The 72,089-nt window shown below is 38.8% G+C and overlaps 1 non-coding gene across 1 annotated transcript; it reads left to right on the top strand.

Moving 5' to 3' along the window:
* The first annotated feature begins 57,084 nt into the window (after window positions 1-57,084).
* On the top strand, window positions 57,085-57,191 carry LOC141624595 (small nucleolar RNA R71). The gene has a single exon (XR_012534400.1). It is a non-coding gene; the product is annotated as a small nucleolar RNA R71 (small nucleolar RNA).
* Window positions 57,192-72,089: the final 14,898 nt, after the last annotated feature.

The following is a 72,089-nucleotide window of genomic DNA, read 5'->3' as shown; positions in this document are numbered from 1 at the left end:
ACAGTTCCCCTACATCCTAGCACAAGCTATTTAGCTACTCATACTGAAAATAAAGGCAACAATAAAATTGGCTAAATAAACTACAGAATTCATGATTAATACGGAGAAATAAACAATTAACATAAGATGGTAATTCGGCTTGGGGAAACTGATCTAGCAATTCTATAACTATGAATGAAAGCGAAATAACTGAATAAAACAGGAGAGTACCGTGTGAATTGCGAAGGAAAAGAACAAAGCCGAATGTGAAAGTGAATTGTATTCAATACCAAAATAATCCTCGAACCCTAATTAATGATAAACTAAAACTGATGAAAACGGAATTAAAAACTGAATGCCTAAAGTTTTTAGTCAGGTTACGTTATATAGCAAACTCACGTAACTTTATTCCTAAACCTAATATAGCTTTGGGCTTTGGATTTCTCGTTCTATATGTTTAATCTGCGTATCAGCTCGTAACTTGGTCGATCGACCACTGTGACCGGTCGATCGACTGAGTGGCTCTGAACAGTGTCTTCTGTAACTCGTGCTCTGGTCGATCGACCAAGGGCAGAGGTCGATCGACTGAGGTAGCTGATAGTTGACTTCAATCTTCTCGTGGATTTGTCTTTCGGGCCTTGAAATGCGCACCAAGCTCGTTCCTTGAGTAAATACTTCACGTCAAATGCAATGCAGGATACTCGGGGACGGATTTAGCTCAATGTCTACTCATTTCCGCATAAATCTGCAATAATGTATAAAAATACAAAAGTAGACGAAATGGGGCAAATAGTAGCCTTAAACTACATAAATGAGCTCTGAAATGCGTGTAAAATAGGGTGTAAAACATCATATTTAGGGCACACATCACTTTCTTACCTTAAAAGAACGAGGAAGGGACGAGGAAGCTAATGGTACAAAAATAATGGAGTTTGGTTGAGAAATGGAGGAGGGATCTTGGTTTGAAGGGTCGATTAAAATGGTTGTACGGTGCTCTGTGTTTTTGGTGTTGTAGTTGCTGTGTTTGAAAAAGAAGAAGAAGAAAGAGGAGGGAGTAAGAATGAGGGAGGTGGGGACGGTAGTAGCCACGCAATTAGTAATATATAGTAATAATATATTAATAATAATAATAATAATAATAATAATAATAATAATAATAATAATAATAATAATAATAATAATAATATATAATGATATATTTACATAAAGTATAAAATTAGAGTATAGGTAGGTGAATGTGTTGTTGGTTTTTGGTTGGTCCGGATTAAAGTAGGTACAAAATGAGATGTGACGGTCTATAGCTAGACGGAAATTAAGACGGAAATTATTATTATTACGGTCAGTATTATTGCTGTCCGGCTAAAAATATGTATACATATATTCTTATATAAATTATGCCTCAAGAATATAATTTAATAATACGTATTTTTATAAAAATGAGCTTTTATATAATACGTTTATAAAAATCGTGTTTGACATAAAATTAATTAAATTGAATAATTCAAAAATATAAAATAAAGCAGACAAACGGTTTAATAAATTTTAAATGTCAAAATGGGAAATTCACGGGTGTTACATAGATGTTCATGTTAAACTCAGAATAAATAACATTGTTAATTGTTTAGGTCTTATGACAACCAACTCTCGGCCTTATTGTCAACCCTTGGTCGGGTCCTAGAGAACTCTCGTTATGACTAGGTTGTCCTACTAACACATGCTTAGTCCAATTCGATTCCGTGCCTCTCGACTTATAGAATGAATTAGCAAACTTAATCTATAATTATGGCCACTAAACAAACATTATTCAAAACGATGCAAACATGTGATAGAAACAATTAAACAATATTACATCATCCTAATTTAACATTTACAAATATTAATCATGCATGGCTTCCCTATTCCTTAGACAAATGAAACTACTCACTCATGATGGAGATAAAACTAATATTGTATGAAATAATAAACATGATAATAAGAATATAACTAAATGAAATATTATAAATTATGAATAAACTAAATATTGATAACATATGAAATAAGTGAAATTGCTAAGATGAGTAATGTTGTGGACATGGGCCATGGGGGCGCTTGGGACAAGCGTTTGCATTTGTGGAGTCGCCACCAATTTTTATGGGAAATTGGAACCGTTCGAATACTTCGTGTCATGTCAAGACACAAAGTAGTGACATGAACACTAAGAACTCGTCACCCTTAGCATTCTATGTCTATAATGACTCTCGTGGATGCCAATGAACACGGATGTTCATAGAGATCTGGAGTAAGGGGTGAGGGTACGTATTAGGAAGTCCTTTTACTGAACACCTAATCCCGCCCGCCTCGATAGCGGCCTCTACTAATGATTAGGAAAATTATTCATATTTGATATGTCATCGATTATATGCATGCAATGCAACACCCAACGTTTTAGTCCTAGCATGTGAGATTAAACTATGTCGATTAACACGTAATTTAGCAAACAATTGGGTCGAAGTGGATGTTAGATTGATTACATGTGAAAGATCAAGTAAATAAATCATACAAGACAAATATGAAATAAAGAAATAAATTACAAATGATATTTGAATTTGCGTCATAAACATGCCCAAAAGAGTTTTAGAAATAAAAGAAAAGAATAAATGAAATAAGGAATATTAGAAAAATTGGAAAAAATAAGGAAATTGGAAAATAAGGAAAATTTGAAAATAAGGAAATTTGGAAAATAAGGAAATTTGGAAAATAGAAAATAGAAAATAGAATAAATTAGGAAAATAGAATAAATTAGGAAAATAAAAAATAAAGAAATAAAATAGAGAATATGGAAAATATGAATTATATGGAAAATATGTCGAATTATGGTGATAATAAGAATAATAGTTAATTAAAATCCTAATTAGAAACCCTACGTCAAAACGAGAAGAGTTCAGAGGCAGAAGCCAACTTAGAACAGGAGAAGAGGCGCAGCACTTCTGCGTCAGTTCTCCAGTTGGATTCTGACTGTGAAAGTCAGACTCGCGGTTTGTTAATGTTCGTTGGTAAATTTAAGGCCGGTTATTGACATTAGAACTCGAGTCGAAGAGGCGCAGCTGCTGCTGCGTTTCTTCTCGACGTCAGATCTCCGCTATTTTGTAAATATGGTTTTAAAGATGGTTTTTAAAGACGGTTTTGAGCGTGCTTATGACATAAACTCGTACATTAATTACAAAATAAAAAATACAATAAATAAAATTGTGATTTTACACCCTCAGAATTACATGTTAGCGTCGCGAGATTTAACTAAAATCGGTTTTTTAATGGTAACTCGACTCGATCTATGCAAATATGAAAGTGCCCTTGAAAAAGGAATTAAAAAGATTGAATTATTGATTAATTTTGATGTAGTGGTCAAATTGGCCGGTCATGCAAACGTGACTGGTACTCAGAATGATCTAAGCTTACCTGGTCGATTGATCAAGTACGTAGGCGCCGAAAGCTTAGAGCAAGGTCTTAGAATGCAAAAGGGTGAAGAGAAGGGCAGACACTCGCATGAAAAATATGTGAGGCAAAGGCGTCTATTTATACTAAACACACGGAGGAATTATGGTAAGGGTAGAATTTGGAAAGGAATAGGAAAGAAAGATCCGGAAATAACCGACTTAGTTGAAACACGGAAACTTGGAGGAAAAGAAAGCCTGGAGAAAAGGCACAACAGGTGCTGCGATCCTTCAAAGAGGCACAACATTTGCTGCGTCATTTTTCGGGTAGTTTCCTTCTGCACGTAGAAAACGCGTTTGACAACCTGTCGTATTTTAGGCATAACCGTTTCTACAAGACTTTGATTAAGGTGATTTTGGTAGCGTTGGAAAGCTAAAAGAAAGATCTAGAACTTTTTGTGAAATAGGCCTGACCCAAAAAAGTCATTATTACCTCGTAAAATGGGCCTAAATGTCAGGTTGTCATTTTAGTTAGATGAAATGCATATTTTGTAATGTAAACTTAAAGTTCAGCCCAAAGAAGTGATATGAGACTCAAAATGAGATATACTCGTAACATTTTATGACATCCTAACCTTAGGTAGACAAGCACATTGCTTTTTGACTTGGGATTTGACGGTTTTAGAAAATGAAGACGGTTTTTGACCCGGACTTCAAATGAACTCTAATTACTGCCAAAACGACCGTAATGACACCTCTAGATGACAACCAAGAGGTAGACACAAGTGTATGAGTTACCTTTTATTAACCGATTTAGGAAACGTCATAAAATCGCGACATATGCTAAACATGCGGCCCAATCATCACTGGGTGTTTGGCGGGAGGTGCAGAAACGAGGTATCTACAGAGCCCCCACTTTGACTGAGGCTTGGACAAGGCGAAAGTCGAAGTATAGCCCTCAGGTCAATCGAAGATTACAACCTGAAGACTATAGCGACGCGAGGCGGCTCAAGAGGTCTGAGCCAAGGACCTATCGTCGGGAACATTTTAGAGTCGGTCGACTATCGGGGAAGGTCATTTAAAGTCCATTAGACTACGTAAGGAGGCTCGCCAGCCATAAGAAGAAACCATACCTGAGACTTCTTTCTCGAGATAGATAATATTGAGAACAGCAGGACGTCGGTAGAAACTGTTGGGGGAATTTGCTTGCGTCGGCTTCCAAGCGAACTCTCGTCGGGGAATATATTGATGATCCTGTCTGGGTTGAATCATTTCTGGGAATCTGCTTGTGTCTGCTTCCAAACAAACTCTCGTCGGGGAATATGCTGATGATTCTGTCTGGATTGAATCATTTCTTGGGAATCTGCTTGTGTCGGTTTCCAAACAAACTCCGTCTCTCGAGAAGTGCAATCGGCTGTCATGAACTCTCGGTGGCTAAAAAGTATAGATAAAGACGCGTCAAACACCGCCGGAAATCCGCTCGTTGCTGCAAGCGAAGTCCTGATAAAAGATAAAATACTGCGATGGTTCGCAGTCTGCTTGGAGATAAAATACCGCGACGGTTCGCAGCCTGCTTGAGAAGGATGTACAGGAGATAAAATACTGCGACGACTTCACAGTCTGCTTTGGAGAAACACGGGAGTTAAAGTACTGCAACGACTTCACAGTCTGCTTTGAAAATTGAGCTGGAAGGTAGCTGGGGAATATCTTAACTGTCGCTGGGGAGAACGAAGACTTGAGCGAAGCCCCAGTTGGAGCGAGCACTGCTTCTGATACTTACCTGCATGGTTAGTGGCCACACAAGAACGCAATCTAATAGAAAAAATAACACGTAACACATACGCATGTAAGGAATTAACACATGGACCTCAAATGAGGAAGCACATAGGTTTTGCAAAATTTGTTTCTTTGTAAAAGTTATTTAAAACTTGATCAAAGAAACTTGTCGTTTGTAATGCGTTATGCATATTCAATGGGCTTTAGACGCATGATTGACACGGACGCAGACTTACTAGGACGCGACACGAGGGTGACTCTGACGGACTTTGCCTAAGTATGCGCAACCCCTAGCCAAGTATGGGTGACAACGCGTATCAGTTCCAAAGGTAGAAGAATTGCAAGAATGATGACAGCATATAAAGGCAAGGCATGAGCCATGGATCGGCTGTCTACTTAGATACCTTTTGACACCGTTTGCTATAAAAGAGACCTCTCTTGAGGCACGATAACTTGGAGAATCGATCTAAGACCTTGTCATTGTCCGGACCGAGTACTAGTTTGACTCTAATGAGAGAGGAGAATAAAAGAAGGGTGGCATCTCGGAAAAGAAGCCCCCAGGATGAGAAGATGACTCTGGAACTTGGTAAAAAGGAGACTGGGCGACAAAAAGGAGCCCCCAGTAAAGAGGTATAAATGGAAATTGTGGTTGGAAGGTTGAAATTGAGGTTGAAAGTTGATGGTTGGGATGGTAATTGAGGTTGAAAGTTAAAAGTTGGGACGGTTGTGTCCATGAGGACTACCTACGTATTCACGTGGAGTGAAATCAAACCAGATCGTAGTTCAGGTTTGGTTAATTTTGTTTGGTGCTGTGGTTGTATCCTTCTTGTGTAAGAAAGGACTGCCTACGTATCCACCTGAAGAGGCGAAATCAAACCATACTCATAGTTCAGGTGTGTGCCTAAGCTTATGTTGTCAGGACCTTAAAGTGCATGGGTCACGAGGGTAATTTCCTTTGGTGACTCGAAGAACTGATTTGAGATAACTCCCTCTGATCATCGACCAAAGAGGTATAATCAAGTTTGTAAAAATTTCCTTGTCGTGCGAGCGCACTCGAAAGTGGACCATAAGGATGGATATGGGTATGTCCCGTCCTAGGTAGCAAAGTATCCGAAGACTCCGTGTCTGGGTCAAGGTGAAACTGGATTGGATATTTGGAATGTGGAGTGATAAGGTTATTTTCAGTCGTTTGCCTTAATCAAAATGAATCCTAGCTTAGTACTAACAAAATAGCTAGCGGTAAGTCAGGGTCAAATGCACAGGGAGGCGGTGATTATCTAGTTTGTTTATATTTAAATCCGTCTTAAAGGTAACAAGATATGGGGTTTTGATTGGTTTGATTTCTAACAACTTATTGCAAATTAAATTAAGATGGATAACAATAATATTAAAGAGTCTAGGGATTCGGGTTCACTAGGTAGTCATCAAAGGGTAGGATTTAATTCATTGATTGAGCAATTTATTTTGTTGAAAGTCATATGATCGGTCGATTCTAATATGTCTTTTTAGATCTAACTTAACATGCAATCGCTATCATTAAGTCGGTCTAATTCAATTATCGTGGCCTGTACTAGTCTTAACTCTGTCGGTGATAATCCTAGTTTATGCGATACTAATTAATCAGTTCTGATTAGTAATTAACTAATTAGAGGTAAAACAATAATTGAACAACAATAGAAAGCAATTTAACAATCAATTCATAATATTCCCTTTTCTAACAACCTAGATCCCCTTTCACCCTAGATGATAAGTTTAGCTAGTCATACTAATTATAATAGAAACAATAACAATAATAGAAGGCATAATTAAGAGCATGAAAGATGAGCAAGCAATTGAAATTATAATTATTGAAAGATTAGAACAATACCGTAAAATAGCAATGTTTGGATCCGGAAGGAAGAACAATAAATATAAACTAAACTAAGTATTTTAGAGAGTTTTTAGAGTAGCTATACTAAACCTACGGAAAATAAAGCATAATTAACCTAGGATACGAGTTTAGGTATTTATAATAAAACATAACCGACTTAAGGAAAATTGCGGGAATTATAGAAAATAATGGTTCCTCAATCGAGCCTAGGGCTACTCGATCGAGTCACCACTTCCTCGATCGAGCCTAGTCATACTCGATCGAGGCACCAAAGTTCAGGAACCCCAATTCTCGACATTGCTAATTTTAATTGATTATGGAGGTTCCTCGATCGAGCCTCACTGTACTCGATCGAGGAACCAAGTTCCTACTTCGCGCACTGAACTTCAAACGACCGCCATTTCTTCGTTACTTGTCAGAAACAAGTGATTTTCATGGCGTTGGAAAGCTAAGAAGATAAGCTTTCACCTCAAGTTAGAATCACTTGAAAATCAGTTGTAGAACTCGAGAAATGGCTCTTCAAATTAGGCACTAGTAATAAGAAGCTCTTTTCTCCGTGTTTTCTTCTTAACTTCTCTTCCTTTATTCTTATGGATTCTCGTGCCATGCTTAGTGTATTCCTTCATGCCTAATCCGCGATGCCTATTTCATTCCTTTGCTCCTCAAATGTATCATTCCTGCATTAAACATCAAAAAGCAGAAGTATCGACATTCTAACATAAAAGGCATGTAAATGACATAATTTAGCACGAAATCGTATCAAAAGTAATTAAGGGGAGACATAAATAAGTATATAATTATGACTCATCATGGAGCTCAGAAATAAGAGGCTTTGATGAGCATCTCTCTAGAGCTTGATTTTGTGGAGTTATGGCTTGATGAGGTTATGGCTTGTAATATGGCTTGGAAATGGAGTCTCTGGCTTGATGTAGCCTGAGCATATAAAGGTAGGTTAAAATGACGTGGGTTCAAGTTTCCATGTCTTGGCCCTAGAGGAATGGGTATACTTGACGAGCTTGAGAGGATTCTTAAAATTCCTAACTATCTCCTTGTAACGGTCTCAAGAAGGACTTAGGGTGTGTAATGTGTGAAAGGCTAAGCGAGGGCTAGGCGAGGGTGCTAGCTGACCATCTTCATCGATGTCTTGATTTTATATAGATTTCAGCATTATTCTATTCAGCATTTGATTTCATACTCGTTCTAGATTCAGATTCGGATTTTTGGTTTGGAATATATCTCGGCTTTTGCTCAGATCCTTGATTCAGGTTTTTGAAGATAATTTTGACTTCGGATATTGACATTGACTTGCTTGATTGAGCCTTTGTCTTCGACTCTTTTGTCTTGGATATTGATCTTGGTCATTTCTCTTGATTGAGCCTTTTTCTTTGATCATGGCTCGTATTGTCTTGGGTATGCTTGTTACCATGGATTTGGGTTAGACTAGTACCTTTGGTGCGAAACAGGTTGGTCTTTTTTGTAAATAGGTTGTTTATTATGGGGAATGGGCTTGCCTTCCGTCATGGATTGTTAACAAGGGAGATGGTTCAGATTCGTCCTAGAATCTCTTGAGATATGCTCGTCCTAAACTAAGGTTATAACAAGGTTTCTATTGCCAGACATGGAATAGGGAAGGAAAATGGACACGGAATTTCAGGTCCTCTACCACTTGGAATGGAACATCATTTAAGTGTGCTCACATCGACTGACATGCGTTGTTGTCGTTCATCTTAGAATATCTCAAATCAATTCTTGTTGTCACAGGAAAGAAGAATATAAGTGGATTTGAAAAAAGTGTACTTTTATTGAAATGAGTAATTAATGTATTTAACATAGACTCGAGAAGACATGTGACTCGTGGAACAGCCCCAGGTTGTCACTAGAAATGGAAATGGACACGAAGAAAGACACTATGACAAATATGGGATAGAAAGCCTAAGACTCGGACTCGGACTCGGACTCGGACTTTGATGCGATCTTAGATCCAGACTCGTAATCATCATTGTTATCTTCGGGGAATCCTCTTTCAGCATCTGGTAGCTTGAACACTTGATCTTAATCGTTGAACGATTTGAGCACCCTGTCCTCGTTGTTTGGGGTACTGGAAGGGTAAAGGCCCAAGAGACCTTCCTGTCTTTGAAGAGTAGAACACCCACGAGGGTTATTTTTCTCTCTTAAAAGGACTAAGGGTCGATAATGATATCTCGCCGCGATTGAGCATATAGTGGATGGTATATTTGAGTTTGGAACATAATTTAGTGTCGTGTCCATTACCCCTATTGAATAAGCAATATTGAGAACCGTCCCAGAAGCGACCTCTCCTCTCGTACTTAGGGTCTGGGGTTAGACCGATCGGTTGGACTAGTCCTTTAGCAAAGAGTCTTTCAAAGGCGATCGTATAAGGCATGCCTAAATTAGAGAATGACCTTGGAGGCTGAGTTCCTCTTTCTGGTGAAGGTTCTATAAACTTCACGTCGGTAATGCGGATTGTTTGATTGTTGGGTATTTGAGAGTCTGTTTTCCTTCTTTTCACCAAATGATTGGTGGATCGTTCATCTTTTTTATTATCCGCGATGCTGAGCTCCCTATAAGGTCGCTTAGTTCCTGTACCCGAACAAGTTAGGAGCGAGACAGAAATCCTACCATCCTCAACCTCATCTTGTATGATATGCTTGAGTTTATAGCAATCTTCGGTATCATGCCCCTTTCCTCTATGGTATTGACAATATGAATTGTCGTCCCAAAACTTAGACTTCTTTTCCGGATCTGGGGTAGGTCCTATTGGTTGAAGAAAACCTAGAGAGGATAATTGTTCAAGGCTAGGGCATAAGGTATGCCTAGGCTCGTGAATGACCTGGGAGAGTTGTTAGATTTCTTTGACGAAGGCTCCATGAGGTTGCGTTTATTGATTTTGATACCTGGATGAGAAGAACTAGGAATAGATTGCTTGCTTTTTTTGCTTTAGGACTGTCAGGTTGATGATTTGTCTGGACACTTTTCATCTTGAGAGGTTGGGCATCAAGCTTCTTACCCATTTAAGCAAACTGATTCTCCATGTTGGAAAGTCGAGAGTTTAGATTATCAATGACTCCCTCTATTTTGGAAAATTTATTATTGAAGGCAATGGAAAGCACGAGTATTCCACTTTGGATATTGCCGTCTTCGAGGACATTGATCTTTTTGTCGTTACAAGGATCGATGAGATGAGAACAGTCTAGGGATGATTCTTCATCATGTTTAATGATACTAGACCCAAGAGGGTTGATTTTCTCGAAATGCTCGACAGAAAGTGGCACTAGAAGCTTGCCCTCTTTGATCATATCTTGGATGCATGGTGTGTTTCAAGAGAAAACACTCTTCAATATCATGGCCTCTACCTTGGTGATATACGTAGTATTTGTTGCCCTTCCAGAGGTTCACCTGCTTCTCTAAAGGCGGATCCGGAGTCGGACCTATTGGATGTAGCTTACCTTGGGCAGAGAGTCTCTTCAAAGCATCGGCATAAGATATGCCTAGATCAGAAAGCACCCTTTGATGCCTCTCAGGTTTCCTTTCGGTTGTTTGCGGCTTTCTAGGATGACAGTTATTGCAAGAGGTAGGCTTTGGACGACCTAGGCTAGAGGTTTCTTTAGGTGGCATGTTCTTTTCCACCATCCCATTTTCAAGGGTGAGGACGCGAATGCTCAAATTTGTCACTGTAGCTTGAACTCGCAGGACCATGACATAAATGTCTTGGAGAGACATGGTGACTGTGGCTTGAACTGCTTCGTGACTTTTCTGACTGACGGAACTTGTTGGATTCCTGATTTGACATAAATGACGCGCAGTACAACTCGATTCGACACGGGATCACGCATATTAAGGCAACAAACAAAGGAAGGGACAAGATGACAAATCTAGACTTGACTTGTAAATTCGTGAAATGTCGCGAGCGACTTCTCGTGTTTGAATTCACGGTGCTTGACTTTAATTTTAGACTCGAGTATTAACTTTGACGGAGTGACCCTTATATGATTGACCTTATTGACGGGATTGATGACACATGTTGATTCTAGACTCGAGGTTTGCTTATAGGTGTCAAGAAGATGGCTGCAGTTTAGACTCAAATGTGAGGCCCATTGAGACTCGTGCATTGAGCCTCGGAACGTGTGACTCGAGGTTTCAAAAATATTTAGATCCTAACTGAAATGGGGTAGGGGGTCCAAAAATAATGGCGTGACGCCTTAGGACTTGACTTGAATTTGAAAAGACCCAAAATGTAAAGGAAGACGGTTTTATGACTTGACAGAGTTACGACTAGGACATAGCCGGTTTTAACTCTGACTCTAACTTAGCCCGATTGAATTTACATATTTACATTTACATGGTTTGAAAATATTTTGAAAAAACGGTTTTTTTTTGTTTTTTTTTGTTTTTTGTTTTGAGAATTTACGAAGGATTTCATTTATGGGAAATTTAAAATTGGATGGAATTTTGAAAATTGAATTTTACAGAAAGTGGAAAGGTAATGGATTTTATTTTACAAAATATCGTCATGGTTTTGTTTACAAATGGGGATCACGTATATGATACAAAAATATATATGGGCATTATAACGGTATGCTGAGTGCATTTAAAGGGTTTTGGCTTAAAAAGGTGGGTTGCCATACCAAGCAATCAAACCCTGGTCTGTGGAGAGGCCCATGCCAAACAAGAGTAAGGTCGGTTCCTAGTCCATTTCCTCGAGTAGTGAAAGCCCTTGATACAAATATGAGTATGTACCACGGTATGGTTGACGTCAATCGCTATCTATCCTTAGGCCCAGATAAGAATTTGGACCGTCCAGACGGGACGATTGGTCGAATGGGTTGGGTTGGGCCTAGGAAGGCCGAATAAAACGACCTAAGAAGTTCGAGTAATGAAAACCGACAACTGTCTCGTATAAACTATTCCCTAACCTTGTTCAAGTTTCACCCTTGGCAACACGTAAGTGTGTTTTCCTCAGCAGAGTCGCCAAGCCGTGGACATGAGCCACGGGGGCGCTTGGGACAAGCGTTTGCATTTGTGGAGTCGCCACCAATTTTTATGGGAAATTGGAACCGTTCGAATACTTTGTGTCATGTAAAGACACAAAGTAGTGACATGAACACTAAGAACTCGTTACCCTTAGTATTCTATGTCTAGAATGACTCTTGTGGATGCCAATGAACACGGATGTTCACAGAGATCTGGAGTAAGGGGTGAGGGTACGTGTTAGGAAGTCCTTTTACTGAACAGCTAATCCCGCCCGCCTCGATAGCGGCCTCTACTAATGATTAGGGAAATTATTCATATTTAATATGTCGTCGATTATATGCATGCAATGCAACACCCAACGTTTTAGTCCTAGCATGTGAGATTAGACTATGTCGGTTAACACGTAATTTAGCAAATAATTGGGTCGAAGTTGATGTTAGATTGATTACATGTGAAAGATCAAGTAAATAAATTATAAAAGACAAATATGAAATAAAGAAATAAATTACAAATGATATTTGAATTTGCGTCATAAACATGCCCAAAAGAGTTTTAGAAATAAAAGAAAAGTATAAATGAAATAAGGAAAATTAGAAAAATTGGAAAAAAATAAGGAAATTGGAAAATAAGGAAATTTGGAAAATAAGGAAATTTGAAAAATAAGGAAAATAAGGAAATTTGGAAAATAGGAAATAAAATTAATTAGGAAAATAAAAAATAGAGAAATAAAATAGAGAATATGGAAAATATGAATTATATGGAAAATATGTCGAATTATGGTGATAATAAGAATAATAGTTAATTAAAATCCTAATTAGAAACCCTACGTCAAAACGAGAAGAGTTCAGAGGCAGAAGCCAACTTAGAACAGGCGCAGCATCTGCTGCGTCTTCTGGAAGAGGCGCAGCACTTCTGCGTCTGTTCTCCAGTTGGATTATGACTGTGAAAGTCAGACTCGCGGTTTGTTAATGTTCGTTGGTAAATTTCAGGCCGGTTATTGATATTAGAACTCGAGTTGAAGTGATTAACAAATTACATATATACTAATATTGTTATAAAACGAATTAAAAGCGAGAATACATCTGTTTAATATGGTTAGTATTGATACGATGTCGGGAATGGGTTTATATACAAACTCGAAGTTTAATGGTGGAAACAAAAGATTATGAATTGGTGAAGAAAACAGATTTAAAACATGTATCAAAGACGAATTTAAGAGACTTGATATGAACGAGTCGAGCCTCATAAATCCGGGTTTGAATAAGATGACGAAAACCCGCAAATATTGATTATAAGGGATTTAAGTCGAATTAACCGTTATAATTTGAAAAGAATTTATTAAGATGTGATTACATATAAGAAAAGAAACAAAAAGAAACAAGAAAAACTGAAAAGCGCAGAAAATCGAGGAAGAAGAAGAGCAGGAGCAGCGGCAGCCTCAGGAAGAGGCGTAGCATGTACTGCGACTCTTCGAAGAGGCGCAGCTGCTGCTGCATTTCTTCTCGACTTCAAATCTCCGCTGTTTTGTAAATATGGTTTCAAAGATGGTTTTTAAAGACGGTTTTGAGCGTGCTTATGACATATACTCGTACATTAATTATAAAATAAAAAGTACAATAAATAAAATTGGGATTTTACACCCTCAGACTTACATGTTAGCGTCGCGAGATTTAACTAAAATCGGCTTTTTAATGGTAACTCGACTCGATCTATGCAAATGTGAAAGTGCCCTTGAAAAAGGAATTAAAAAGATTGAATTATTGATTAATTATGGTGTAGTGGTCAAATTTGTCGGTCATGCAAACGTGACTGGTACTCAGAATGATCTGAGCTTACGTGGTCGATTGATCAAGCACGTATGCGTCGAAAACTTAGAGCAAAGTCTTAGAATGCAAAGGGAGAAGAGAAGGGCGGACACTCGCGTGAAAAATATGTGAGGCAAATGCCTCTATTTATACTAAACACACGGAGGAATTATGGTAAGGGTAGAATTTGGAAAGGAATAGGAAAGAAAGATCCTGAAAAAACCGACTTAGTTGAAACACGGAAACTTGGACGAAAAGAAAGCCTGGAGAACAGGCCCAGCAGGTGCTGCGATCCTTCAAAGAGGCGCAGCATTTGCTGCGTCATTTCTCGGGTAGTTTCCTTCTGCGCGTAGAAAACGCGTTTGATAGCCTGTCATATTTTAGGCATAACTTTCTCTACAGGACTCAGGTTAAGGTGATTTTGGTGGCGTTGGAAAGCTAAAAGAAGATCTAGAACTTTCTGTGAAATAGGCCCGACCCAAAAAAGTCGTTATCACCTCGTAAAACGGGCCTAAAGGTCGGGTTGTCATTTTAGCTAGATGAAATGCATATTTTGTAATGTAAACTGTAAGTTCAGCCCAAAGAAGTGATATGAGACTCAAAATGAGATATACTCATAACATTTTATGACATCCTAACCTTAGGTAGACAAGCACATTGCTTTTTGACTCGGGATTTGACGGTTTTTGAAAATGAAGACGGTTTTTGACCCGGACTTCAAATGAACTCTAATTACTGCCAAAACGACCGTAATGACACCTCTAGATGACAACCAAGAGGTAGACACAAGTGTATAAGTTACCTTTTATTAACCGATTTACGAAACGTCATAAAATCGCGACATATGCTAAACATGCGGGCCAATCATCACTGGGTGTTTGGCGGGAGGTACAGAAACGAGGTATCTACAAATATAAATAGAAATACTAATGATAAACTAGTGATAATAACAACTTGATAATAATATGGAATAACAACTAATATGAAATGCTAATAACTAAAATTTAAATTATAAAACAATGATAATGAAAAATGCAAAGACTAAATAAACTAAAACCGAAATTACCGAAATAAAGAACTTGGAACTTGAGCAATGAGAACACAATATGAAACCCAAATAAACGTGAAAGGAAAGATTGTATTACTTAGAACCAAATGCTTAACTTGAATTGTTTAACAAATGAAATGCTTGACAAAATATAATCTAATGAAAACTAGAGAGAATTTGTGCTTAAGGCTATATGAAAGGTGTAAGAGAGTGTAGAAAGATGTAAAAAGATATCCTACAATGACGGATTAAGGCCTATATTTATAGTAAAATAAGGGCATAACGTAAAATCCATAGAGCATGCTAGCCCCGATCGAGGCCTGGCCAACCCGATCGGGGTCGTGGATATCCGACCATTTTCTCTTTAATTCCTCATTAATCCACCAAAGTATCCTATGCTCCGTCATTAAGCCTCTTTAATTACCCGAGTTAGAGCATCATTTGGCATCCTAAGCTTCCCAATTGGCTTGGTCTTTGGACTTCCTTTTGGGCTTGACTTTCATTTCTTTATTTTGTATCAACCCATGCTCACATTTCTTCATGCTCGGGATTCCTTTACTCGGTTTTCTCCAAAATACCCTTCCTTTTGCATGTCTTGTTTGGTTTAGCGTCGTGACCTTTTTAGTGCTTGCACATATGACGGGAAAAAGTTATGAAAGCTTCATTTCCTACAAAATATAATAAAAACAAGCAAAGACACTAGAACATGGAATTAACTCACAAATACACTAATAAAATTGTGATATTCAATCAAAACCGAGCTAAAATAAGGGGTAAAATCCTACATAAAATGGACACATCAAACTCCCTCAAGCTAAACTCTTGCTTGTCCCCAAGCAAGAAACCATATCCGATCATTTGCAATATCCTAAAACAATCTAAAGCATAATGATTCAAAACCCGAAACAACATGGGCATAAGGATAATGCAAAAACATGGATGAGATTTACATGACGGCGTAGCATGAATGACTTCTAATGAACTTTTCGGCCCTTGCATGATCTTTTTGACTTTGGACTCTCACGATTCACTCAATACTCATTATATGTGAAAGTATTTTTTATGTGAGTAGTACTCACCTATCCTCGACTCATGAGAGTGTGCCCGCAATCTAATATGGTAGACATTTCAAATCACAAGTAAAAAATAATCAAAATGCAAGCATGTAAAAGAAGCCAATGGGTAGAAGAAGGCAATTTGTAATGGGTAAGCAAGGGGAACATATGAATTATGGTTATGTGGAGCTAAGTCAAGCTAGCAACAACCAAATGAAAGGATGCTCAATCCCAAAACTAAATCCAAAATTTCAATGCAAACCATAAGAAAACTTCTCCAAAAGATGATAATAAAACATGGGAATTTTCTTAATTTCACTTCTTCTTTTTTCCAATACAATTCATGCTTCTTCTTTTTTTTTCTTTTTCATTATTTTCATTCATTTTTTTCCACATCTTTTCTTTATTTCTTTCATCATTCTTTCATTTTTATTTTTTTATTTCTCACAACTCCTTTTTTCACTTCTTTCTTTCAATAACCAATTTCGGAAAATAGCAAATCCGGCATAACCAAGCTCACAAAGTGTAACACCTCCATACACCAAGGTGCCTTACCAAGGACCAAGGATGTAGAATAAAGAGTATATAGGAGGATCATAAGCTTAAAAGCAAGGAGATGGAACCCTGTCCCAGGATCCGTGCGTCCCAAGCTCTAGACGAGCATCTCAGCATAGGATCTGAGCATCCCAAAACCAAGCCGTGCGTCTCAGCCGAGAATCCGAGCGTCTCCCAGACAATCCGAGCGGATCCTCTTACAGGACCAAACGTACTTTAGCCCATGACGCACGTATCTTTTTGGGAGTTGCAACATGATCCGCGCATGTCCCTCGGGACTTGCAAAGCTCTATGCAACACTTAAGAATGTTATTTACTAATCTACCCTTGCTTAACTTAATGATGTGCCACTATATATACTCCATTTGTAATAATCAAGAACTAAGCCCTCTTAGTGGAGGCAAACCTTCCTTAGATTAGATTAGGAGTAGATTAGAATAGATTAATCTCAATCATTCCACATTAATCTTTCCTTAATTGTTGTTCAAGTTTATTATTGGGTAATTGAAGATTATTGGGTTATTATTGGAGAATTGACAACTCTTCATCAATCAATCAAGTTTTCTTCTATTATTCTTTCCTTTCCAATTGTTCATCTTAAGTTTGGTATAATTCTTTTACATTTTACTCTTTATTGATTATGTCCTCACTCTTTAATTATGTTTATACTTGTTGTAATTATTGACACCATTTATAACATGTCATCCATGATAATGAGTGAGTAGTTACTTTACTAGGATTAGTGGGGGATTAGGGGAGTCAATCATGAAAGATTCATTAATCTCTTATTAGACATCTCTAATAACTAAGTGATTTAGTTTAGTCATAAAACTAATATAAGATCTTATGCATGCAAAACAAATAAAATAAAAGAGAAGAATTAGTCATTCTTACAATGGTGGCCGAATAGGTTTATACTAATTGATCTCCTACCAAATTAGTCTTCTTTAAGAAAAACCGAGTGCCCCAAAAACCTTAGATCCAATTGCAAGATCTACTCCTTAAGGATTGTACCAAGGTAATCTCTCTCAATACATTTACTAATTTTATTACTAAAAATTATTAGATGCCCCTTTAAATTTAACTAATATAAACTATTACTACTACTAGTAATTAGATCTTAATATTAGTATTTTAGAATGATGTGCTTATCCTTTTTCTCAAAACAATATCAATGGTTTTTGTTGAGAGAGAGTGTTAAAGGTTAGAATGAATAAATGATATATTGAAATGAGAAAACAATTTTCAAATTGTATATGGGAGAGAGAGAGGGTGCCGGCACGCTTGGTCACACAAGGCCAATGCATGCTCCTCATTCCTACAAATTGTTCTTTTTAAGTACATGTAGGTTTGCATGCCTAAATCTAATCATAATTAGGTTGTCTTAAAATAATAAAGATAAAGAAATATTTGTCTCCCACTATATGGAGAAAACCGGTTCTCCATTTATAAAATGGAGTTCCATTTTAACTTTGTTATTTTGTCAATTGTAGTTGTGACATATGTGTCAAGTTACTAGACATATGTTCATGTAATGCATTTTTAACATATTAAAAATCATTACATAAAATGAATCACATGCAATGACATAATTAACAATATATGATTACATATACTTAAAATGGACCATTTAATTATAATTCGCAACATCTTGTAATTATAATACATTATTCATTCTAATTATAATTGTTTCATAAACAATAATAAAAACATCATCTAATTTAAAGGATTAATTAACTTGTATCATAATACAATTAATTAATTTATCAATTAAGAGTGTTACCCTATAGGTATGACCTTAATGGATCAACTGATCACCACCGTCATACGACAGTAATGTCAAACTCTAGTCAGCCAATCATTACCAATTAATGTGGATAAGTTGACAATAAAATTACTATCCCTCATATATTATTATCATGAGATTTAAACATGTGATCACATTATTGTCGAGGACACATACTCCAACAATCTCCCACTTGTCCGAGACAGGTGTGCGTCACCAATTCTCTTGTCCTATTACTATCTCCCACTCAATGCAAGGTGTCTTGTAGGTCGTACTTACATTTGATCATATCATGAGTGGTTTCCTCGATCTGGAGAATAACTATCTGACCGGAATCATCTACTGTAGATACCTTCCGAGCATGGCCACGCATTTTCAGTTCATTACTCCTCGAGTGGCCTTGAGATATAAGATAACCTTGACTAAGGGTGGATAATTCCTATTGCACTTTTCCCTTCGCATAGCCACAGCTCATTATAACCCAAAATGTGCCCATTTGACCCCAATTACGAAGGTCATTGAACACAAATCAAAGTTACTTTGAAGTTGTGCCATCTTAGGCGAATAGTCTTTAGTCAAAGAATTGACTCACAAGAATACTATAGTAGCTCTCGCCACGACCAGGCTATATAAAAATTTCCAGAACTCTATAAGCGATCATAAGCCCGATAGAGTGTCCCTTACAGTCTGCCTATGTGATCGAGTAGTCATCTCTCATGACTCTATGGCACTTGAACTTGCCATCAATCACATCACACTCTAGTTACTTCGAGATGTCACCTCATGTAAGTAACTATGGGCGATTACTATGTCAATCTAGTTCACTTTAAAGGGGTTCAAAATTGTCTTAACAACTCATTTGGATATGACAAAGTAATAAAAATAAAATTTAAAAAGACAAATGTGATTATTCTATATAAACAAATAAAACAAAATTTTATTTCATATCAAATAGTCTAGTACAAACTGGGCATACGTTTAAGCCCCATGGATACAACATGTCCATCGTGTTTAGCCTGCGATAAAGGCTTGGTGAGCGGATCAGCTAAGTTATCATCCGTCCCAACCTTACAAATCGCAATTTCCTTTCTTTCAATAAAATCTCTAATAATGTGAAATTTTCTGAGTACATGTCTAGATCTATTACTAGACTTTAGCTCTCTAGCTTGGAAGATTGTTCCATTGTTATCACAATAGAGAGTAATGGGATCTTTGGCGGTAGGAACTACTTTTAGCCCTTCTACGAATTGCCTAATCCACACAGCTTCCTTGGCAGCTTCTGATGCTGCAACGTACTCAGCCTCTATAGTAGAATCCACAATCACAGCTTCCTTGAAGCTTCTCCAGCTGACGACACCACCATTGAGCATGTACACAAATCCACCTTGTGATTTCATGCCATCTCTATCTATTTGAAAACTCGAGTCTGTGTAACCCTTAACACATAGCTCGGAGTCTCCTCCAAACACTAAGATAGAATCCTTAGTCCTTCGCAAGTACTTGAGGATATTCTTAACAGCTATCCAGTGGCTCTCACCTGGATTCTCTTGATATATACTTGTCATGCTTAAAGCATATGAGACATCTGGACGAGTGCATATCATGGCATACATGATTGATCCAACAACGGAAGCATAGCGAATCAACTTCATGCGTTCAACATCTTCGGGTTCAGAGGGTGATTGAGACTTGCTCAAAATTATCCCACTACCCATAGGAATTAAGCATCTCTTAGACTGGTCCATGTTGAAGCGTCGAAGAATCTTGTCAATGTAAGATTCTTGACTTAATGCCAATATCCTTTTGGGTCTATCTCTATAAATCCGGATACCTAATATGCGTTGTGCTTCTTCTAAATCCTTTATTTGGAAATGATTTTCTAGCCACTCCTTGACGGAAGACAACATAGGAATGTCATTTCCAATAAGTAGTATGTCATCCACATATAATATTAGGAACACAACATTGCTCCCACTGAACTGCATGTATAAACATGGTTTCTCAACACTTCGATTAAAACCATTTTCTTTTATAACATGATTAAATCGATGGTTCCAACTTCTTGATGCTTGCTTAAGACCATAAATGGATCTCTTAAGCTTGCATACTTTGTTAGGATTTTTAGGATCTACAAAACCTTCAGGTTGTATCATGTACACCTCCTCTTCTAAATGCCCATTTAGAAAAGCGGTCTTGACATCCATTTGCCATATTTCATAGTCATGAAATGTGGCGATCGCTAACAGTATCCGAATTGATCTTAGCATAGCTACGGGGGCAAAGGTTTCGTCATAGTGAAGACCATGAACTTGAGTAAAACCTTTAGCCACTAGCCTAGCCTTGTAGACATCATCATGTCCTTCTATGCCATTCTTTACTTTAAAGATCCATTTTCATTGAAGAGGTCTTGCCCCTTCAGGCAAATCCACCAAATTCCAAACTTGATTTTCATGCATAGAACTCATTTCGGATTTCATGGCTTCAAGCCATAAAGCTGAATTGGGACTAGAGATTGTAGCTTTGTAGGTGGCGGGTTCATCACTTTCTAGAAGCAACACATCAAGACTCCCATCCTCTTGGATAAGTCCAACATATCTATCAAGATGGCGAGAAACTCGACCCGACCTCCTCGGTTGAGGAATAACAACAGAATTAGACGACGAAAGAACGTCTTCTTGCGTCTCTACTTCGGTTTGTGGCTCTTGAACTTCGTCAAGTTCAAAATTTCTCTTACTCTGTCTCTTAGAAATAAACCCACTTTCTAAGAAGACAGCTTCACTAGACACAAACACTTTGTTTTCATGAGGTTTGTAGAAGTAATAGCCTCGGGAGGTAATGGGGTAACCTACAAAGATGCATTTTTCGGATCGTGGGGCTAGCTTGTTGTCGGTCTTTGCCTTGACGTAAGCATTACATCCCCAAATATTCATATAGGATATATTAGGAACCCTTCCTTTCCATGTCTCATATGGAGTCTTTTCGGTTGCTTTTGTCGGACTATTGTTCAATGATTTGATTGCGGTTTGGATTGCAAATCCCCAAAATGAGTCGGGTAACTCGGTTTGACCCATCATAGATCGAACCATATCTAGTAGGGTTCAATTTCTCCTCTCGGCAACACCATTAAGTTGTGGTGTACCGGGTGGAGTGAGTTGTGACACAATGCCACAACCCTTCAAGTGTGAATCAAATTCATTACTAAGATACTCTCCACCACGATCGGATCGTAGTGCCTTTATCTTCTTGTTCAATTGGTTTTCTACTTCATTTTGAAATTCTTTAAATTTCTCAAAAGCTTCACTCTTGTACTTCATTAGGTAGATATACCCATATCTACTTAAATCATAGGTGAAGGTAATGAAGTAGTCATAATTACCCCTAGCGGTGATAGTCATTGGTCCACATACATCGGTATGTATAAGTCCCAATAGTTCACTGGCTCGAGTCCCTTTACCACTAAAAGGATTACGAGTCATTTTGCCTAGGAGGCAAGATTTGCATATACCATATGATTGAAAATCAAATGGTTTAATAACATTAGTTGAAACTAATCTTTTAATGCGATTCTCGTTGATATGACCCAATCGACAATGCCAAATGTACGATTCATTTGGATCACTTGATTTGAGTTTCTTTGATTGTATATTATAGATGTCTTTACTTGGATTCGAAGTTTCTAGAACATAAATGCCATTAATAGAAGAGCCTCGGCCTATGACCAAGTCATTTCCAGAAATAACACAACAGTTGTTTTTAATGGCAAAATTAAAACCCACTATGTCTAACATAGCAATTGAAATAATGTTATTAGAAAGAGAAGGTACATAAAAACAATTATGCAAATACAACTCAAATCCATTTGCTAAAACAAGCACATAAGTTCCCTTGGATGTGGCCGCTACTCTAGCTCCATTCCTAAGACGGAGATCAACATCGCCCTTGCTCAACTTTTCCACGTTTCTTAGCCCCTGTAAATGATTACAAAGGTGAGAACCGCAACCAGTATCTAATACCCACGTTGTGGTGGAAGTAAAATTTACATCAATAACATAAATTTCAGAAGGAATTTTACCGAGTTGAATAACAAGTCCATCCCTAATATTTCCCAAATATGTAGGGCAATTCCTCATCCAATATCTCATGCCATGACAATAATGGCATTCATCATCAACTTTGGCTCCTTTGGTAGTCCCACTAGCCATCTTGTTTCCATTGTTGAATTTTCAACCTTTCTTTCCCTTTCTTTTGAACCATTTTCCTTTAGTTGCAGGAGCTTGCTTGCTTGGGCTCCCACTAGTTTCGGCATCCCTTTCTTCCAAAGATAAGGATCCCATAGATTTAGCGAGATGGTCTTCCCGAGACACATTCACAAAAGATCTAGTCATAGTAGGAGGTAGACCTGTCAAACGGGTCGGGCGGGTCGAGTCCCGGGTCGGGTCATACGGGTCGGGTCAGAATACGGGTCGGGTCAGATACGGGTCGGGTTATACGGGTCACGGGTCGGGTTGGGGTCAGAATACGGGTTAAGAAATAATTTCTAACGTCTTTTTTAAACGATTTTTTTAATTAAAAAAATATTTTTTAAATGTAAATCATATTTAAAATTAATATTTTAATCATATTCAACGTTTACATTAATTATATTGACATAATTATTAAAATAATTTTTTTTAATAATTTTTTTATTATTAAATATTATAAAAGTTATATAAAATTAACTTTTTAGTTGTTTTTGTAATTTTAAGTAATAAAAAAAAATATTTTTTTAACTATTTTTTCAAATATAATATATAAATATAAATATTTACCTTTGACCCAACGGGTCGACTCGTTCGGGTCGGGTCTCGACCCTAAAATAACGGGTCATTTCGGGTTCGGGTCAAACGGGCCGCGGGTCGAAAAAACGGGTTTGTAACCCTAAAAAAATGGGTCGGGTTTTCGGGTCGGGTCGAATTTTGACAGGTCTAGTAGGAGGTATGGAGGAAGTAATGAAATTAAGGTTTCCATCGGAACCGATCCCAAAATGAAGCTCTCTAGTAGTATCGAGATTGTTGTTGGAGCAAATATCGTCAAATAAGTTATGACAAGACTCAATGGTAATAGGTGTTGTTGCATTAGTAGGATCCATTGCGATATATAAACTACAAACATGGAGGTAAAGGAAATATTAACATTTGTCATTTAATCATACTTGCAAACGTTTTAAACAAGTTTCAAACATTTATATAGTGACCTCTACCCAACTATTATAAATGATCCCGAGACCCAAATTCATATTAATTAACTCTGGCACGGTGAGCCGATTCATCCCTTATCAATATAACTCGGTGGATTAACTCTTTAATCGATTCTACTTTTAGAACTCTCGGTCGATAAAATTACTTTAATATTTATCTTTAGCCCGGAACACATGCGACTACGGTCACAAATACTTCCGTTGAGCTCAATCCAAATTTCGATGTAATAACATTTTACTACCCACTTACCCAACGTAACAAGTTTAGCACCCCGGTGAGCCGAGCCTACTTCCTTATGAAATTGGGATTCATGGTTCTACTATTTGGTAAGGCTAATTCTCAATTATTTTTAGTGAGAGGTCAAGTCAATTTATTATCTATCACGTTTTAAGTGAACTAAAGTGGTGAACTACGATAATTATAATTGACACGGTCGAAGACTCGATAAAATAATATGCATGTATAGTTATGGCAATTTGGCTATGCATGCAAACATATAAAACAAATGCAAAGCAAAATGATAAAATCCTAGTATGGCCTTCCTAAAATAGTAAATCTAATAAACTATTTACAAATTCGGAAACCAACTCCTTTGGTCCCTTGAACTTCATTTGGCACGCACTCCAAGGCAACACCGTCTTTGTTGGATTGCCTTCTCGAATGGCACCGTCTTCAAGGAACTCTGGGAAAATAAATTACAAAGCTTTTCTACTTTATACATTATAAAAAGAAAAAACAAAACTAAATAAAATAAAATAAAAGTGATACGAGATCACAATAATTACAACCGAATCGATATCCCCATTCATTTCGGGAAATACCAATTAAAAAACTAAGGCCATACTAAGTACAAATTACATAAATCAAAATTATATAAAATAAAATATGACAATCATAATAAAAATGCAGCATTAATATATGTATAAAACATGCCATGTTATGTGCCAAATCGCCCTATTTAAGCTAATATCGTATATATATAGTCCGGTTTTATGGATTATTGTGATAATTAACTTATTAAAATCACACAGTATTACATAAATCAAATCTATGTCCAAGTTAATTACCCCAACCATCTTAGAACTCAAAAATTTAGTCTTCACTAAATATTTGACAATAATTCAACTTGATATTATATAATTGCTCTTTAAACATTATTATTCATTATAATAAGGAAATAATTCCCAAAAAATCATAAAAATTCGAAACTTTCAAAATCATAATTTTGTATATTCTGGAAAATTCTCAACATTTCAAAATTTTAATAAAAATTTTCCTTTAGATTATTTTAATTTATTTCACAAATAAATCGTATAAAACATAATTTTAACATTTTAATTCCAAATTAAACACAAAATCATGCAATAAATCAAAAATAAAATTTTTAATATTCTAAATAAGTTTCTAGGACCTGGAAAGGAAAAATTTTTAAGCTCAAAAATCGAATTTACAATTATGACTATTAAAGTTGCTATTTATCAATTTATATCACATAAAATTAATAACCATTAAAATCATAAGAATTTTAACATGCAACTTTAGATCTGATTGTCATATCATATATACAACATTGGGAAAAATTTTCATGCCATAAAATTCATTTTAGCTATTTTTGGCTAAAATAGTCACTATTTATGTGATTTTTACATCTAAAACTCATAAATCATGCAAAACAAAACCATTTCATTTCAAAATTTACATACAGTGTGTAAATATTGCATGTGACAACATACTAAAATTTTACGGGCAGAGACGAAGTCTAACTAATTTTAGTGATTTAAGCGACATTTTATTCAATAAAATGTAATAAAAATACTAAAATCATATTAAAGAGCAATAAAATACCATAAATCATCAAACTGACCTAAAATCTATTTAGGACCAGAATGTTTAACATGCAAAAAATTTCGTGGCCTTTATCATCATAAATCAAAAAATACAAGTTTTATATGTTAACATATTAACTCGGAAAAACAAAACCGATTTTGCATGCAACAACTCTTGCTCTAATACCAATTGAAAGATTCATTAATCTCTTATTAGACATCTCTAATAACTAAGTGATTTAGTTTAGTCATAAAACTAATATAAGATCTTATGCATGCAAAACAAATTAAATAAAAGAGAAGAATTAGTCATTCTTACAATGGTGGCCGAATAGGTTTATACTAATTGGTCTCCTACCAAATTAGTCTTCTTTAAGAAAAACCGAGTGCCCCAAAAACCTTAGATCCAATTGCAAGATTTACTCTTTAAGGATTGTACCAAGGTAATCCCTCTCAATATATTTACTAATTTTATTACTAGAAATTAGTAGATGCTCCTTTAAATTTAACTAATATAAACTATTACTACTAATAGTAATTAGATCTTAATATTAGTATTTTAGAATGATGTGCTTATCCTTTTTCTCAAAACAATATCAATGGTTTTTGTTGAGAGAGAGTGTTAAAGGTTAGAATGAATAAATGATATATTGAAATGAGAAAACAATTTTCAAATTGTATATGGGAGAGAGAGAGAGAGAGAGAGAGAGAGAGAGAGAGAGAGAGAGAGAGAGAGAGGGTGCCGGCACCCTTGGTCACACAAGGCCAATGCATGCTCCTCATTCCTACAAATTGTTCTTTTTAAGTAAATGTAGGTTTGCATGCCTAAACCTAATCATAATTAGGTTGTCTTAAAACAATAAAGATAAAGCAATATTTGTCTCCCACTATATGGAGAAAACCGGTTCTCCATTTATAAAATGGAGTTCCATTTTAACTTTGTTATTTTGTCAATTGTAGTTGTGACATATGTGTCAAGTTACTAGACATATGTTCATGTAATGCATTTTTAACATATTAAAAATCATTACATAAAATGAATCACATGCAATGACATAATTAACAATATATGATTACATATACTTAAAATGGACCATTTAATTATAATTCGCAACATCTTGTAATTATAATACATTATTCATTCTAATTATAATTGTTTCATAAACAATAATAAAAACATCATCTAATTTAAAGGATTAATTAACTTGTATCATAATACAATTAATTAATTTATCAATTAAGAGTGTTACCCTATAGGTATGACCTTAAGGGATCAACTGATCACCACCGTCATACGGCAGTAATGTCAAACTCTAGTCAGCCAATCATTACCGGTAATGTGGATCAGTTGACAATAAAATTACTATCCCTCATATATTCTTATCATGAGATTTAAACATGTGATCGCATTATTGTCGAGGACACATACTCCAACAAATCATGGGATAGATTTATGCTTAATCTAATAAGTTATCTTATGATTGCTTGCTTGTTGTAATGTCAACCTATGCACATGTTATGTTTGATGAAATGCTAGACTATGAAACCCTGCATTTTGTACCCATCTCTTATCTATTCAACAAGACTTGTAAGATATAAACCAACTCGAGTCTTGTTAGACCATGCATAGAAGTAAATAGGAAGAAAGTAATTCGACTTGTAGGTGTTGTACAGTCTAGACGACTCGGCTCCGGGACCCAAATCTTCCTATGAACCGTAAGACATAAACTAACTCGGTTCCTATACAACAATAATTGCTTGTAACTATGGAAACATATTTGTGTGATCACCACCATGAATCCCCTATAAACCCATGACATCCTAGTGCTTTTAATCATTTGTTTACATCTCTTAATTTATTGCTTGTTTCACTTTATTGCTTTCATTAGTTTAGAACACAACTACAAACCCAAAACAATTGTGACACTAGCATAAATTGAGATAGATAGACTTAGAACCCAACGCACACCGTCCCGTGGATCGACCTCGACTTAACCACTAACTAGTTGTTTGTTGAGAAATATAAATGTGTTTGATTGGGCGTGTGGCGACCGCGTGACCATCAAAATGGCGTCGTTGCCGGGGACGATGTTATTTTATTAAGTTCTTACTTGTTTGTCTGTTTTAATTGTGCTTTAACCTTAAGGAACTTGTTCCTCAAGGTCGTTTTTACCGTTTTATTATAGTTTCCATGTTTGTAGTTGTATCTTTATCTTTTCTATGATGATGACCCAAGACTTGGTACATGGAGTATGTGGTAGATCTTTTGAGTATGACTATGGGTATGGGGAGTTTGAGGAGCAAGTCAACACAAACCTACCTTACTACTCATACAATGAAAATCCTAACTACTACCCCAACTTTCCCCACCAAAATCCCCACATCCAATATCCACAACAACCACCCACCCAATACCCACTTTACAATGAATTCCAAATGCCACAATACAACCATTCTCACACCCACCCACAACAAAAAGATGAGACCAACTTTGACATTCAAAATATGGTTCTCCAAATGATGGGAGATCAACAAAATTTCTTCAAACAAGTGCTAGAGGAGAGCCAAAATAGGGACAATGTTCTTCAAAGCATTGTTACCCATGGTGAGGAGTTGGCAATTCAAATTGCCCAAATGAAGGAAGCCCAAGTTACTACTCCTCACCAATCCTTAGACATTGATCATGAATGCGAGTTTGAAGGAGTTACCTTTGATAAGAAATGGGAAGAGCCAATCCCCTTAACCTCTTGTGAGTACGAAAGTGTGATATTTGATGAGGAATATATGAGGTTGAGTAAGCCAAATACTCTTACCCTTTGTGAGTATGACGGTGTGTCCTTCGATGTGAACATTGAGACGGTGGAGGAAGAACTATTGAGGAGAAATGAAGCCCTTATTTATGATTCATATGGAGAAAGCAATGATGACGCATCTATGGAAGAAGATGATGAGGGAAAGATAGGCCCAAATGACAAATGGAGTTGTGAAATCAACTTGCTTGAGGAGCCCGTCTTTGAGAAGTTTGAAGTTCGCTTCGATGAAGAGGAGGAATACCTTCATGAGGGCCTTTTTAAACCCATTATGGAGCCCATGATACTTGAAGATGACATTATGGACCTTCTCACGAAAATCAAATCAACATACAAGAATTACATAGTGGACAAGCTCAAAGAGTGGGCTAAGAAGGAGTTTATATGTGGAAATTTGGCACCCACTATCCCAACTCCTAAAACTCCCCATCATCAATGCCATGGAAGTTCACCTTCTATTCTTGGAAAATCACCTAGTCCAAGTATTTTCGTCATCAACTTTGGAAGAAATAGGAGCAACCGGAAAATCCTCAATGACAAGAATCTCAAGTTTACTAGTTTTAAGAGCCCGGAAGGCCATCATGACAAAGCAAAGAAGAAGGGGAAGGAGTTCAAAGGGAGGTCCCTCATGGATTGGCCCTACTCTATTTTGGAATGGTTCAAAACTTATTCATGCTTACTTGAGGACCATTCACAAGCTTTTGACCAACTTTTAAGGGCCTTGAGCTCTATGGACAATAGATTTCAACATTTCAAACTAGTTTGGTGGAGTCCTATCTCAAACCACCATTTGTAAAAGATTCCTTTCTACAACTTTGCATTGTAAAATATTTAGCATACTTTTAGTTTACTTGCATTTTTCTACATGAGAGTTGTGAGAGAGGGTTCTTTACCAATTCTTTGAGCAAATTTTCAGAAATTGATAAGAAGGAAGCACAAAAGAGTGCAAGGGAAAGAATTAGCATGAAACGATTGAAGGGTTGATAAAGAACAGCTCAGGACGCACGTCCCGACAGCAACCCGCTCATCCCGAGCCGTCCTTCAGGCAAAACAAATTGCTGTCACAAAATTCGCGTGACTTGGAGCCAGGACGCACGTCCCACAACAGATCCGCTCGAGCCAACAACAGGACGCTCGTCCTGGCAGTACTTTGAGCAGAATTTTTCCCTGGAAGAAAATATGAGCAGATTTTTCAAAGGACGCGCGTGCAGATAAAGATCCGCTCATCCTCACCCCAAGACGCTCATCCTGACCTGAATGCAAAACAAAAAGACTAGCTGTAAGAGAATCCGCGCGGCTCCTTGGTAGGACACCCGTGCAGCATCCTCAGGGCGCTCGAGCCGATGGCAGGACGTACGGATTGTAACGGGTAAATGACTGGGTCACGATTTAATCCGCCCGAGCCCAACCCTAGCCCGCTCGTCCCAGAACCCCTTCTTCGATATAAACATCCCCCACCATCCCTATTCCCTTATCTTATCAAAATGAAATCTCATCATCCTCCCCACAAAATCCCCACAAAAACCCCATCACAAACCAAACAAATCCCTACCACATCAAGCAAGGATGATGAATATAAGGAGCAAAACCAAGAAAGCCGCCGATTCCGCGCCCAAGCGTCGCAAGGGTGCTACTTCATCCGCCTCACGAGAGGCAAGGGGCCAAGGGAATGTAATGATACAAGGTGTTGCACAACTTGAGTATTTCCCGGAGGTAATCTTCACCAAAGATGAACACCGCCAACGATTTGAGCAATTGCTAGGTAAGGACTATGAACCTACTCAATTCATTGATCTTGATGCATTAGAGATACCTGGCATAAGGAACCAAACGGAGGTGTTTTTCAATGGTTTGGGTCTTGAGAAAATGTTTTATGCCCATGAGGACACTTACTTGAGTCTCACGCTAGAGTTTTTGTGTAGTCTTCGGGTAGTCACCACTCGGCGAAAAGATGTTGGTTTGATGTTTCGTCTTTGCAATATAGACCATAGGTTGACTCTAGACCAATTTGCAAGTATTTTTGGTCTTGAGGTACCAAGGGATGACACCGATAAGCCCTCCGACTTTAGTGTTAACCACCTTTGGGTGGCTATTTCTGGGAGAGAACTTCATTCCTACAAGCAATGTTATACCTTTGCAATCCAACATCCGGTGATTAGGATTACTGAATGGTTTATCGCCGGAACTATCAATGGAAGACAAGAGCAAGATAGGTGCACCCTTCTCGACTTGACTTTTCTAGAGTCATATTTGAATGTGCAAGGGACAAGGCCCTACAATTTCAACACACCCCTTGAGATGCTTACACGGTTCAATGACTTTGCACAAGGGAACACTCATATCAAAACCTTTGTGATGGGAGGCCTAATTACAATTTTGGCCAATGAACTTTGCCCCGGGTTCAAATTTGATGGAAGCTATGAAAAGTTCAAGGGGAGCACTTTATTAGATGGGGATGCTATATTCAACCACCGCCGTTGGTGTACTTACAATGAGGCCGGAAGTGTAGAGTGGTTCACCAAGGGTTGCACATCACTTATTCTAAGGGAATAGAACATACCACCTACCGAGCCCCGCTTGAGCTGGTACTCTCCTAGGCAAAGCTACCTTCTCCCCATTGAGATCCATGACAACCCACCACCAAGAGAAGAAGCACCTCATCGACCTCGTGAGTTGCCGGAATGGGGTGCCGCACCACCATCTTATGTACCCATTTCACCTTACCCAACACAACATGTACCATTCACTCCTCAAGACCCGAGAGCTCCATCCATGACCGATTTGATGAAGCTCATGCAAAATGTTGATCTTGGAGTGCACAATGGGAGGGTTGACAACTACTTGGCTCAATACCCTTCCTACTACAACATGGCTCAATAAGGGTACATCAACCCTAGAGGCCATCATCCATCTTGAGCTCAACCACATCTCTTGTTCCCTAACTATGGTAACCAAGGAGGGAACTTTGGAGACCAAAGTGGGGGATTCTTAAGCCAAGGAGGAGGGTATGACCAAGGCGGATCTAGCGGACGTGGAAACCGCAATGATGATGATGATGTGTAGGATGGCTAGAGGTGCTTGACCACACCACCTCCATTTGTATGATACCTTCTCCCTATCTCTCATGTATAGTTTCATTGTAATATATCTCATATGATTAGATTAGTTTGCATTGTAATATATATCTCACATGATTCATGTAGTTAGTGCATATAGACTAGAATTCATGCATAGCCACTAATGACCAAACCTATTCCTTTGTACACTAGAAATAGTGCTTAAATCAATTTGGGGAGGTTTGATCATAGGTGACCATTGTTTAATAGAAAACATGCATCATCTAGTGTAGTTTAGATTGCATTCATTTGTTATATATGTCATATAGAATTGCATTTAGTTAGAGCATGCATTCATTCATATCATATCATTGCATTTGTACTTCAATTTCCATAAAATCAAAAATCCAAAAACATGTATTTCTTTTTCATTCCTACTCCTACATGTACATTAAGGACAATGTCCAAAATAAAGTGGGGGATGGGAATTTATATTCCAAAATACATAAAAATTGAAAAATTTCGAAAAATCCCAAAAATATGTTCTTTAATTTCGTTAAAACAAAATCCATAAAAATTTGAAAAATTTCAAAAACCAAAAACATGTTCTTTAATTTAGTAGTGTAGAATTTTATATACTTGTGTTTTTGTTCTCTTCTCACATAGATACAACACTACACTTGAGGCATTGGCAAGGGAGTGTGAAGACCGCTTGGTATGATCGTTCCAATCCCCACTTCCCTTTCGTTTCTTTTCATTATCCATATGAGGAGGATGGGCTTACATGTCAAGGAGGATGTGCTGAATTTTGTTGTTGTGGTTTGTGTACCTATGTGTTGTTAGGAGTTTGCATCTAGATTACATGGCATACTAGTTGATAGAAGCATATGCATTAGAGTTGTATATATGTTAGTTGCATCATGGTATGTAGTTGCATGGTTAGAAAAGTTTGTAAAAATGCTTATTTGGGAAGTTTGACAAGTGTATATAAGGGCCTTGTAGATAATTTTTCTCCTTGAGACTTTGTTTACTAGAATACCCTCAAGACACCCTACACTACGCCAAATCTGGCAATCAATAAGGAGCGTATCACAACGGTTTAATGCATTTAATAACGAAACTTAGATTACCGTTTTCAAAATATTGACGGAAACCTAGATCGCGCTAATAGGAATTACGGTTTCCCTCGAAAACCGTTGCTATTATAATTTAACAACGGCTGATTAACAAACCGTTGTGAAAAAATTTTAACGGTTTCCAAAAACTCGTTATACAATCACTCTTATCAACGATTGTTAGAAAACCGTTACCAGTTTAAGATATCGGCATTTCGAAAACCGTTACTAAATTAACACCAGCAACGGTTTTTGTTACCCGTTGTTATGTTATTGCTACGGATTCTTTGTAACCGTTATTATTGTCTATTATGAGATAAAGGTGTTTCAATTCAACCGTTGTCATTGTTTGATTAGATTTTTCAATTTGATTACTGCATTCAAAACTGAACTTTAATAAATATTCAATTTGACCAAAAATATTCAATTTGACCAAAATAATTCTATAAATATGTCTTCATAATGTTTTAGGTCAAATTCTAAATTATCAAACATTTACTCTCTAATTTCTTTCTAAATATCTCTCTAAAAAAAAATATGGCTGGTGAGCTACAATTACGTTCTCATTACGCACAGCCTTTTACTTGCATTCTCCATAATCTCCCGGTTCATTATGGTGTGAATGGAAATGGTTTAAACCCTAATTTAGGGTGGTTGACGGAAATGCTTCATAACTCCGGTTTTACCACGGTTAAAAAAGTGTACCCTGTGTCTACAAACAAGCAAGGTTTGTAGGCTTCGCTTTTATCGTGTTTGACGAAGCCAACTGCCATGATAGTTTTCGTCAGGCAAGAAAATTAGGGGCTAGATTTGCGGGGGAAGATGCGGGGAAAGAGGACTTCTATTCAGATGATAACAACAAGGCCCTTATCTATGGGTTGCGACCCATCTTGATCATCATCTGCTGAAACATTGTAGGAAGCATCACATTCTTGCCACCGTGCCTATGTCATGGTAGAGAGAGGCCATTCCACCTGCGCTTCCGGGTGATAATGAAGGGCCGATCTACGACTTGATCTATACCGAAATTCATAATGAGTATCCTAATACTTCATCGGATTCTAATAATTAAGTCTTCAATTATTATCTGGCATTGTAAGTTGTATTTGGATTATGGTGGTGATTTGAATTAAAGTACAATTATTTATGTTTTTTGTTACGTTTTTTGTTACCCCATCCTCTGAAATTCAGAGACAATATCACCAAAAAAATATCAAACTTTTATTATAATGACTTAGGTTTTTAGGAGTACATTAAAATATCAAGCTAAAGAAAAAAAAATCGCGTAAAACAAGCTTTGACAAACGTGAAAAAGCAAATGTGTAGTGTGGAGTTGAATGGAGGGAGTATGTTTTTTTTACCCCATCCTCTGGAATTCAGAGACAATATCACCATATATGTCTCTTTCACATTTAGCCCAATCCACACAGTCGTTTTCCCATTGCAACGGCACTGTCCCCTGCTCGGCAATGCGACCTTGGCGGTGCAGAATCGGAAGTAGTAGGAGACGGTCAGATTCATTCGTAACTCATAAATATGGGCCTACCCGCTGTTTATCCTGATCAAACCAGAGTCTCGAGGAGTCATTGTTATAGAATGCCCGCTCAAGTTTGCGAGCCTGACGAAAGCATTCCCGCTCCTCACCCCTGCCAAACTCGATGAGGGCACACCGCCCGAAGCCATGATGCGCATCATTGTCCGGGTAGATAGTTTGAACCAAATTCAATCCGGCTAACCGAATCAAACCTATTAACCAGTCAAGGCTATACGAGAGTATAGCCTTTCCATGTCCGTCCTCTGTATACGGGAGATTGTGAATGATGCACGTAAAGGGTTTAGCGCACATAAATCTACTTGGGGGTCCTACAAGAGGTTCATATGATGCTTCATCATCATCATCAGCATATGAATAATATGAACCACTGTAAGTTGATGAGCTTGACGACATAATCGATGTGGAAAATTAATGGAGGACTTAACAATTTAAGAATTGGAAAGTGCAAACGGTACAAGTTAAGATTGTGAAAATTATAATTCTACTTATATAATGAGTTTGGGTTGTATTGGAAATGGTATAATAAGATATTAAGAATTAGAACCGGTATAATAATAAGATAAGAATTGGAAACTTAACAAGTTAAGAATTGGAAAGTGGAAACAGTAAAAGCTAAATAAGAATCGGTCCAATTACTTAACAAGAAACACAACGGTTATCAAAAAACCGTTGTCCAATTAGTAAAAACACAACGGTCCAATTACTTAACAAGACTAATGCATGCCTTGTAATTTTTACTTTTTCTGATTCAAAGTTGCAGTATTGCGTGTTTGACCGTATGTATAACACAAAACGATAACGGTTCTTTGTTAAGCCGTTATCATATTTCACATATCAACAACGGTTGGACAATATCCGTTTTAAAAGAAATTGTTTAATTATCTGTGATTTTCTAGTGTTTGTGATTTGACTAATGCATGCCCTGTAATTTTTACTTTTTCTGATTCAAAGTTGCAGTATTGATTCTTTGGCCGTATGTATAACACAAAAAGATAACGGTTCTTTGTTAAGCCGTTATCATATTTCATATATCAACAACGGTTTTTTGTAATTCCGTTGTCATATTACACCAACAAACAACGGTTTTTCTTATAACCGTTTTAAATACAGATCCAAAACTGAAAAGTTTGTGGTTTTACCAATGCATGCCCTATTATTATTAGTTGTTTGACCATTATTCACCTCATGCATGCATGCACAATTAATACAAGTTTGAATGTAACGTATAGATGAAACTAATCTAATTAATTATAGCTTTATTATACTACTATAAATAGTATCACATTTGCAGTAACAATAAGAATCACTTTATTATTACTAACCTTTCCACTTCACTTTTTTAATAATCTACATATACATACATATTATAATATAATAATTAAAAGAATGGCAGTCACACCTTCTCAGCAATCGGTAACCCGCTATATCAACCCGATTACGTGCATAATTCACAATCTCCCAGTCATATGCGATTCTGCTGGGAAGTGAGCTTCTTTGTCTCTTAACCCATTGAGGGACATCCTCATTGAGAATGGGTTTTCAAATATTAGGGCAATCCACCCGGCTTGGAATTCTGGTCGTGGGTTTCGTGGATATGCTCTGATCGTGTTTCGAGAGGATGGTCTTGATGATTTTCGCCAAGCAAAACAACTCGCTGCAAGGTATGCATCACGTGACAAACAAAGGGGCAAAAGTGACTATTATGACAGGCGACCCTAAGGATCGTTATGTACACGCTGGGCCTTACTTATGGGTTGCCACCGATGAGGACGCTCATCTGATGAGAAAGTTCATACCGTACAGTTTTATTCATGTACCGAAATCATGGGAAGACGAAGAAGTGCCTCATTTTGATCACCGTCGTGATGTCCATGTAGTAAGTTTGACTTATAATCAAGTTTATCCTCAGTACCCATCTCCTCATCAAACTCCTGTTAGGGTGTTTGATTAATTAATTTACTAATTAGTTAGCTGTTTGTTTTTGTCGTTTTTATTTTTTATTGTGTTTCTGTTTTTTTCCTTGTTGTACTGTTTTTTTTTATTTCGCCATTGTATAATATGCTCGTTTTAATATATGCTCGTTTTAATATATAGTTCTACTATTTATTAATTACATTCATCTTGAATATAAACACCTCTAAAAATGACAACGGTAGTGCATAAAAACCGTGTTAGATCATAAACACCTCTAAAAATAAATGGAAATTCGATGATATTAATAAGATAATTATAACGGTTATTATAAGAACCGTGTTAAATTATGCAATTGCTGAATAACATTATTTTAAATAACCTTCTTTCTTTCTTTATCTCTCTCTCTCTCTCTCTCTCTCTCTCTCTCTCTCTCTCTCTCTCTCTCTCTCTCTCTCTCTCTTATTACTCAAATTATGTTAAGTGGTAGCTCTTCTTCTTCCTCTATTTCAACAGGGACATGTAATTGCTCAGTTCCGGCAGCATTGCGGACTTCTTAGACTTTGCAAAATCCGGGAAGAAAGTTTCTTACTTGCAAATTCTATAATCCCGAGACTAAAATGCGTGGATACAATTACTTCAAGTGGGTTGATGAACCAATGACTGAGTGGCAGAGGAAGGTTATAAACAAGTTAGTGAATGAGAAAAAGAGCATGGATATCGAGATTACTCAAGTGAGAAGTATACTATATCAATTTGAAGAAGCGAAGCGGGGAAATGACAGTGAAATATAGAAGGCAAAAGAAGAATGCAAGAAGTTAACGATGGATATCGTAGAACTCAAAAATAATGAGGCATGGCTTAAGTTAATTGTCAAATTTCTTCTTCTAATTGTTATTTACCTAGTTTTTTATGTATGGTGGTAGTTTGTACTCTTTATGTGTAAACTTGTAATCCTTTAAATTAATGGAAATATAAGCAAGATTGTCTAAGAAACATATTGTAATTAGCTGGCATATACCAAATGATGCTTTATTTCTTGGCGGTAAAATCAAACACAATGAAATATAAAATAAAACGGTTATACTCAAACCGTTGTTAAGGACGTATACAGTTATAACGGTTCAGGCCGTTGTTATGTATATAAAAATGATGCTTTATTTCTTAGCGGGAAAATCAAACAACGTGAAAATATTACAGACAACGGTAATTTCTGAATCGTTGTAGATAGTACGAATCAATTACGGTTTCAAACAAAACCGTAGTCTGTTTGGAAACAAAATATAACGGTTTTTCTTATACCGTGCTTATTACTTTCCAATAAACAAGGTCTTGCAAGTGTTGTATTATTCACACATAATATACTCTGAGCTTCCCCTCCCCCACATAATATTCTCAAACATTGAGATTCCCCTCTACCACCAGCCTACCCATCGCCGTCGCAGTCATCATCATCGTCGCCATTGCCGGCGCCAGATCAATCCGGATTCTTCTCTTTAAAGAAGTAATAAACGTTCCTCTCGGTAGATTTATTTGTTTATAAGTATGCATTGTTATTATTTGTTTATTAATTTCTGCTTTAGATATGGTCCAAAAGCGCAAAATAAACGATGGAAATGCGTCAGGCGATGACTCAGGTGATGAGAATAATTTGCAACACACTTCGGGTCGAATGCGCCACAGGGTTTCCCTAGAAGGAATAAATTCAAAGATACCTAATCCTTTACAATGGGATAAAGATACGGGGCTGCCATATGGTGAGTATGCCGGGTAATTTGCGAGTTGGATTGGTTGTTGTGTAAGACATTATGTGCCTCTCGGTACGCCGCGTATCAGTGAACTGAGTAAAATACGGAACACCATGCTAATAAGCAGAATAAAGGTATGTATATACAATAATAAATGTTTTTGCTGAAATTAAGTTACTACTTGATATGTGTATTAGTCGAAACACTTGTACCAACTATGCTCATCATATATGCAGTTAGCTTACGTTGTCCCCGAAAAGTATGATAAGTACTTAAAAACAAAGACAGGGGAAGTCCTCAGTTCTTGGAAGTTAAAGATGGTTGAGAACCACTTGTTCAACAAGGAAACCGGGGAGATGAACAAGAACCCGCCAACAAAGAAGTATCCGTATGTCAGTCAAGACCATTGGGATAGTTATATCGCTTATAGGCAGTCTGACAAGTTTAAGGTAACTTAATAATAATAAGTAAAGAAGTATACTTAGTTTAGTGTTTGGTCATGCTTACGTTTCTTGATATAATTTATTTGATGAAGGCTATGAGTGAGAGGAACAAGGCGAACAGTTCAATGAAAAAGACCTTCTTTTACGGCTCCCGAGGTGGTTATAGATTGATTAAGAAGAAACTTGTAAGTACATAATTCTTATAGTATTAGACTATTAGGTGTTTTAGTCGGATGTTATATATGTTCATCGTAATCATACATATTTTGAGAGGATATCAATGTGATGAATGAATTGTAGGCAAAGCTTGGAAAATTCATTCATCACGACGCTTGGGTGGAAGGTCACACTCCTAAGAATGGAAAGACGGAAACTGAATATGACAAGGACATCAAAGAGAAAATTGTAAGTTTGAATAAATATGTCACTCTTACCACTGGTAGTCGGAGTTATATAATTGTGTGTTGCTTAATGGTTTTATGTGTATGTAGAGGATCTGTGAGAAGGAGGTACAGGAAGGAAAATGGAAGCCTGAAGGATGTGATCACATTCTTGCTAGGGCAATCGGCAAAGCAGAGCATCCAGGTCGTGTGAGAGGGATATCGACGCATGTTGGTATCAGTAAGTATTTTGGGAAAACTACTCGAACTGGCGATGATTCCAAGAAGGTAATCTATAAATACTGTATTTGAACCAACGTAATTTATAACTATATATGTTGACATTAATCCTACTACACAAACATAAAATAGCCAAAGTTTCTTTGATGAGAATGTTGGAAACTGGGGAAAAGCCATCAGAAAAAGAGTTGGATATGGTTCAAGAAGTCATAAAGGAAGCAGATGAGGAGGAGAAGGAGGAGCAGGAGGGGGAGGAGGAGGAGAAGGAGGAGGATGAGGAAAAAGAGATAATAATATTTATGTCTTATATATATATATATATATATATATATATATATATATATATATATATATATATATATATATATATATATTATACAATGTGTTATATGATTTGGAAAATCAGTACGTGTTATATGGACAAGTGTTAATGTACAGAAGGAAACCGAGGAGGACATTGCAAGGGAGAAGGAAATGGCTTAGGAGACTCAGGTGGGAGCCGAGTATCGATATCAGGCAGTTGAAGATGAAGAGGAAGCCAGTAAGGCCGTGACACTGGAAGAGATTGAGGTAGTTGATGATCAGACGTTCTTCTCTACACCGAAAAAGGTAATAGCTACTAGTTTATAATTATTGATCTCATTACACATTTTTTACTTATGAAATTTATTAAAAGTAGTGAATGTATGTGTACTAATTGATTAAAGCTGTCGTGAAGGGCGACTTCAAGGTGCCTTGTTGTCTGTTCTATTTACAGGGGAAACAGAAAGTTGCTGCTGCCAGGGGATACGTGTTCGCTTACGACCGGCTTCAACAAGTTAAGGTTCATGGTATAGCCCTTCGTCACAATTGCTGTAAAGTGGAAGTGTCCCAATTATATAAAGACGAGTATGGGGAAGTACAAGTACCATTTCCTACTGAGGAGGTCACGTATTTGAAAGAAGCCCTGAGCTCTTATGTGCAATGGCCTAACAACCTCATCAATGTTGTCATCCCCGAGGTACCTATACGCAGTCGTTAATTATTACTTGTTCTTTAAATATATTAGGGTACGAATATTAACACAAATACTTTAATCTTTACATTTGCAGAAGTTAAGCAAAGCCATGGCAGCAGCTAAAGCAATTACTACTACGTCAACGGAAGTTGTTGCAGTCAAGCCTGCTTATGATTCTTATTATGAATCGTGTGACTATAAGAAAAAAATGAAAACTGCTTCGCTGATGGCTTTGCACAACCTGGCTATAAAGAAGTCATCTAGAGGGGATGTAGTCATGATTAACATTGAACAGGAAATTATGGCGCAGATGATGTAGCCATACTGGACCCGAAGCAACTGATGGAATTCGTCGACCTTGACAATTTAGATGTTGTTCACATTTTGATTTGGATGAAGTAAGTCATTTACGAATAATGATGTTTGTTTAAATTATCAATTACAATAATATTCTTTGTTCCATGTGGCGTAATAGGTACCTGAATAATCAGATCGCTGAGTGGAAGGTCCCATTTCACGCCTACGGATTCTTGAGTCCTAAGGCGTTCTCTGTTAATACAATTTCATACGAAGAACAAATCAATAGTATCGCTCGTCAGTTGATGTCGTCCAAAAAATTATGGCTTACTCCCTACAATGAGAATATGTATGTATAGTACGTGATTATTGTAATGAAATTAACATGCTTAAATGCGTGTAAATGAACTAATAGTTCAATGTCTCAAAATGAATAGGAAGCATTGGGTGCTACTGGCAATCCAAGTGGAAACAAAAACGATTAATCGGATTGACTCTCATCGCGAAGGCAAACCCTCTCGATCGTTGTGTAAAGATGATAACTGAGTAAGTTTACAACCTTCAATAATGTCATTTGTTATTGTATGACTTGAGACATATATATGCAAATAATAATGGCATGTGTGTATATTTATGATTTAGTGTTTTTAAAGCAAAAAAAAAAAAAGATTATGTCCACTTGGGAAATATGAAAGCGACGTTGTTCCCAATTTTATCACGCCATTAGTAAGTGTATTCTTAATAATTACTCGTATCATTTAATTAATGTTGATGCGAGAGGTTGATTATCTAATTCATCAGCTGATTTGTGTGTGATTTATATAATAGTCTCGTAAAGCACCAGACGACAAACAATGCGGTTTTTACGTTTGCCAGTCCATGTGGGAGGTTATCCACAGAAAACTATCTACCATTCCGATACGGGCTAGTGTGATTTAAAAACTATTTCAGACGTAAATTGAGTTCAATTCTGTATACTTTCATGTATTACATCTATTTTGATTATGTATATTTTGAATTGTAGTTTCCACAAATACTCAACAAAGCCCCGGAATATTCGCCAGAGGACATCAACCAGATGAGAAATATGTGGGCCAGTTATGTTGTTTCATTAGTGAGGTCTCAATAATTTTCTCATGCTATATGTACGAGTGTGTATATACAGATCTATTGTGTATTGGTTTCTTTTGTTTTCTCAATAGCAGTAGTGTTTTGGCTGTTGATCATCCTGTTTGTACTGTTTTTAAACTGTGTTTAATTGATTGCGGGGTGTAATATTTTGATACAGGATTTAAATTTTGCATCGACAATTCTTTGAATGCTATTTTTCAGCGGTTTAAAAAATAGCATTTCAGCATCTGCTACAAACGCTGCTGAAAAAATAGCATTTCAGCAGCTGCTAGAACAGGCTAAAATCATTTTTTTTTAAAAAAATAAGAAAATAAAAACGATAACGGTTAAAAACAACCCGTTGCAAACAATTATTTGACAATGGTTTTATTTAGATAAATAACCGTTGACATATTTTCCCTCCCATTCAAACCGCCAAAAATATAAGATAAGGAACGATAACCGTTGTCGAGTTCAAAACATTTACAACGGTTTATTTAAGCAGATCCGTTGACAAAATTTCATCAATATAAATAGATAACGGTTATATACCATTGTCAATTGATGAATATAACGACGGTTTTGCACGCAATAAAGTCGTTGTTAAATTTTGACATTCAATTAAATAAGCTAACGAAATGAACCGTTATTACATATAATATTTAACAATGGTTTTGGAACGATAAGTTGTTGTCAATAGTAAACTACGACAACGGATTTGATACCGTTCTTAAGATTTAACAACGGTTCTTGATGTTATATAACGGTCACTTGTTATTTGTACAACCGTTATATATATTTAACAACCGTCGTTGCAATAACGGTCCCGTGTTTCTATTTAAAAACGGTAATTTGCATTATTTGACCGTTATTGGATGTCTTATTTGGCGTAGTGCTAGGATGTGTCATACTAGTATCTTTTGACCCATGGACTAAGGCCTAGTCAAGAGTACCTTGTGGTGTGATAAATCCTTGGCTATCGTTTATTCCAAGGTGACCCTTGAAACCATGCAACCATCTTCCACTTTTATCATCATGTTTTGTCAATAAAAAGGGAATGGGCACAAAAATCTCCAAATTGAGTTCAAGTACCAAAATAAATAAAAAAGTTTGCACAAATTGCATCAAAGAAAAGAGGAGTACAAAAATAAGAACTCCTATGCTTCAATAAAAGTACCCTTGCTACAAAATGGAGTTACTTTGAAAAATGTTCAAAAATGCAAAAATTGAATTTTTTTTGCCAAGTATCAAATTGCCCAAACATCAAAAGTGGCAAAAGAAATGTTCTCAAAAGTCAAAATACCACAATAAATTGGGGGGGAAACAAAACAAAAGCAAACTACCACTAAGAAACTCAAAATCATATTGATCCCTTTGTCCATTGATCCCACTTTTGTTCATGGTAGAAAGGGGACGACCCTTCTTCTTGTCTAGGCAAGAGGAGGAATTTCGCGATCCTACATTGTTTCTAACACCATAGGGAGCATACTCTTGACAAAAGCATTTAGCGATTGAGGACAAAAGTACCCTAGTTTGACACAACTTGGAGGTGATTTGTTGGTATCCTTTTAGACTTAGTAGTTTGGAGAAACAATATCTATGATGGAGTGTGTACCCTTAAATTGCTTCCCTTGTAGATGATTTCCGCCACTTAGATGAGGAAAGTTGCTATTCTTTTGTAGATGCATCCATTACTTGCTTTGTGTGCTTAATGCTTGGATGTATCGCCATTTTGGCAAGCCCCACCTTGCCTTGCAAGAAGGCATCTTACCTCATGGATGTCTTGTTGTGAGTTGAAGGGGCGGAGTGAGACCCACTAATTGTCTCACATCGGTTATATTATTACTAGGATAGTTTAAATAAAATTCTAGTTCTAGTCACCTCTTTACTCGGGACGAGTAAAGGTTCGGTTTGGGGATGTTTGATGTGACTCTTAATTGCGCACATTTAGTCCCCTAATTGAGCCTATTTTGCATACTAATATAGCATTTCATGGTCATTTTATCCGACAATTCCTTCCTATTTTGCTTTCCTATTGCATTTTATATGTCTTGTAGGAAAGAAGATAATGAGGCGGAATTCCCGTCTCTCGTGCATATTCGAAAGCTTGTTGACAATCTTGGATGGACTAGTATGAAGAGGAGGCAAGAATGATGACCAAGGATGTAGAATAAAGAGTATATAGGAGGATCATAAGCTTAAAAGCAAGGAGATGAAACCTTGTCCCAGGATCCGTGCGTCCCAAGCTCTGGACGAGCATCTCAGCATAGGATCCGAGCGTCCCAAAACCAAGCCGCACGTCTCAGCCGAGAATCTGAGCGTCTCCCAGACATTCCGAGCGGATCCTCTTACAGGACCCAACGTACTTCAGCCCAGGACACACGAATCTTCTTGGGAATTGCTACATGATCCGCGCATGTCCCTCGGGACTTGCAAAGCTCTATGCAACACTTAAGAATGTTATTTACTAATCTATCCTTACTTAACCTAATGATGTACCACTATATATACTCCATTTGTAATAATCAAGAACTAAGCCCTCTTAGTGGAGGCAAACCTTCTTTAGATTAAATTAGGAGTAGATTAGAATAGATTAATCTCAATCATTCCACATTAGTCTTTCCTTAATTATTGTTCAAGTTTATTATTGGGTAATTGAAGATTATTCGGTTATTATTGGAGAATTGACAACTCTTCATCAATCAATCAAGTTTTCTTCTATTATTCTTTCCTTTCTAATTGTTCATCTTAAGTTTGGTATAATTCCTTTACTCTTTACTCTTTATTGATTATTTCCTCACTCTTTAATCATGTTTATACTTGTTGTAATGATTGACACCATTGATAACATGTCATCCATGATAATGAGTGAGTAGTTACTTAACTAGGATTAGTGGGGGATTAGGGGAGTCAATCATGGGATATATTTATGCTTAATCTAATATGTTATCTTATGATTGCTTGCTTGTTGTAATGTCAACCTATGCACATGTTATGTTTGATGAAATGCTAGACTATGAAACCCTGCATTTTGTACCCATCTCTTATCTATTCAACAAGACTTGTAAGATATAAATCAACTCGAGTCTTGTTAGACCATGCATAGAAGTGAATATGAAGAAAGTAAGTCGACTTGTAGGTGTTGTACAGTCTAGACGACTCGGCTCCGGGACCCAAATCTTCCTATGAACCGTAAGACATAAACTAACTCGATTCCTCTACAACATTAATTGCTTGTAACTATGGAAACATGTTTGTATGATCACCACCATAAATCCCCTATAAATCCATGACATCCTAGTGCTTTTAATCATTTGTTTACATCTCTTAATTTATTGCTTGTTTCACTTTATTGCTTTCATTAGTTTAGAACACAACTACAAACCCAAAATAATTGTGACACTAGCATAAATTGAGATAAATAGACTTAGAACCCAAAGCACACCATCCCGTGGATCGACCTCGACTTAACCACTAACTAGTTGTTTGTTGAGAAATATAAATGTGTTTGATTGGGCGTGTAACGACCGCGCGACCATCAGTAGGTCTCCTTACCTCTCCCATATCCCTTGCTACGGGTCTCCTTTGGTCAAACGATCAGTCAACTGGTCCTTAAATAGGGCGGGTATTACAGTCTTTCTGCTTTAAAAGGAACTTCGTCCCCGAAGTTTGTCCCACACTTCCCAAAACGACAAGACAAGACACCTAAGGAAAGACCTACCACTCACAGGCGACGAACACCAATTAAGTCTATGACGCGTACGACACTAAGTTATACTCATTTCCTGAAATCACTATACTATTACTGTATGCAGCCACCAAGCTAATTAAATGACAAAGTTGATATCATAACCCAATTAAGTTATGAGATGACGACTTCAAAAGTACATATTACATCAGTTTTGTGACAACTTAGAGACTTGAAAGTAAAACAAAGGTGAAACATAGGAGAACTCTGTCAACTTGTTAGGACTTTTACCGCGACTAGGTTTAAACCCGTGAAAATTCACAGGTCTGCTTTAAAATATTTAATATAAAATATTGCTATTTCATTATTAATATTCATAAAAATTAATATTTTGAGATTGAAATTATTTTTCAGCATGTTTGTGACCCTCACAATATGTCTAGCTTTAAATATTTTTTTCATTGTTTTAGTGTGCTCGATCACCTTATACACATTTATTATGATTTCTTAAATGTTATTATTGACATATAAAAAAAATTATCTGGTATAAGTGAAGTGATCATAGCATCAAGAAAGTTTGTCACTTATGTATATTCTCGATTTTTTACTCACAAAGTTTCTTACTTAAGTGTATAGGTCTACTATGTTTTTGTACGCCCTAAACAACGAGACCCCTCATTTCTTAAGACAATGGATGTTAATGTTTATAATTATAATATTCTTATTGGTTTAAGTGTATGATAACGTCATATCCTGGGTACACCGAAGAATTTTTCTTTTATTGTGAATGCTTACCAAATTCACCAATTAATCTCTTTTATCCCATCTTAGTGATTTTTCACTTTATCTATTTATAAATTTTCTATTATATTAACTTTATCTGTCTCAAATATATAAAAACTCAATAAGATATTTATGTTTTTTTAATATAAAGTGTTTCGTCACACGTAATTTATATGCGTTACAGTTTTTCCTTTATTTGTGTCCAATAATATACTTTGAGTAATGGTATAGGGATCATAAAATAATTATATCTTATAGTGTAACATTTTAATGTAGTTGAAATCTTTTCTAAATAAGCTTCGGCTAGCTAAAATTTCGTCTATTTAAAAAAATTACTTAGTATTTTTCAAAATAATTTTGGCTAATTTTCGGAAAAGAAAATAATAATTTCGTAAAAGATATTTTGAAAGTCACATGTTAATCCTCTTTTATTTAATTATAATTGTAGTCGTAATTTATAAGTCTTATAAATTCAGCTAAAATGTATTTCAAAATAGATTTTAATATATTATAAAATGAGACATTTATAACGCATTAAAGATCATTGAACATAAGGACTGAATATAATATTTAGTAATAATTTTTTTTATTAAAGGTAAGTTTCAATTAGTCTTTGTTTTTTCCTTATGTAGTTGTGCTTTATTTAACCGCCACATCAACTCTAGGTAGAAAACTATGATGCCACATCAGCACATTTGGCTATTGCATTAAAGAAATATATGATATGATGTTATCTACCCCTCGAAAAAGGAACTTCGTCCCCGAAGTTCACTCCACCCATCAAACCAAACTCGTATGTGCTTAAAGAAACAACAACCATAGAACATGTATCACGTCACGTGATAATTATGACACATCTGGAACGTAAGTAAAACAACTATCATATTCATGCAATTTAGGGAAAATAGGTACATGCAACATAGACAAAGAGATATAAATTGTACTTATGTGAACCACGATGATACGACTGCCATGCCGTCACCCCTTTCCAGTTCTTATATTATTATTACCGTCTCAACACTGATTCCAACCGGGTATCGTTACCATATAAGCCTAGTTCATACCATGAAGACATAACCCGATACTAAGACACTGCAAGATACATACCTATGACAACAGATACTCAAGTGTGTTCTACAACAAGATCAAATAGCGAGGTGTACAATGTCCAGATACTCGGTCGAGTATCGAAGAGTACTCGGTCAAGTACGCGATACTCAGCCGAGTATCAGCTTGCTCGGCCGAATTTTCTAGAGCAGAACGTGAATTTGACAACTCATGCCTATAACACCAATGTTTTATCCTGCAAAACAGCTAGATGTCTATCATCAACTCAAGGTTCCCGGTCTAGATGACCCAATAGCAATACAGAAAACAAGTAGTGGCCTTATGGCCAATTACAAACACCCAAAATAGAAAGAGTACGATAAAAGTTCAGCAAATATCAAACAACAAGTCCAGAAAACAAGTCTAGAAAACAAAGCGGAACTCAAATGTCCGTATCCTCCTCCATCTCCTCACCACCTCTGGTGCCAGATGCTCCTGATGTTCCCGCTCCTTGATAAGCTCCAGATGAGTAGCCTCCACCGCCGGTCCACCTCCCTGACTCGTCTAGCTGTTTGCCGTAGTTGGCTCCCCATGGTCCTGCGAGGCAGCCAAACACGGTCTCTGTCGGTGGTCTCTAAAATAAAAGTTGTGGCCAACCCCATAACTATGGAACACCCCTGTGTCAACCCCAGGTTCTCTTCACCAAACCGGTTGTGCCAAGTCCCTCCATATACCCCGGTTATAGGCCATCTTCTACATATTTTGTAGCACCAAGGTAGTAGAGATCCGCTCGGTCATGTCGCTAACATGCATCCCAGGGTCATGGATGGTGGGGTAGGGCGAGTACTGCGATGGGTAAAAGCTAGGTGCAAAAAAGGAAGGCTCAGTCTTGGTCTCGGCCATCCTAGCCGCTCTCCCTCTACGGTGCTCGCGGGCTGGGGGAGTGATAGTCTGCTTCTCCGACATGGAGATAGTCTCAGGTAGGCCTAGCAGAATCTTGGAATCGATCAAGTAAGACTGAGGGTCAGGTTTACGCTCACCACTCCCCGGGTCGTACTCCGCCAGGTGGTCCACCACCGGAAGGTGCTCGGGATCGGGGAGCACCATCCACATAGATCCCCTCACCCTCCAAGCAAAAGACCCATTCTCTAACTTCCTAAGCCACCTATTGTGACACCAGTACTTCTCATCCATTGTAGGAGCAGACTCGAACAACCCAGTACCCGACGCAGGTGGAGCCTCAAAGTCAGTCAATCTCTGGGCCAAGCGGTTCACTATATGGACATGGGCCATCCGCGGCGCGCGCGGAAGCGCTTGATTAAGCGTGCATTTATGGAGTCGCCACCAATTTTTATGGAAAATTGGAACCGTTCGAATACCTCGTGTCATGTCAAGACACAAAGTAGTGACATGAACACTAAGAACTCGTTACCCTTAGCATTCTATGTCTAGAATGACTCTCGTGGATGTCAATGAACACAGATGTTCACAGAGATCTGGAGTAATGGGTGAGGGTACGTATTAGGAAGCTCTTTAATCGAACACCTAATCCCGCCCGCCTCGATATCGGCCTCTACTAATGATTAGGGAAATTATTTATAGTTGATATGTTGTCGATTATATGCATGCAATGCAACAAACAATGGATTAATCCTAGCATGTGAAATAGACTACGTCGGTGAACAAAGAATTTAGTAATCAATTATGTCGAATTAGATGTTAGATTAAATTACATGTGAAAACCAAGCAAATAAATCATACAACAAATGATAAATAAATAGCGATATTTGAAATTACAATAAATTACAATGATTTAATTGATTTACGTCAAAAATACACTCGAAACGGAAATTTGAAGAAAAGAAAATAAAAGGATAGAAATTAAAGTGACAAAATAGGACAGATTGAGGGTGATACTACAATTATTAGTTAATTAATTACGTAATTAAAGGCTACGTCAAAGTGAGAACGGAAGTTCTGGGACAGAGATCATCTCAGAACAGGCGCAGCATCTGCTGCGTCCCTTAGAAGAGGCGCAGCTATTCCTGCGTCTGTTCTTGAGTTGAGCTGTGGCTGTGAAGTCAGAACCGGGGGTAGTTAATGTTCTTTGGTATGTTTTACGATTGATTATCAATATTAGATTCAAGTGAAAGTGATTTAGCAGGTTAACTACTTCTGGAACCGTCATAAAAGCGATAAACACGGATTGAAACAAGTTAAACGAGTTAAAAACGAATTAGATTTATTTACGATGAAGGAACGAAATTTGAAAGAACTTGACAAACTGAAATCAAATAAAGAAGACATATACAAAAGACGAATTCCATGAACTTGATATGAACAAATCGAGCTTCTAAAATCCGAGTTTGATTTAATGACGAAAACCCGCAAATATCGAGTTATAAGGGATTTAAGTCGAAAATAAAACGTTAAAATTGAAAAGAGTGATTAAAACATGGTTTATCTACAAAGGAATGAAAGGAAATATGAAAAATAAGACAAAAAAAGAACAAAACCACAGAAACCTGAGGAAAAAGAAGAAGAGCAGGAGCAGCGGCAACCTCTGAAAGAGGCGCAGCAGGTGCTGCGACCCTTCGGAGGCGCAGCTGCTGCTGCGTTTCTTCTCGACGTCTGGTAACTGCTGTTTCGTAAAAACTGTTTGTAATAAAGGTTTTTAAAGTCGGTAATTGTAGATACCTCATTTCTGCACCTCCCGCAAACCACCCGGTGATGATTGGGCCGCATGTTTGACACGCGGAACGATTTATGACAGTTCGTAAGTTTATCGTCAAGTGATTGCTCAAATACTTATGTCTACCTCTTAATTGTCATCTACGCACCGATACGGTCTTTTTGACAGTAATTAGAGTACATTTGGAGTCCGGGCCTAAAACCGTCTTCATTTTTTGATAACCGCTAAACCCCGAGTCAGAATGTTCTGGAATGTTCCGGATATTTCTATTCCATATTTCACAATCTTTTAATCTTTGGTAAAGAATTTCCCGTAATATTCACACAAAATATTAAGGAAAATAAGATTAATCCGTTATTCCATAAACTAAACACGGAAATCTTTCTTCCGCAGGAGGAAACAACCTGGGAATAGACGCAGCAGGTGATGCGCCTCTTCCAAGAGACGCAGTGCATGCTGCGCCTCTTCCCAGGCCCTTTTCTGCGTATTTTTGTATCTTTTCATATCTTTTCGAGATTCACTTCCAAAGTTTCTCCGAAAACCCTAATTCCTCCACGTGATTAGTATAAATAGGAGCTTTTGCTCCTCATATTTCTCACGCGAGTGTCCGCCCTTCTCTTCTCCCTTTGCATTTTAGACCACGTTCTTACTTTTTGGCGTCTACGTGCTTGAACTTTCGACCACGTAAGCTCGGATCCTTCTGAGTACCAGCCTCGTTTGCATGACCGACCAATTTGACCAACTCCACAATCAATCAACTTAATAAATCTTAATCGTTTTCCTTTCGAGGGCACTTTCGTTACATTCGAGTCGAGCATCACTAATCGTAAACTTAGTTCATCTCGTTTCGTCAAACATGTAAGTCTGAGGGTTTAAATCCTTCTTTATTTATTGTTATTTACTTTTTGTACCATTAATGTAAGATTTATGTCGAAAGTACTTCTAAAAACCGATTTGTAAAACCATGTTTAAAACCCTTTTTACGGATTATCAGGAGACAGACGTCGAAAAAGGACGCAGCAACTGCTGCGCCTCTTCGAAGGGATGCAGCACCTGCTGCGCCTCTTCATGAGGCTGCCGCAGTTCCTGCTTCCTTTCTTCTTCCTTTGTTTTTTGATAATTCGATCGTTTTGTTTCGTTTTCAATTGTTCATTGTTTCTTTAACACGATAATTTTAAGTATAATAATTTAACATATCGTTCATCACTATTAGTATACATATAATTCATCGTTAATTCCCGACTTTAAATCCCTTATAACCAATATTTGCGGGTTTTCGTCATTAAAATCAATCCGGGTTGTAGAGATTCGATTCATTCATATTGAATTTCTGGAATTCGACCTTTGATATATTTCTATCTGTCTATCGTCATATCCGTCATTAGTTCTTCATTAATTCGTTATATTTACCCTATTTAGTTCACCCGTGTCACTAATCAATCTTTCATTCATGTAATTAATTCGTTTGCATTCATCTCATACATGTTTTATCGCTTTTATGACTCATTCACATGTAATTAATGTATTAAATCACTTTCATCCGAGTCATATATCATAATCAACCATTAAATTCACCCACGAATATTAAGGATTTGCAGTTCCGGCTTCACAGCCAGAACTCAGCCTTGGAACAGACGCAGCAACTGCTGCGCCTCTTCCAGAGGGCGCAGCTCTGCTGCGCCTCTTCCAGAGGGCGCAGCTCTGCTGCGCCTGTTCCAGGTTGATTTCTGTCCCTGAACTCCCTTTCTTCCTTGACCTAGTTTTAGCTTACGTATTAATCTACTATTATTCATATTATCATTAATAATCTGCTCGTTTATTTCCTTTATTATTTTTTTCTCAAATTATCCGTTTTAAAGGTATTTTCGACATAAATCAATTAATCCGTTGTAATTATTGTATTTATTATTGTAATTTTCTTTATTACATTTCTTTGTATGTCTCCACATGTAATTGAATCTTAATTCCAACTTCGACCCAATTGTATGATTAAATTACGTGTTCACCGACTTAGTATTAATTCTTCACATGCTAGGATTAATCTAATGGATGTTGCATTGCATGCATATAATCGACAATATATCGAGTATAGACAATTTCCCTAATCATTAGTAGAGGCCGCTATCGAGGCGGGCGGGATTAGGTGTTCGATCAAAAGAGCTTCCTAATACGTACCCTCACCCCTTACTCCAGATCTCTGTGAACATCCGTGTTCGTTGGCATCCACGAGAGTCATTCTAGACATAGAATGCTAAGGGTAATGAGTTCTTGGTGTTCATGTCACTACTTTGTGTCTTGGCATGACACGAGGTATTCGAACGGTTTCCAATTTTCCACAATAAATTGGTGGCGACTCCACAAATGCAAACGCTTGTTCCCAAGCGCCCCCGTGGCCTATGTCCACAGTTTGGCGACTCCGCTGGGGATAATACACTTACGTGTAGCCAAAACGGTGAAACTTGAACAAGGTTAGGGAATAGTTTGTACACGACAATTGTCGGTTTTCATAACTCGGTCTTCCTAGATTGTTTCATTCGGCCTTCCTAGGCCCAACCCAACCCATTCGACCAATCGTCCCGTCTAGACGGTCCTAATTCTTATTTGGGCCTAAGGATGGATAGCGATTGACGTCATCTATACCATGTTGCTTAATCTTGTTTGTATCAAGGACTTTCACTACTTGAGGAAATGGACTAGGAATCGGCCTTACACTTGTTTGGTACGAGCCTCTCCACAGACTTCGGGTTTGATTGATCGGTATGGCAACCCACCCTTTAAACCAAAACCCTTTTAAATGCACTCAGCATCCCGTTATAATGCTTGTATAAATGTCTGTACCTTACGTGATCACCATTTCTAAACGAAACCATGACGATTTTTGTAAAATCAAAATCCTTTTAAAGTATAAATTTCGAAAAAAGGCCAATGATTAGCGCAAAATCGAGTCAAAACTCTGTCCATTTGTCGAGTCAAATTTCGGGCCCAAGCCCATTTCAAAACCTCACTTCGAGTCCACTCCTACAACTACATAAAGTTGACTAGGACCAACATCTTCCAAATCTTGTCATTTCTTCAAAAACTCACTCGACACAAGTGGCACACACCCACTTCCTAAGTCAAAATATTTCTTTCTTAGTAAGTGTGTTAGAATGGTCGATCGTGTTGATTCGTCGTCGGTCTCTTATCCAGTTTCCAAGATGCCTGAAACAAGCGACGTGAACTTCAATAAACTCCAGGATGGTAATGATCGAATCCTAACCGCGCTAGCTCAGCTCCAAGTTACTCAAGACCAAGTGTATGATCGCCTTGACACCATCGAGGGCCGGATCTATACCGTAGAAATGAGGTTGCCTCCTCGGGAAAGTAAAATCGTTGATGACTTCGTGAATGACTTCAGGGACGAAAACCCTCCCATGTGTATGACTGCAGCTGAGAAACGACTCCAATACTTAGAGGAGCAATTGATGTATCTTAAAGGGGATGACATTTATAGGGAGAATAATCGCAAGTATGAGGCCGTGAGTTCCAAGTTACCAACCAACTTCAACATGACGGATATCCCTAGATTCAAGGGGCACGGAAACCCTTTGAATCACATCCGTGCTTTCAAGGACTACATGTTGGTCGGACTATCGGAGCTATATTCTATTTTTCGGAACAATTGTCGTTGGAAGCACCTAGACCAAAACACAATTTATAACTTCACAAACAACTCTACAATTAGTAAAGAGGCAAGTAAAGGTCGGATCCCAAGGGACGGGAATTGAGATGAGATTTCTATTGAGACTAGTGGTGTCTTAGGGGTGTCACAATTTGGGTTGATGTAGAAGGTCACTAAACTAAATAGCAATGAAAGTAAATAAGCAAGATGAATTGAAAGGGTTGTAAACAATTGATAAAAAGCACTAGGGTGTCATGGGGTCATAGGGGATTCATGGGAATTGATCATACAAACATGTTCTCAAATTATAAGCAAGCAATTATTGTTGTGATGGATTGAGTTGGGTTATATCTTACAATCCTAGGAAAGTTTGGGTCCCGGAGCTGAATCGATTAGATTGTACAACACCTACAAGTAGACTTAGTCTTCCCTACTCAACAACATGCATGGTCTAATGGGACTCGAGTTGGTTTATGTCTTACAAGTCTCATTGAAAAGATAAGTGATGGTTGTAAATACAAGGATTCATAGGCTTAGCATTTCATCAAACATAACATGTGCATGAGTTGAGATCAAAACAAGCAAGCAAATAAACCATGAAAGCATATTAATTTAAGCATGAATCATTCCCCCATGTTGGTTTCCCCTAATTACCCATTAACCCTAGCTATGGAACTACTCACTCATTATCATGTTGAACATGCTAGCAAGGTTGTCAATCATACCAATAAAGTGAAACATGATGAACAAATGAAAGTAATTAACAATAATTAAAAAGGGATTAAGAGAATTATACCTACTAATGATTCTAATAATAAAGCAAAGAATAATAGAAGTACTTGATGCTTGATTGAGAGGTTGTCAATCTCCCAATAATAACCCAAATAATCTTCAATTACCCAAAATAAAGGATGAACAAGAGAGAGATTAAGGAAATAAAACTTGTATTAAAACTTGATTAATTGTTGATTACAAAACTAAAGAGAGATTTGATTGATATTAACTACTCTAAGAATTGATAAGAAGAACATGCTCTTCTAATTAGACTAATGGGGTATTTATAGTGGAAATTAGGTGGATGCATTAGGGTTAACTAAGGGCTTAAATGACGATTAAGTCCCTACTTAGGGAAACGCCGGTATTTTCTGAAGGAAGGGCATCTTTCTTGAAGCTTGAAGAAACGAATTTGCGCTGTCTTGGAATCCGTGCATCTTAGGCACGGGACGGTCGGATTCAGGAGTCTCTGCCCGGGCGTATTTGAGAGAAGACGGGCGTCTTCTAGGTGCTGCTGCCCGGACGTCTTTGATGGAAGACGCACGGATTGTGGTCCTGAGGACGGGCGTCTTCAGGGGAAGACGGGCGGATTATCATGCAGCGTACTTTCTTCTTCTTTTCTTCCCTTTTCTTCATAAAATCCTTGGGGATTTCCTTTGGGATGCAAGGATCTTTCCTCATCATTGCCCAACTACTATAATATATACAAAGGCCTTCTAATCTTGTCTCTCCTTGATTCTTGGTCATTGGATTCAATCAATTTAGTCTCATTTTGCCATGAAAATGCAAGGTTTGCACTCCTTTCCTACCAAGGACACAAAACCTCAAAGAATATGCAAAACAAAGAACTAAAGACAATAAATGACCCAAATATGCACTAAAAAGCATGGGTACAAGGCTAATTCGGGGACTAAATGTGCGCTAATTATGGTCACATCAAAGATCCGTGACGGGCGGATTTTCTTGAAACCGCTTGGATTCTACCCCTTTTACCCGGATTCAGTTCCATCCGTGCACCTTGCATATCCCTTGTCATTTTTCATTCTTCAAAATCTCGTGTTCTTCATTGTGGGGGCACTACTAAGGCATGAATAGCCTAGGCAATTGCTATCCCCACACTAAGCTAAAGCACTACGCATTAATTGAAATTATTAGTCCCTCCCTCACTTCTCTCAAACATGATAATTATCTTGATCAAGGCATAAAAAATCCAAAAATGACAAAAATGCAAATTAAGAATTAAAATGCGAGTTAGGGAGTTAGAAATATTTACAAATGGTGGTTTAGAGAGGACTCCACCAAACTCTCATTCTTGATGAGATGTCAAGGGGGCATGTCCAAGGTGTTGTTGTTGTTGCTCAACACCTTGAAAAAGTAATCAAAAGCTTGTTCATTGTCGTGATAAAGTTCTTCAATAGATCTTTGTCCTTGTTGTCGGTCTTGATCGATAGCATTACCAATGTAGGGATTGAAAATCCCTTCAAACTCATCGTCCCAAAGACCACAAACTTCATCTACTTGATCACTAAAGATCTCTCGAGTTGATAGAGACAACTCTCCCATTATCTTGTTTTGGCCAATGAGGCCATCTTCTTCATTGCTTGACTTTGGTGAGCTTTGCAAGCTCTCTTTGTTACAATTCACTTGCTCTTTGAATGGATCATCTTCAATTTTCTTCTTCCATTGGAGTTCCGACTTCTTCCTATCATCCTTCCGGCTATAATGATCAATCATGAAACATGGTTCATGTAAACGGGGAGCTCTCATGGTCTTGTCAAGATTGAAAGTTATACTCTCATCTCCCACTTCTAGAGTAAGCTCTCCATGTTTCACATCAATCACCGCACCCGCGGTGTGTAAGAAAGGTCTTCCTAGAATGATTGGAATGTTGGAATCTTCTTCCATATCAACAATGACAAAGTCCACCGGGATGAAAAATTTCCCAATTCGTACGGGAACATCTTCCCATATCCCTAATGGTATCTTCGTTGATCTATCGGCCATTTGGAGTGTGATATTGGTGAATTTAAGCTCTCCCATCCCCAACCTTTTACTCACCGAGTACGGCATAACACTCACACTAGCCCCTAGATCACATAAGGCTTTGTTGATCGTGGTGTCGCCAATGGTACACGGTATTGAGAAGCTTCCTGGATCCTTGAGTTTTGGAGGTGAACTCCCTTGAAGTATTGCACTACTCACCTTAGTGAAGGCGATAGTCTCAAGCTTCCGGATCGACTTATTCTTTGTGAGGATGTCTTTCATGTATTTCGCATAGGCCGGCACGTGATTGATTAATTCCGTGAAAGGAATTGAGACTTCCAAATTCTTCACAATTTCCATAAACTTTCCAAGTTGGTCATCAAATTTGGGCTTGGCTTGACGACTTGGAAAAGGAAGGCTAATCACAATGGGCTCCTTCTCCTTGACCCTGTCTTCATTTTCTTTGAAATTTCTTCCTTTGATGATTCTCCATCTTTGGAGTTTTGCACAATTTCTTCCTTATCACTAGCTTCCACAACTTCATCCTCAACTTGCTTCTTCGATGCTTCATACCTTGTACCACTTCTCAAGTGAATGGCACTAACCGTTTCATGTCTTGGGGGATTACTTTGAGGTGGTAATTGCCCCTTTTGTCTTTGTGAGCTTGAAGATGCTAGTTGAGTCAATTGGGTTTCCAACATTTTGGTGTGAGCTAGGATGTTGTTGATGGTGGTTTCCTTTGCTTGACTATCTTTTTGCATTTGAGTGAAAAATTCTTGTTGATTCTTTTGCATTTGAAGGACCGCTTTTTGAACATCAAAACCTTGGTCATTTTGTTGATTGTATGGATTTTGATTTTGGTAACCTTGGTTTTGGTTGTAAAAGGGTCTTTGATTTTGGTTTCTCATGGGAGGTGGGGTGTGTGTTGTTTGAGGGTTTTGAACATTTTGGCTTTTGTATGAGAGATTTGGATGGAATTTGGTGTTTTCATTGTAATAGTTGGAATAAGGGGTAACACTCTTGTATGCTTGGAAAGCATGCACTTGTTCATTTGTTCCCCTACATTCACTTGAGTCATGTCCCAAAGTTCCACAATTCTCACATATCCCACTTGGGATTGATGAGGATGACGTCATGGCATTGACATGATGCTTTGGTGATTTCGAGGCTTCTTCAAGTCTAGCCATAGCTTTTTCAAACTTCAAATTGATGGTATCAATGTGAGCACTAAGTTGAGCACCCAATTGAGTAACAGAGTCCACTTCATGCTTTCCTCCTCTAGTAGCCTTGCGAGGTCTACTATATTGTGAGTTATGGACCGCCATTTCCTCAATTTTGTTCCAAGTTTGATTGTCATCAACTTTGGTGAACATTCCATTTGATCCCATGTTGAGAATGTTCCTTGAATCTTCATATAGACCGTTCCAAAATTGTTGTACCAAGAACCACTCGCTAAGTCCATGGTGAGGACATGAGCGACAAAGTCCTTTAAACCGCTCCCAAGCTTCATACAAATATTCTTCATCCCTTTGCTTAAAACCCGTAACTTGAGCTCTTAGCATATTAGTCTTTTCCGGTGGGTAGAATTTTTTGTAGAAAGCTAGAGCCAACTTTTTCCAAGAATCAATTCCGAGAGTGGCCTTATCAAGGCCCTTCAACCATTGTTTCGCGGTGCCAATTAGAGAAAAAGGAAATAAGACTCATCGAATTTGGTCTTGAGTTACACCGGTTTGAGAAATCGCATCACAATAGTCACAAAAGGTCTCCATATAAGAATGAGGGTCTTCACTAGGCATCCCCCCAAATTAGCTCCTTTCGACTAATTGGATAAATGCGGATTTGGCAATGAAATTTCCAGTTAGATGTTGTGGTGTGGGATTACCATTGGGTAGGTTCTCCTCGGTGGGTATGGAATGTGATGAAAACTTAGGCATTGTGGGTTGATTTTGTGTTTTATTTTGTGTTGGGTTCTCCTCACCTTCTCTTGAAAAAGGGTTGATGAACTCAATAGTTGGTTGAATATCTACAACCTCACTAATACCTCTCAAATTTCTCCTAGCAAGTCTTCTATTGGTTGTCAAAGTTCTTTTAATTTCACGATCAAAAGGTAACAAATCACCTTGTGACCTTCTAGACATGCAAAATATCAAACAACTCGAAAACAATTAGAACAAACCTTGAGGAGGTTTACTTCCTCAAGGCAAAGAAAGACACAATTAATAACAATATAAGAAAATCTAAATCAAGATAACACCGTCCCCGACAACGGCGCCATTTTTTGGTCGGACTATCGGAGCTATATTCTATTTTTCGGAACAATTGTCGTTGGAAGCACCTAGACAAAAACACAATTTATAACTTCACAAACAATTCTACAATTAGTAAAGAGGCAAGTAAAGGTCGGATCCCAAGGGACGGGAATTGAGATGAGATTTCTATTGAGACTAGTGGTGTCTTAGGAGTGTCACAATTTGGGTTGATGTAGAAGGTCACTAAACTAAATAGCAATGAAAGTAAATAAGCAAGATGAATTGAAAGGGTTGTAAACAATTGATAAAAAGCACTAAGGTGTCATGGGGTCATAGGGGATTCATGGGAATTGATCATACAAACATGTTCTCAAATTATAAGCAAGCAATTATTGTTGTGATGGATTGAGTTGGGTTATATCTTACAATCCTAGGAAAGTTTGGGTCCCGGAGCCGAATCGATTAGATTGTACAACACCTACAAGTCGACTTAGTCTTCCCTACTCAACAACATGCATGGTCTAATGGGACTCGAGTTGGTTTATGTTTTACAAGTCTCATTGAAAAGATAAGTGATGGTTGTAAATGCAAGGATTCATAGGCTTAGCATTTCATCAAACATAACATGTGCATGAGTTGAGAACAAAACAAGCAAGCAAATAAACCATGAAAGCATATTAATTTAAGCATGAATCATTCCCCATGTTGGTTTCCCCTAATTACCCATTAACCCTAGCTATGGAACTACTCACTCATTATCATGTTGAACATGCTAGCAAGGTTGTAAATCATACCAACAAAGTGAAACATGATGAACAAATGAAAGTAATTAACAATAATTAAAAAGGGATTAAGAGAATTATACTTACTAATGATTCCAATAATAAAGCAAAGAATAATAGAAGTACTTGATGCTGATTGAGAGGTTGTCAATCTCCCAATAATAACCCAAATAATCTTCAATTACCCAAAATAAAGGATGAACAAGAGAGAGATTAAGGAAATAAAACTTGTATTAAAACTTGATTAATTGTTGATTACAAAACTAAAGAGAGATTTGATTGATATTAACTACTCTAAGAATTGATAAGAAGAACATGCTCTTCTAATTAGATTAATGGGGTATTTATAGTGGAAATTAGGTGGATGCATTAGGGTTAACTAAGGGCTTAAATGACGATTAAGTCCCTACTTAGGGAAACGCCGGTATTTTCTGAAGGAAGGGCATCTTTCTTGAAGCTTGAAGAAACGGATTTGCGCTGTCTTGGAATCCGTGCGTCTTAGGCACGGGACGGCCGGATTCAGGAGTCTCTGCCCGGGCGTCTTTGAGAGAAGACACGTGTCTTCTAGGTGCTGCTGCCCGGGCGTCTTTGATGAAAGACGCACGGATTATGGTCCTGGGGACGGGCGTCTTCAGGGGAAGACGGACGGATTATCATGCAGCGTACTTTCTTCTTCTTTTCTTCCCTTTTCTTCATAAAATCCTTGGGGATTTCCTTTGGGATGCAAGGATATTTCCTCATCATTGCCCAACTACTATAATATGTACAAAGGCCTTCTAATCTTGTCTCTCCTTGATGCTTGGTCATTGGATTCAATCAATTTAGTCTCATTTTGCCATGAAAATGCAAGGTTTGCACTCCTTTCCTACCAAGGACACAAAACCTCAAAGAATATGCAAAACAAAGAACTAAAGACAATAAATGTCCCAAATATGCACTAAAAAGCATGGGAACAAGGCTAATTCGGGGACTAAATGTGCGCTAATTATGGTCACATCACATGTCTATCAAAGGCATCAAACCCGAGATGTTCCTAAGGATCTTTCCTTCATCTCTTGACACCATCCCAAAGCAATGGTTGTACTCTCTAGAACACAAGAAGATCACTACTTGGAAAGATGCCGCGATCGAATTTGCTAAGCAATATGCGGATAATGCTGAGATCCAAGTTAACATGCGCACTTTAGAGGTTCTTAACCAAAATGACAAAGAAGGTTTCACCGACTTCCTAAGTAGGTGGAGGAAGACTAGTACCCAACTAGTTGAACGCCCAGATGAAGCTACCCTTGTGGAGATGTTCGTAGACAACCTAAAGCCCATTTATGCAAATCATTTGAGGTACCAAAACATCAAAACTTTTAAAGACTTAACCGTACTAGGAACAATGATCGAAGATGACATCCGTAAAGGGATCTTGTCCAAAACGGTAGGTCGAGGATATCAAGGCTCAACAAGTCGTTCTTACGGCTCCACTAGCAAGACCGATGAAGTTAACCTCCTCGAGCAGTCCAAGAAGAGTACCCAACCAAGGAAATTTACAAATCTTGGGGACACCTACTCCAATGCTCTAAAAAGGTTAATGAAACAAAGCAAACTCCAATCCATAGGCCCTACACCCGAACCACAAAAGAAATCCAAGTTCTGGGACGAGAACTCATACTGCGAATATCATAGGAGTAAGGGGCATAACACAGAAAAATGCTACAAATTGAAGAATGTGCTTCAAGACATGATTGAGGATGGTCGACTACCAATACCGCCGGGAGGTAAGCCCAACAACACTCAGAATCCTCTTGGAATTCTAGTGATCACAAGTGAAGAATCTACCCTAGATTGTTCACACCTCATTTCTCCAGTCGAAGATCAGATCCACGCGATCGAGAATGAAGGGTTCTACTCTACCATTTCCCCTACAATGGCCGACTTCATCGCATGGGCAAGGAGTGTGGATAGGCAAGTTTCGGAATTAGAAAATGTGGTGACAACTTTACATGACCCCAATGCAACACCTAAAGAACATGCGCCACTAATCTTTTCCCAAAACGCTACTATGCAAGAAATAGTCGCTGTGGTTGATAAACTAGTCGACCAAATCACACAATTAGAGGACGAGATCATGAGAATGAGGGAACTAGCTACAGTCAATGGAGTATGGGCCGATGACGATGAGGACGAGTATCCCATTGAACAGTCCCTAATCAAGGAAATAGTCCAAAATGGTGAAGACCAAGATGTGGACCATCTGACTCATTCGGGACGTCCATATCAAAGTACTACTCAAAATGGTCCAACCAACGTTATCACACCAAATGATAACGAAGATGACTCTACTGATCATTTGCTCAAGCAATTACAGAAGATAAAGGCTGATCTTTCGGTCTGGCAATTAGTAGCAAGCTCATTCCCACATCGCCAAGCTTTACTGCAAGCTTTGGCCAAGTTAAATGTAGCACATGACTCCACACCCGACGATGTAGTCAACTTGGTCTTCCAAGAATCACCGAAGCTAAGTAATCCTATTACTTTCTCAGATGAATATTTGCCACCCTTTGGCGCTAGTCACAACTTGGCTCTTTACATCAATGTCATTTGCTTAAAGAAGAATGTGCCAATGACCTTAGTAGATGATGGCTCTGCGGTCAACGTCATACCCTTGAAAACGGCATACAAACTAGGCATGAAAGAGTCGGATTGGACCCCTACCAATCAAGGTGTTCGCGCATATGATGGTACACGACGAAAGGTAGTAGGACTCGTTAACCTAACCATAGCCACAGGGTCAATTGAGCGAAAGGTTAACTTCCAAATAGTGGACATTGAAGCTTCCTTGAACATACTTCTGGGAAGATCTTGGATTCACGCTTCCAAAGCGGTAACCTCCACCCTTCACCAAAAGATCAAAATCCCACTAAATGGATAAGTGGTGACGATCACTTCGTCGCCCATTAAGGCAATAATCGAAAAGAAGTCAAATAATCAAGTCCTTGCGGATCCAGTATACGAACTTGGGGGCTTTCAAAGCATAAGTGTCATAGAAAGTGAGTTGGCACCTCTATACTACAATCCCTACTCCAACTTGGTGGTCAACCACATACTCAAATCTCAGAGATACTTCACGGGAATGCCGTTGAACCCTACCCGAAGAAACACCTTCGCACCCTACAAGGAAGACAACTAAAAAAGAATACCACTTGGACTAGGATACAAACCCACTAAAGAGGAAGTTCTCGAGATGCTTGCTCAAGTTCAAAGCCGTAAGCACGTAGGAGTCCAAATGCGACCATATCTCCCTACCCTAAATGGATACTTCGTTAGGGAAGGAAGTCAAGAACTCTTTCACGGATTTCCCGAACCTTGGCATTATCTCGAAAGGAAGCTAGCCGGAATCAAGATCTTTCACGATTGCTACTTAATTCCTCAAGAAACGGTTCCTACCGTCAAAGTTCCTCAAGCACCTTGCTTAGACGAACAAGCTGTTAGTCTACTATTTGGAGAAGATCGATTTGTTAGAGCCGCGCAGGATGAGATCATTACCATGATACTTCAAGACGATCACTTCAACCCTACCGCGTTAATCACAGAAACAAACGCGAACCAGCAGAAAGGATGGAGAAAATCAATCAAGTGGATCAACAATCAAAGAAGACTCTTCAAGCTCACCACTGGAAAAGGAGAGATGTTCAAAGGAGAACCAGAAGACGATGAATTCGAGTCAGAGTCAGAGTCGGAGTCTAGAGAAGTCACTAGGAAGTCTCCTCCTGTCGTCATCCCCACTCCGTTTGTTTCTCCTAGCTTAGCCTCAAGTAGTAACAGTAGTTCGGGAAATGTCCCAACAACTGTCCCTTTACCGCCGCTGACCACTAATCAGATGGCTTCTTTGTTTCAACTTTTCTCAAACTTTAATATGAATAAATCAGGTCCTGCTTACTCTTTGTGTTATCTTGAATGCAATTCTGTTTACGATGATACTGAGGATGACCCAGATCCGAACTCAATTGAGATACCTCCCTACATAGCCGAGGAAATACTACAAGAGGGGGAAGGGGGACCAGTAATAGAGAACACCGAACCCATCAATGTAGGAACCGAACTAGAACCCCAAGAACTTAGGATAGGGACTACCTTGAGCTCCGCCGAAAGGGTCAGTTTCATAGACCTCCTAAACGAGTTCAAAGACGTTTTCGCTTGGTCCTACAAAGGCATGCCAGGGATCGACATGGATATCGCCGAACATAGAATCCCAATTATGCCAGGTTTCAAGCCCTTAAAACAAAAGCTTCGTCGAATGAGGACAGAATGGGCTCTCAAGATTAAGAAAGAAGTCGATAAGCAATTCAAAGACGGGTTCATCAAAGTTTCTGAGTACTCTGACTGGGTAGCCAACATAGTACCCGTACCCAAAAAGGATGGGAGAATCCGTGTTTGTGTTGATTTTAGAGACTTAAACAAAGCAAGTCCTAAAGATGACTTTCCTCTACCACATATCGACACATTGGAGGATAATACCGCAGATCACGCGTTACTATCCTTCATGGATGGGTACGCGAGTTACAACCAAATCAAGATGGCCATAGAAGACATGCATAAGACCGCCTTTGTCACTCAATGGGGAACCTATAGCTATACGGTCATGCCATTTGGATTAATAAACGCCAGAGCTACATACCAACGCACCACAACTATACTCCTACATGACATGATGCATAAAGAAGTTGAGGTATACGTAAACGATATGATTGTCAAGTCCAAGGATAGAGAGGGGCATATTGCGAACCTTAACAAATTCTTCTCAAGGCTACAAAAGTACAACATGAGGCTCAATCCTCAGAAATGCGCATTCGGAGTAACATCTGGCAAACTCCTGGGATACATCATTAGCCAACGAGGTATAGAAATAGACCCTTCCAAGATCAAAGATTTGATCGAAATGCCACAACCTCAAACGGAAAAAGAAGTTAGAGGATTCCTGGGAAAAGTGCAATATATAAGTCGATTCATATCGAAACTCACCATGATCTGTGAACCTATCTTCAAAAGGCTCAAGAAAACAGACCACACAATGTGGGATGATGACTGTCAGAAGGCATTCGACCGAATCAAGGAGATATTAGCTAAACCACCAGTGCTCATGCCACCTTAACGAGATCAACCTCTTGGTTTATATCTCACAGTAACCGAAACAGCCATGGGCGCCATGCTAGCTCAAACCGTAGGAAAGGAAGAAAGGTCTATCTACTACCTTAGTAAGAAGTTCTTAGAGTACGAGTGCAAATACTCACAACTCGAAAAGACATGCCTCGCTCTTGTGTGGGCAATGAAGAAGCTACGTCATTACATGCTTAGCTACTCCGTCAAAATATACTCCAAAATGGATCCTGTCAAATACCTCTTCGAGAAACCCGTCCTCAACGGATGATTAGCAAGATGGACTTTGATGCTCTCAGAGTTCGATCTCAAATACGTACCTCTGAAAGTTATAAAAGGGCGCGCCGTTGCCGAATTCTTGCAAAAAATCCCATCAATAATGATGCACAAACAATAGATACTTGGTCATTTCCAGACAAGGATATACTCCAAACCGATCTAGACTCCTGGGACCTTTACTTTGACGGAGCATCAAACTTAAGAGGGTTTGGAATAGGAGTGTTGCTCATTTCTCCTGAAGGCGAGCATACACCGATCTCTGTCAAACTCGACTTCGAGGTGACAAATAACGCTGCAGAATACGAAGCTTGTCTCATTAGACTACAAGCGGCAGTGAGCTTAGGCATTAAAAACCTCCGAGTGCATGGGGATTTGTCCCTGATCATCAATCAAGTTACGGGATCTTGGAAAATCCGAAGCGAAAGCCTAGCGCCTTATCAAGCCAGAATAGACCATGGTGCCCAATTCTTTGATCACGTGACCTATCTACACCTACCTAGGGAAGAAAATCAATTTGCGGATGCTCTTGCAAAACTTGCATCTTTGATTAATATGCCAGATGACATGGTGGAAATGCCTTTATGCATCGAACGATGATCAGAGCCAGCTTATGTCCACCAAATCACCGATGAAGAGGAAATCACAGAGGAACCTTGGTTCCAAGCAATCCTAAATTTCAAGCTCAACGGTACCTATCCACCGGATATGGACAAAAGGGGACAACGTGTTATACGCCTATTAGCTTCCCAATATGTTCTCATGCAAGGAGAGCTATACAAAAGAACACCTCTTGGTGTAATCCTACGTTGCCTTGATCATTCACAGGCGCGGAAAGTGATGGAAGAAGTCTATGATGGAGAATGCGGTCTTCACATGAGTGGGCCCATGATGGCAAAGAAAATCACACGTCTGGGGTACTATTGGATCACAATGGAATCCGATTGCATCAAATACGTAAGACATTGCCACAACTGCCAAATCTTCGGGAATGTATAGCATGTCCCTCCTTCATTACTCTATACGATGACATCTCCTTGGCCGTTTTCTGCCTGGGGAATTGATATAATCGGGAAGATAACTCCAGCCGGAACAGGAGGTCACTGTTTCATCCTCGTGGCAATTGACTATTTCACCAAATGGGTAGAAGCGGCTTCCTACACTAGTCTCACGGCTAAAAATGTAGCAAAGTTCATACAAAACAACATCATCTGTCAATAGGGTTTCCCACATGAGATCATTAGTGATAATGGATCACATTTCCAAACCGAGACTGAGCAATTGCTAGCCAGGTACAAAATTAGGCATCACCCCTCTTCGCCCTATAGACCACAGACAAATGGGGCGGTAGAGGCGGCAAACAAGAACGTTGTCACAATTCTCAAGAAAATGATTGACAACTATCGAGATTGGCCAAGCAAAATACCCTTTGCTTTGTGGGGATATCGTACATCTGTCCGGACGCCCACTAGGGCCACCCCTTTCTATTTGACCTATGGCATCAAAGCTGTACAGCCAGTCGAGTTAGAAATACCATCCTTGCGTATCTTACTCGAAAGTCAAATCCCGGAAGCCGATTGGGAGAGGGATAGATATGAAGAACTAATCCTCCTGGATGAACGTAGGCTACGCGCATTACATAATGTCCAAACATATCAAGCACGTATCAAACGAGCCTTCAACAAAAGGGTCAAGCCAAGGAACATCAAGGAAGGAGACTTAGTACTCAAGTCGGTTAGAGCTCTTTTACCTGTCGATCCATGGGGAAAATTCAAACCTAATTGGGCCGGGCCATTTCTAGTCAAGTCCATACTTCCAGGGGGTGCGGTTAGAATCACAGACCTAGATGGGAATGAATTTGCCAACCCGACAAACCTTGACCAACTAAAGCGGTATTATGCCTAGAATAGGAACAAAAACGCGCCTCGCATAACCTCACGTGTCGCTCTTGTGGCACTAAATAAACGGCTCCTAGCCAAGCTGAAATAAGCTAATGTCACCATGCTCTTGCATTTTGACAATCTGTCATCCTCATATCATCAAATAAACTAAATTGCACCTTAAGAGTAAGTAAAAAGCTCATGCTTATCTTCTAAGTTCATTACAAGCTCTTGCTTAGAACGATTATTCTTTTACATTCACTCGAACTATGCGCAAGGGTTTGATTTCATTTTTTTAATGAATACGTAGGCAATCCTTCGCAGGATATAACCCATTAACTTCAAAATGTAAATAGAAGGACATTTGCAGTTGCATTTGGAATTCAACAAGAATAATAAATAGAAAAATCACAACGGTTTCATAACCAATTAACCTCCTTTATTTCATTCAATAATAATAATACGTTACATAATAATAATAATGCTAAATAAAATAAAATAGGCTAGGATTCTAAAAACCCCATCTTCTTATTACAATAATAATAATAAATAATAATAAAGACTTGGGCTATTTCTCCATTTTCCCTTGTCCCGACCTCGAGCCGGACGCTCTTGTGCCACTTCAGACCTAATCACCAACGGTCTTTCTCGAGGCCTAGCCTTCCCATTCTTGTCAATCACTTTGTCCACGACAGGAGAGGTCATCGGTTTCTTCGAAGGATGAACAACTCGAAACCCGGCTTCCTCCTCTCCCTCAGTCAGATGCTTCTCTTTCTCCTTTTCCACCTTGCGCACCTTGTATTCAACGGGCTCGCGCTTTCTCAATCTCTCACGCTCCTCCGGAGTAGTTGCTTTCCTCCACCGCAGATAGGAGTCCGACACCCATAAGGCACTAACAGAAGAGTTCAAGAACCATACGTTTCTTTGAGCCCATTTAATGGCCCACTCCCTTCGACTCTCAGTAGTAAGCGCCACGGCAGTCTGGGACGGGTCAAGCTTCGGATTGTCCGCTTCACCCAACTGTCTCATCACCTCTCCGGAAGATGCATACCATGAATTCAAGCCGGAATGCGCACGGATCGGGTAGGATCCAAGGAAGATACTCCGGGATGATTTGAGATGCCACCATGGTACAACCCATCTAATCAAGGGGCCATCATCACTCTTCAATTTGTTTTCCCAGTAATTGCACACTCGAGTGAAGTCCACCATGTAAAGCCTGGTCCTCATTGCAATTGAGCGAGCATGATAAGAAGGAACATGAACTGGGGGCTCGATCAATCGAAGGCGCTCCATAAGCCAGACTTTCCAAAAGCGGGTATTAAAAAAAAAGAGAAAAAAAAAACGAAAAAAAAAAGAAAAGAAAACAAAAACGAAAAAGAAAAAAAAAAAAGTGCGTTCTTTTACCTGCAAAATAACGGGACTTCCCAAATAAGGTAGGTCACGATTAGCTTTCCTGTTATCCAAACCCAATAGGATCTCTCCTAAACATAAACAGGCTGGGCTCCTGCGTAGTTCCATTTGCTCAACTAGGCCCAGGAGACGGGGATCACCTCTCAAATCCTCATCAACATGCCCTTGAAGGACATATACATGTAACAAGCAAAATCCGAATGCCCTTCGCCTAGCAACATAAGAGATGGTGGGGTCGGCCTTGTTAATGAATCGGTCAATAAAGTCCAACATTCGCACTCCTTTCGAGGTCACTAGACGGTCCACCTCAATTCTTGTCAACCCAAGCAAGTCTCTAAATTTGTTCTTATACCCTTGTGAAGTAGAAGGAATAGCAGGCAAGTGTTCTGGGTCCCACCCACCGATCGCAGCAATTTCTTCAGGAAATGGGCAAATGTCACCTCCGGGGAAAGCAAAAACGTGATAATTCGGGTCCCAATAATCAAGACACGCATCTAGGAATGGTTTGACTACCTTGATAAGCTTCAAACTCAACAACGATCCAAGATTATAGACACCCATGTCGTGTTTCTCCACGTTGGAAAACTCGTTGGTCCACCCTTTTAGATGAATCCCTTTTAGATAAAACCTCTATCGACGTCTTTATTTATACTAACATCTGTTTCCTAAAATCCGCAAGGACGGATACACCGGGAAACAGGCGCAGCACCTGCTGCGCCTCTTCAAAGGGACGCAGCTCCTGCTGCGCCTCTTCCTCAGCAATGTCTCTGTGATTTTCCGCGTTGGATCTTTCCCAAATTCCTTAGCGAATAATTTCTTATTCGTATGGGTTATTATTTTGGTAAATATGTCAAAATTACCATAATCCATGTTTTCTAATTCCGCGGGCACACATTTCGAGGCAATATCAGCATTTTCGTCATTTTAGCACACTTATATATTTCTTTCTATTTTTCTTTTTCGGGGAATCATTTCTCCAATTTAATGCAATTTATTTCAAACTTATATATTTCTTTTATTTATTTCTTTTTTGGGGAATCACTCCACCCCCGTCCTACATTACATTTCTAACTTATAGATTTCTATTTTTTTTCATTTTTTTGGGGGTAACCCTCCCTACCGTCCGGTCATTTCCGGCAATTTTTTTTGCATTTTTGCATTTTCGAGTCATTATTTTGCGCTAATTTAGGCCATATGCATGCATACATGTTCTATGTGATTTCTATGTAAATTTCGGCAGCATGACGGCGTAAACTGTCATCTACCAAACCTGTTCAAAGCTAACCTGAAGGAACAAACAACGCAACCCAGCAGCAAAGGCACTCAGGCCATTGTATATACAACCAAACGAGGGATATGTACAACAAACTGGGGGCTCGAGCCCCAAGCAAAATCCAAAATGTCCAAAATATAGGTCTTAAAATGTACAAATGTGCAAGATACAGGCAATTAAAAACAAACAAAGACAACAAAAACTACTGCCGGTCGCCGCCTAACTCCGCAACTCTCGCCTCGAGAGCAGCAACCTCGGTGTCGCGAACCTCGAGCTCCCTCAGCAAACGAGCTGTCTCCTCCCGAGACTGGTCCAGCTCTCGCTCCAGCTCACGCTCCAGCTCACGCTCCCTTTGCAAACAACACAATTGTCTCATGTCAATCACTTCAAGCAATCATAAGAAAAATTAGAAAATTCAAAAAATGAAGTAGATGAAAGGTTCATACCTGACAACCTCGACCGCCGACAAGTGCCTCGACGGCAGTAGCTCGCAGCCGATTGGCTACCCTCCATAACGCCACAAACCGAGACGGCGCGACCTGCATTTCAAAAGAAAAATGTTTAGCAATCAAGCAAACTTGAGCAAATGTGTTCTTGCACAAAAATCATACAAATTAGAGGCTCACCCTTCGAATCAGATGCTGCCACTCATCCAAGCCAGCATCTGTCACAGCCATGTCAAAGCCACGCAGCTCGGAGATCGTCGTCCTCCCAGTCGCGTTAGTGTACTCGAGAGCCTCAGGGTACTCTGGGGGCTCGATGCCCGCCGCCTCAACCTCCTGCAAAGACAAAGGATTGCCATTAATCTATGATCATTCATCATGCTTTCGAAATGGTCATAAGGAGAGTAAATGCTCACCACAACCGGCCAGTACGCCAACCTCCCGTAGAGGAACACCGAGTAGTCCTCACCAGGAAGCAGAAGGGCGTCACCATCAATGCCAGCCAAGTCAGCCTCCCTCTCAGCCTCAGAAGGCTCCCTGAACATCGTCCTAGAAGGATTGATGGGAACCGTCAAGACATCCCGAGAGCACTGACGAGCCAAGCGCTCGCCCAAGTACCACACAGGACCCATCGACGTCCTCAGTAGCAACCGGCTCGAGATCCTAGGTCGAAGGACTTCAGCCACGAAAGGAGGAGCGCCAGCATACCCCGCCCAAGGCCTGGGCACCCACTGGGAAAAGACAAGCAAGAAATCACTCTAATGATCGGTAAAAAGTAATAAAGAAGTAAAATGAATATAAGTGAGATGCTCACGCTGTCCAGATGATGAGCGTTCACGTCCCGCCGGTAGACACCGTGAGAGGAACGCTTGCTCCTCATGCGACACATCACCCAATCCCTCACAACGGGATAGGCCTTCTCCAGCGGCTCCGTCCTCTTGGGCGAGAGGCTCGGAAAGTAGGAGTACACCCACGCCTATGAAGCAAGATAGTCAATAACAATCTTTCGTAATTCAACAAGAAAAAGAAGTGATTATTAGTCTGAATGAAGGTTCATACCTCCAACAGTAGTCCAGGGCCGACAGCACCAGGAGAAGTCCCCTTCTCCATCAACTCCGGATGAAACATGGCCCTCATGAAGCGGATGAGGACCGCAAAACCAGTAGTGACCCAGTCCCAACGCCCTAGGGAGCTCAGGTCAGAAAGAAAGGGAAGAAGCTTCGTCGACAGCCTCTCTCCCTTGTCTCCGAGGTAGATCGAAGACAGAAACCACCAAAGTCACAAGCAGGCCCTCTGCTCAGCTGTACAGGGAGGAGGAGCCGTCTCTCTCCCGTCAATCACCACCCGCGTCGGGGTCTTCCCCGCAAAGTAGTCTCAGACATAAGAACTAGGCAACAAACCAGGCACTGTAATAGCCTTCGGCGCCAAGTTCCAGCCGATCAACCTCCTAGCCTCGGCGAGTCCACCCTCATGGCAGTCTCCGGCCACTCCACCTCCTCGGTCCCACACGGCAGACCAGAGATCATGCCGTAGTCCTCCAGCGTGACTCCCACCTCACCAAAAGGCATGTGAAAAGTGGAAGTCGTATCCCAGAATCGGTCCAAGAAAGCGCGGACCAGGCTAAGGTTAGCCCGCAGCTTCCTCTTCACGATATCCCTCCAAGCCTGCACCAAGGCGCCAAATGCTCCCAGCTCGATCATGGCTCGCTCCTCCGCCGACAGCCTCTCGTAGCACTCCATCGCCGTCGTGTAGCCCGAGAACGATCTGATGTTCCCGGCCTCCTATTGTGATTTGAAACAAAAGCTATCTTTAGTTTGAATGAAATTGGAAAAGAGATGAGCAAATGAAATGAAAGAATGTGAGTGATGGGTAATGAATTCAAGATTACCAAGCTCTTCACCGTCCTATAGGACATGTGACCCTTCGCAGCCCAAAGCAAGTGCCTGCTGTCCCAGGTCTCAGCCCACGCGGGTGCTCCCCTCAGCTGACGACCGCCTCGCCCAACGTTGGCCCGCCTCGGGGCCTCCTCCTCCCCCTCCTCGAGGACCACGTCCTCAACAACCTCACCAGCTGCCCTAACCGCAGTGAAAGTCTCCTCGAGAGCATAAGAAGCGTCAACGGCTGTGTCTATGTCCATGGGAGCTCTCCCAGAAGTAGAAGCCTCGTCACCTACAACGTTAAAGTAATTGTAGGCCGCGTCAAGTGACGACAAGCCTTGGTTAAGGGATTTTCGAGCTTTAGAAGCCCCGAAGTCGCTCTTTTCTCGCCATATTTGGCCATATTCCCACAAACCCGATCACTCATGTGGTAATTTGGGTTAAGTCAAGCCTAAGTTGAAGCCTAGTCATGGGTTCGAGTCGGAATTTCGACAGCATTTCGTTATAACGGCGATTATGCCCTAGAAAAGTGTCCTGAAAAAGCCGTCACAAACCAAAATTCCGAGATGGTTAGGAAATTTACCCATCATCCAAGGATTCCAAATATCAAGTTTCATCGCAAATGGGCAATCCTAAGGCCATTTTCGAAGCAATTTACGGTTTAGCTGTGAAACCGTCTCAATTTCACTCAAATGCCCAAAACTCAACAAAAATTCGAAACAAATACATGGTTATGATCCTTATACTACCAATTAGCCATTTACAAGGTCAATTTTACAAGGCAAGATCATTTGGGGGAAAATCCCCAAATTTTCGACATTTTAGGGTTGAAAACCCTAAATTTTGTCGATCCAATTCGTCCGTTATAGAAGATTAATGCAAGAATGATATACATACCTCGAATTGTCATGGTAAATTCAAGCTTTTGGATCAAATTTTGGCGGAAATGGTTGAGATTTGAGAGAGAAATTGAGGAATTGTGTTTCGAAACAAATGAAATGAACCCCTGTTTCATCGCGTTTTTACGCAGGAAAGACACCTCCAGGAATAGACGCAGCAGGTGCTGCGCCTCTTCCAAGAGATGCAGCTCTTGATGCGCCTCTTCCTAAACTTCCCTTCATA

The sequence above is a fragment of the Silene latifolia genome, chromosome X, assembly GCF_048544455.1.
Source record: "Silene latifolia isolate original U9 population chromosome X, ASM4854445v1, whole genome shotgun sequence".
Taxonomy (NCBI): Eukaryota; Viridiplantae; Streptophyta; class Magnoliopsida; order Caryophyllales; family Caryophyllaceae; genus Silene; species Silene latifolia.
This window is presented reverse-complemented; position numbering and strand designations above follow the sequence as displayed.